At 33.8% G+C, this 72,089-nt stretch overlaps 3 protein-coding genes, 1 non-coding gene and 2 pseudogenes across 4 annotated transcripts; 5 read left to right on the forward strand and 1 right to left on the reverse strand.

The window, feature by feature from the left end:
• Positions 1-3,373: 3,373 nt before the first annotated feature.
• On the forward strand, positions 3,374-7,360 carry LOC133036836 (uncharacterized). Its single transcript, XM_061113597.1, has one exon. It carries the CDS (start codon positions 3,374-3,376, stop codon positions 7,358-7,360), a length of 3,987 nt encoding a protein of 1,328 aa, XP_060969580.1.
• Positions 7,361-25,192: 17,832 nt separating this feature from the next.
• LOC133036837 (uncharacterized) lies at positions 25,193-25,837 on the forward strand. The gene has a single exon (XM_061113598.1). The coding sequence runs from the start codon at positions 25,193-25,195 to the stop codon at positions 25,835-25,837; it is 645 nt and encodes a 214-aa protein (XP_060969581.1).
• Positions 25,838-35,345: 9,508 nt separating this feature from the next.
• On the forward strand, positions 35,346-41,676 carry LOC133036705 (uncharacterized; annotated as a pseudogene).
• A 4,301-nt stretch (positions 41,677-45,977) lies between these two features.
• Positions 45,978-52,014, forward strand: LOC133036704 (uncharacterized; annotated as a pseudogene).
• On the reverse strand, positions 46,498-46,605 carry LOC133037576 (small nucleolar RNA R71). The gene has a single exon (XR_009687668.1). It is a non-coding gene; the product is annotated as a small nucleolar RNA R71 (small nucleolar RNA).
• A 1,670-nt stretch (positions 52,015-53,684) lies between the features above and the next one.
• LOC133036706 (uncharacterized) lies at positions 53,685-54,643 on the forward strand. The gene is made up of 3 exons (XM_061113395.1): positions 53,685-53,952; positions 54,033-54,221; positions 54,323-54,643. Exons 1-3 carry the CDS (start codon positions 53,699-53,701, stop codon positions 54,426-54,428), a joined length of 549 nt encoding a protein of 182 aa, XP_060969378.1. The 5' UTR covers positions 53,685-53,698; the 3' UTR covers positions 54,429-54,643.
• The last annotated feature ends 17,446 nt before the right edge of the window (positions 54,644-72,089 follow it).

A 72,089-nucleotide genomic window follows, 5' to 3' on the forward strand; every position in this document is an offset into this window, starting at 1 on the left:
AAATGAATATTAATTTTGCCAAAGTTTTCTATTATTATTATTATTATTCTTATTATTATTATTATTTGCATTACAAAATTTTTTATTTTTAGTCACAATAAAATTTATGACTAAAAGTTAAAAAGTTGTGACTAATTGTAAATCATCATTATTATGTTGTGGCAAAAATATTAGTATAAAAATTATAATTTATTGTGACTAAATGGGTTTCTATTCACAATATTTATTGTGACTAAAATTAATTTAGTAACAACTTATATCTAAATATTATATTTTAAATAATTTTTTATTGTAATTAAAAAATTACATTTAGTCACAACAATTTTATGTTGTTTCTAATATACATATGGTTACTAAAAAGTAACTTTTTGTTTGTAGTATTGGAGCAAAAATCACCTTTTTTTTTTTTTTTTTTTTTTTTTTTAATGGAAGTCATATTGCGCATCACTACACTCTTAAACAATTTAATTGAAATTTTTCAGAAATCTAGTAAGAGATTTTAGACCACCAATCAGTAATTTTGATAAATGAAATCCTTTTACAAAGAATTATCAATAAAAGTAGAGTAAGTAATTATATAATACATATATTTAATAAAAAATATATCATTCGCAACTACATGAAATTTTAACACAAATATATTTAAACTGTCATTTTCTCTTAAGTGAGAAACACAATTTCTTATAAAGATTCAAACAAAAAATATAGTATCAATTGACTCTATTAGACGGTGTTCGTGGCCTGCTGCTAGTAATATTCGTTACCCTTGGTGATGGTGTGTGTGGTGAAGGATCGGCAAAAATGGTAAACTCAATTTCAAAACCAATTAATTATGATCTCAGTTGATCATCAATGTATGTATATATATATATATGTATGTATGAAGGTGACTATATACGTGATAATTAAAACCATTAAGGTGACTATATATATATATATATGTATGTATTGAATTAATGAACATATGAAGTAATTGGATACCTCTGCTCTTCTCTCAAGTGAGAGTGTTGGAACTTCCAACTTGACTTGATGTCAAATCACTAAACCTACTGTTCTTTTGCTTTTCAACTGTTGTGGCCACCTTAACCTTTCAGTGTTTTCAAATCAATGCTTTTTGCCCATAATCCTATTACACCTTACTGTATACTGAACCTTACTTTCAAGTCTGGTGTTTTTCAAGGAAAAGTCAAGTTTTGTCCTTTCTACATTAAGTTATGGAGGACAGCAATGGCAACCCTCGTGAGGTAACAATGGAGGATACTGTTCAAGCCAATGGGTCCCTTAATGCCTCTGGAGTATCTGCGAGAACCAGCTCTGATCAAGTAACAGGGGCCACCGAAGTTATTGCACCAGAATTACAACAACAACCACCTCTCATTAATGATAATGGAATGACAGAATCTAACAATGACAATGAAGGAGGGTTGGTGGAGTCCCCAAAAAATGCAAATACTGAAGCCGCAAATGTGGACATTGAAGTCCTCAGAAGCAATTTTTTGGAATCTATGACTCTAGAGTTGGAGCCCGATTTCGAACTTACTGCAGATATCGTCAATACTGGAGTATTAGCCAGTTTTTTTGGTGGAAAGGGAGTTTCCAGGTCTAGGCTCAGAGACATTTTAAGCCAGATTTGGAAGTTGAAGGGTTATTGGAAATTTAAAACATTAAAGCCAGGAGTGTGGGGAATCTTCTTCGACAAACCGGAGGATCGAGTGGCAATTCTTCGAAATAGGCCATGGATTATAAATGGCAAGCTTCTCATCATTCAAGAATGGCCTGATGATGGAGACTGGTATAATGTCAATATGGGAAAGGCTACTTTTTGGGTAATGGCTTCTGGCTTACCAACACCATACCTCAATGGTGTTAACACGCGGACAATAGCAGCAAAGGCTGGGAAGTTTATTGGGAGTGATCTAGCTAATCAACGCACAGTAGTAAGAAGGGGATTTCTGAAATTCCAAGTTGAAATAGATACAGCACTTCAAGTTGTCTCTGGTTTTTTCTTGGATGTTAAGAGAGGGAGGAAAGAATGGATCCAATTTCGGTACTTCAAGCTGCCGAAATTGTGCTATAACTGTGGGTACCTTGGCCATGACAAGAAGACGTGCTTCCGATCAACGGCTTATGCTTTTCCCCCCCAAGGTGATGCAGTTCCGGCTTATGGTCCGTGGATTAAGGCCGAGACAGCCATTTTCAGCTGCTTCAATACTCGCAATCAACTCGATTTTTTCCGAGAAGGCTTAGGCTGGAACAACACTCCGGCAAGCTCAACTCCGACGACCAACGCGAGATCCAAAGCAGATGGAAAGCGACCTGTCCATGAAAACACCAGAGAGCATGACCTGCATCAAACGGCTAGTATCAAGCCAATGAAGAAAGTAATCAGAGTCAACAACAATGGCCCAGGCTCCATTTTGGGGAAAAATTTAAAAGTGGTGAATACCTGTGCCCAACCGAAGGGTATTACCCCTACATCCCTAGCTTCTGGTTCCAAAGGGGCGTGCCATCCAGGAAAAGGAAGAAGAGCCAGAACTGTTTCCCCTATTGCTTCAAGAAGACCTATTCAAGGTAACAAAAGTACACTCTCTGATATAGACATTTTAAATAAATTTTCATCTAGACCCCCTCCTAACCCAGTGGATAATGGAATACTTACCACCATTATGGCTAACATTGGGCCCACTTATGATCAAATGGTGGAAAAGGCCCATGTTGATCTTTGCCAATCAAGACAACCACATAAACACCCTGAGCCCACCCACTTTCCTTGGCCCATTTATGCTGAAGAAATTGGGTTGGCTGAGGAACTTATGGGGCCGGCCCAAGTTGATAAGTTTGAACCAATTCCCACTTTATTCCATGACCCTGAAGATGTCTCAAACTTAGTCCATCAGTGCCCACAACGAAGGAAAAGAAAAGCCAGCCTTACTTTAATCCCTTATGTGCAACACACTGAAGAGAACACCATGGAATTTTCTCAAGAAATCCCTTCCCTACCTGAGTTTTCCCCAGCCCCGAATTCAACCTTTAAGATGGGTTCTGGCCATGCTTCTTCATCAACAAAGAACGATAAAAGGAGGCGCAAGGGATCACGATCCAAATTGAATTCAGATAAGAAGAATCAAAATGAGGCTGCGAACGTTGAAACCGAGATTAATGCTCAGAGAAACCTCATTGACACTCTTAATTTAATTGAAGTACCGATTGAAAGCTCTCTAAATTTTTCTATGGGCGAGGAGGCGGCCCTTATCAAGCCCCCACCAGCCCCATGAAGTGCCTATCGTGGAATTGTCGGGGCCTCGCCCGAGACCCGACACCCCAAGCTCTTGCGGCTTGGGTAAATAAGTTCAAGGTGGATGTTGTTTTTTTAATGGAAACGAAGGTTACAAGAAACTGTATGGAAGATTTGGCTCAGAAGTTGGGATTTAATAAGATTAATTGTGTTGGTGCAAGAGGTCTAGCGGGTGGTTCATGTTTGATGTGGAACAATAGCATTGATATGGTGGTCAATTACTTTGCTGAAGGTTTTTTTGAAGCAACTGTTTGGGATAATCACACTCAATCGAATTGGAAACTTTATGCAGTTTATGGTACTCCATATATCGGTGCGAAGGAAACCTTTTGGGAGAGTTTGGAAACAGAAATCTCTCTCTGCCATATGCCATGGGTGTTAATAGGAGACTTAAACTGCATTAGTAACCAAGAGGAGAAGAGTGGAGGTCGAAGGGTAACTGCAAATGATACAAAATGGCTAAGTAATTTCATGGAAGCTTCAGGTGGTGTGGATTTGCAATTCATTGGCAATAAATATACCTGGCAAAACAACCGATTTTCGGGAGGCTTAATCCGTGAAAGACTTGATAGAGCCATCGTCTCTTCGGATTGGTTGATGGAGTATGCTTCTGCTGGAGTTCGGAATATGCCTATCTCAATTTCAGATCATGCCCCAATCATCCTTGACACACACTTATTTGCATCCAGAGGATTTATTCCATTCCGTTTTTTCGAGGCCTGGTCTTGGGAGGAATCATGTAAGCAGGAAGTTGCCTTGGCTTGGTCTTCAAGTGGTAATGACACTGTGTCTTTTATTCGAAATATTGACAAGTCAAGAAGGGCGATCCAGGTTTGGAAGAAGACTCACACGAGTTTGAATGAAGGAGAAATAAAACATCTAGAGTGCAGATTACAATGGATTCAAAATCAACCTATTTCTGATTTGCTCAAAGAAGAGGAAGCCCGAATTCATGCTCTGATTTCAGACTCATGGTTAAAACTAGAGAGCATGTGGAGACAAAAATCTAGGGAGACTTGGCTTTCTTTGGGGGACAAAAACACAAGATTTTTTCACGCTGCAACAGTCATAAGGAAGAGAAGAAATAGTATTTGGTCAATTAAGGATAAAGGAGGTAGAGTGTGGAAGGACAAAAAACACATCGCGGAGATCATCAATCAGCACTTCCAGGAGCTTTTCTCTTCCTCCAATCCTTTGATCAATGGGGATTTTGATGATCTGTTTAATACCAGAATTGATTCTCAGTCGAACGAATGCTTTGCTGCTTCTCCTTCAGAGGCAGAGATTAGAGAAGCGGTCTTCAGTTTACACCCCCTAAAAGCCCCGGGGCCAGATGGATTCTCCGGAGTGTTCTATCGCAGATATTGGGATTTAGTGGGACCAAGTCTTTGTATAACGGTAAAAGAATTTTTTTCCACTGGTTATATGCACCCAAAACTGAACACTACCTTTATTTGTCTAATTCCAAAAGTAGAGTTTCCTTTGAGTGTGGATCAATTTAGACCGATAAGCCTTTGCAATTTCTCTTACAAAGTAATTGCAAAGATTTTATCCAATAGATTGAGACCTCTAATGAATAGTCTGGTATCCCCTTTCCAATCTGCCTTTATCCCTGGGAGGTGGATTGCTGAATCCTCAATCCTTACACAAGAACTAGTTCACAAGATTCGTCAAAAGAGGGGGGTGGGGGGGCTTATGGCTTTGAAGCTAGATATGCACAAGGCTTACGATAAAATGGAATGGAGCTTCCTCGATAAAGTTCTTTGTGCAAATGGTTTTAATGATCGGTGTAGGAAGCTTTTGATGGCGTGTGTTACAAGTGTCTCATACTCGGTTCTTCTAAATGGCAGCCCTCTTAAAAAGATCTCTCCTCAGAGAGGACTTCGTCAAGGGGACCCGATCTCTCCTTTCCTTTTTCTACTTTGTCAGGAGGTCCTTTCCAAAATTATTTGCAAAGCGGAAGAGAGGGGAGCCATCCATGGTATTAAAATAGCTCATTCAGCCCCTCCGGTATCTCACCTCATGTTTGCCGACGACACAATCCTCTTTGCCCGAGCCAATGAAAAGGAAGCAAAAAAACTAATGGAGTGTATCTCCCTGTATGAAAATTGGTCGGGTCAATCTTGTAGTAAGCCAAAGTCGAGTGTCTTATTCTCCAGAAATTTGTCGTCTCAAAGAAAGGAGCAGATTTTGGGTAATTTGAACATTGATCAAGTGCGTGGAGATGAGAGACATCTAGGCAACCCGTTTGTCTTTAAAAGAAGAAAGAAGGAGGATTACTTTCGGCTAAAAGAAAGCTTGATGAAGAAGTTGGAAGGATGGAAGATGAAACTCCTCTCTTATGCAGGGCGATTAACCTTAATCAAGAGTGTGACTTCAGCCATACCTATCTATGCAATGTCAACCTCAAGGATCCCTCTTTCCAGCTGTCGCGAACTAGACGCTTTGATGCGGAAATTTTGGTGGCTTGGAAAGGTAGACAAGAATAGATTCTTGGCTCTCAAGGCTTGGGATCAAGTTTGCCAACCTAAGATATCGGGAGGCTTGGGAATAAGAAGATGCGAGGATATGAATAAGGCTCTGGTGGCTAAACTTGCGTGGAATCTTGCCTCACATGAGGATAGGCCTTGGGTGAATTGTTTGCTTAAAAAATACTGTAATCATGAAAGCTTTTGGAGTGTCAAGAAGAAAAGCAATGACTCCTTTCAATGGAAATGTATTCTGGACAGTAGAGATACAATTCTCAAAGGGACTATCACAGTTGCGGCATCAGGTCGTTCCATTAGCTTTTGGCACCAACCATGGATTCCATGGATGGAGTATCATGAGTTTGCAAGTTTGATGAACAGCCTAAGGGGCAGAGGTTACACTATAAAGACCCTGGAAGATGTTTCAATTGAGAACAAGTGGAATGAGGAACTTATTGAGCAGGTATTTGGCCATGAATTGGGGACTCGGATCAGTAACATCCCTAGAATCCCTTCCCCTTTTTCTGATCAGGTTTTTTGGAAGAGCAATCAAGTTGGAAAATTTTCTGTCAAAGAAGCTTACCGTGTGGACAATGCATCAAGGTTTGGCATAGGAAAAAACTTGTGGAAATGGATTTGGGGAAATGGAGTTCACCCAAGAGTTTCAGTGATGCTCTGGCGTGTCTTGAATGAAGCAATCCCAACAAAAAACCGACTACCTTTTCTCAATGACAAATTCTGCAATCTGTGTGATACTGAAGTGGAGAGTGCTTTTCACTTATTCTGGCAGTGTAGTTTCTCTAGAGCAATCTGGTTTGGTGGAATTTTTTCCATTAGAACAGAATGTTTTAGTGATGATAACTTGATCAATTTGTTTGAAAAAGTGCTAGATCTCCAAGGATCTGCTCACAGGTTTGATTTGCTCAACTATGTTGGATGTGTTTTTACTGAAATTTGGCATCAAAGGAATGCTCTTTGCATTCGAAATACAGCAGCCAATACTACCGTGGCCCTGCACAAAATTGGAACCAGGTTTTTTGAACTTCAGAATATATCCAACAACCTAGGAAGGACTGAGTTGACCATGACAAATCCAGTCCCTTTGAACACAGCAGCAAGAAGCTCTAGTGCAGATTACAGGTGTTCTTCTAATGTTGTTTTTTCTGATGCTTCTTGGACTAGGGAGAATGCAGGAATAGCAGCTGTATGTGTTGATACTCACAATGGAAGTTGGTCAATTCAATCCCAGAAAATTAAGGCACTTTCGGCTTTAGAAGCAGAATTTCAGGCCATCTCCCTTGCTCTGTCCCGAGCTGCTGAACTGGGATGGCAAGAAGTTCACCTCCTCTCTGATTCAAGCATTGCTATCAAAGCCCTTTCTAGCTCAGGGGGTTGCCCAGATTGGAAGTTTGCAAACGTTTTTTACTCAATTATAAACTTGTCAAGAAAATTCCTGAATTGTCACTTCTTTTATATTAACCGTAGCCTTAATGTAGTAGCGGATGGTGCAGCCAAAAATGCTAGAATTGCTAGCGAGTCGGCTTTTTTGTATCAAGGGGAGGGTAATCCCCCAGTGATTCCCATCTATTTTCCTTAATCAATGAACTTTAGTTCTTTCAAAAAAAAAAAAATTGACTCTATTAAGTTAATAACAAAAAATCATATCCACCTAACAAAAAGATTCCAAAATCGAATCTCTCTCCATTTAGAAATATTTAACTAATATTTTTAATTACAACAAACAATTTTCATTATTTGTTTGAAAATTAAACATACCTACTAAGATTAATTATTAATATTACACATAATAAATAAAATAATTAGTCTTTTGTGTATATATTAAAACAAAAATAGCATCCTTAGTAATATCACATATTTTTTATCAAAGAAAAAAAATTTAATATATATACACATAATTATATCATATAGTTTATGTTTATATATTTTTTCATTGCTAGAATTGAAAACCTAGCCAATGCTGGACCAAAAGGGACCTCACATTAAACGTGCTTTCAACTACCAACATGTAGTATTCACAATAATTAAATAACAAGATGTAAATGTGTTTGTCTAATTTAATCTACACTATTTTGGTCATAATACATTTGATTTGTATTAAGTGTGAATTTCATATTTTGATCAAATTATATCCGCATAATAATTTAAATTAATCCAATTGATTATTTTGGATTTAAAAAACCGTATTTTTGCATATACCAATAAATTTTTTTAATAATAATAAAGAAAAACATGACTGTAAAGATCTACGACAATAGACTAGAAATTTATTACTCCGAAACATAAATTTGCAGTAACATAACAGAAATAACAGTGCAAAATATAAAAACTTGACGCAAGAGAATTATACGTGGTATCAGTATTCTTTCAAACACTCCTTGATACGGGGCCACGCCTAGAGAATGAAATCAATTAGTAAAGTCTCAAACATTTATAAAATACAATTGACTTAAACATGTTTAGACTCCCTCTAAAACTTTACCGTAATCCTTTATAATTTACTTTGCCAATCAAAATTCTGAACACCACCAAATAGCAAACTTCTTTGGTCTTTTGATGTGTGAGTGCTTACTTCCTCCCAAAGTAAGTCTTTAACAAGTCTTCTCCCGAAGACCCTTCTTGTGTTCAATGAAGTTCTTCAACCTATTCTAAGAATAATATAAGAACAATTAACAAATTCTAGAACCTAGCTAAACACTTTAGGTTTTCACAAAAGAAATTCTCTTATCACAAAGATAAAAATATGCAAAATGAAACTTAGAAGAGTGAGAACGTTTGACTGCTCTCTCGGTCCTATTTATAAATCATATAGATTCTCTAGAGACAACCACAAATACATTTTCACAGTTATACAATACTTTCCTAAAATAATCTCTGATTTGTAGAGACAAGATTGGAATTTGTAGTGGCAGATTGGGCTAAAATAGGAAACTTTCCAAATAGGTCTAAGATCACGATTTAAACTTTATTTTCTACCATAAAAAGGTTAGAAAATATGCTATATATATAGAAAAACTGATCAGATCAATCAACATACAATTAGAGTCAATTATACCTAAAAAGAGCAACTTAGACATACTTTTCATAAACATAATTTCTTCTCTTTTATGCAAAGTTTCCTAAATAAAAAGACTGATATACGCAAAAAAAATATTTTATGAGAATAAAATATTCAATTAAGAATATTTTGACAACTAATATTGCCAAAAAGGACCTAACAATCTCCACTTTTGGTACTTTAAATAATCATTTAATTTTCAACAATCTAAAACATAAAGTTAACAATGATACGAAAACAAACTCCCCTCAGAAGCACACAAATAAACTAAAATAAGATGCTAACATTAACAAAAGTTCAACACAAAACACCAAACTCAACTCCCCATGGAAAAAGGCTCTAGAGTTGAGTATACAATCCAAAAAATTAAACCATATTACTCCCCCTTTTTGTTTATCTTTGAGGGTCAAAGACAAAATAAAAAAAAATAAAGTTCAACCATAATCCAACAAAAGAAAAGAAACAAAAAATAAAGCAAAAGAAAGAGAACTAAGCTTGGGGTTCATAAATTTGAACGAAAGAGGATAATTTCTTAGACATTTCTTGCTGAACTTCCTCCATAGCAGCCAACCTTAAGCTCATCTCAACCAGTTCTTGCTTGATCTCATGCAATTCTGCAAGAGCAGAACTAGACCTTGCAGCAGTAGATAGAACATGTTAGAGATATTATTACAATGGAAGATAAATCAAGATATATACAACTCAATTGTAAAAATAATACAAGGACAATGAAAGAGATTGATTAAATATATGTTATGATACACATATATATGCACTATATATATCACACACACACACATATATATATATATATATGAAAGGTAAAAGAAGAAGATACAACACATGTAATATAATATATATATAAAACTAGAGAATAATACATATGTATATACTCACTCACAACCTTGAGTGTAGATTAGTGGGGATCACCATGACTTGAACAAGGTATTACACCTTTGTCCAAAAGCTTATTTCCCCTATCTCTAAGCACTAAGGGAACTCTCTAGGAAATAACTTTGGGAATTATCAAGCCTTAGGGTTTTCAAACAATGTGTTTTTTTGATAGAAAACTTGATCTCTCAATGAGCACATTAGACTCCTTTATATAGTGTTTAGGTGATCACTCTTAGGATTCAAACACACCATCTCATTTCTCTCATATAATGAGCATTAATATAATTGTAACAACTATACACTACTACAAAATTGATTTTTAGTGACACTCTACAGTGACACGCACAAAATATTTTAGAGAATTTTTAGTGACACGCATTAAATGACTTTAAAATTTTAATATTGCTAACACACAATGCGTGTCACTAAAACTATTCAGAAATTTTAAATATTTTTTTTATTTTTTATTAAAAATAAAATTAATTATCTATAGCGTCACCCAATGCGCGTGTGGGAAGACTTTCCCACTCACGCATAAAGTGACACTGAAACACCAAAAAAAGCATATATTGGTTTTTTATTTTTTTTTTTAAAAAAGTTAATTAATTAATTAATAAAACCAAATATTTCTCTCTCCTATTATTTAACCCTACCAAACTAACAAAACCCTAAAACTTTTCCTCTCTCCTTTCTAACAGCGCCTCCCTCTCCTCTACAACCAACTCAGTCGCCTCCCTCTCCCCCAAACTCAGTCGCCTCCCTCTCCTTTCCAACCAAACTCAGCGCCTCCCTCTCCTTTCAAACAAAAATTACAGTACCTCCATCCCTTCAAAAAAAAATTGCAGCGCCTCCCTCCCTTCAAAAAAAATTGCAGCGCCTCTTTCTTCATTTCTCTCGTTGTTCCAGCTGCGAAGAAGAAGATGGCAAAAACTCGGCCTCCGATGGTCTAGTCTGAATCGTATTGTAAGGTTGGTATTTCCCTCTTTTTTTGTCTGAATGGTATGGCGTCGGTAGATTTGGTGGTGCTGAGACTAACTCAGGTATCTCTCTCTCTCACTGTATTGATCTCTCTTTCTTTCTCTCTCTCGATAATGTTCTCTCTCTCTCTTTGTCGCTCTTCTCTGTAGATCATCGACAGAGAAGCTTGCTTTGGGGTTTGCAAAGTTGGCCGGCGTCTGGGTTGCAGAGGCGGTGGGCGGGGAGATCGGGATGTACTGGGCTTGAGTTTGGTTTTGATACTTTGGTTAATGTTCTGCTGGTTGATTTTATTTTCTCTTCTTTGATTAGTTGTTTTTCATTTGCTCAATTAGTTTTCAGATTTGTGTTATTCCATATTTGTGTTTTTGTTGGTTATGGGTATAAATCTAGAAATTATTGAATATATTTGTACATTTTGGCAGATTTGTGTTTTTGTTGGGTTTGGGTATAAATCTAGAAATTATTGAATATATTTGTACATTTTGGACCTGTAATTTATTTGTAAAATATTTTATATTGACTATACTTAACAATTTTATTTAATTTTACCAATTTATAGATTAACTTGTAAAAATATACATTATAATTTTTTTAATTTGTTGTACAATTTATTAAACTAAGAATAAATTATAAAGATAATTTTTAAAAAATTGCACTCCTAATTCCCCTTTTAATATCAAAATAAATAAAAAAATAATAACAATCACCTAAATATGTTTTAAAATAGTATTATTAAAATATAGTATTTGTAAAATATAGTGTATTGTTTTGGTTTAGAATAAATAAAAAAAATATAAAAATATGATATTACTTCGTAATTAAAAAAATTATTAATTTATTAAAAAATAAAATTATAAAAATTATTTTGAGAAAATTATATTATTTTTTTAGAAAAATATTTAATATATAGTGGCACTTTTTGTGTGTCACTATACCTCTAAAAATAATAATAAAGAATAAAAAACAAGAAAAAAAAAGATATAGTGACACTTCATGTGTGTGGCTGTTACCTTTTCAGTCTGACAAAAACTGACTCTATACACCTATAGTGATGCGCAGAAAATGAATGTAAAAGGGTTCAGTGACACGTGTGAAGTGTCACTAAAAATTGTCTTTCCAGTCATCCTCATTAGTGACGCGCGTTGAAGTGTCACTATATAGTTTTAGAGTTACTCAATGTGTGTCACTAAAACCCAATTTTCTAGTAGTGATATTTTATAAGATTTGAATCCTATCATCAATTTTGTGTAACATCTCTTTTATTACACAAAAATATGATCAACAAAAAGAAGTTACAAAAATAATTAATCTTGTAACTCCTGTCCATATTACAAAGTGTAGGTTACAATATTAGGTTAAATAAATCATATGTTACACAATTCATTTACCAAACACTTAATATATATTATTCACATAATAATATATATTACCACATTTTAATCCACACTTATTATATTATAAAATAATATAACAGAACATTGGCAACAATATTGGCCTTCTGACGTTTGGGAAAAGCTCCTTCAAAGTACTTTGATGGTTGAGAAATTATACCAGTAAGGGGAGGCTCACAAGTCTCATTGAGACGGACAACATTCTTTTTAGAGTAAAGAATCTTATATATTAGATTAGGAAAAATAAGCTTATGAGTGAATTTTTACCTTGATGATAAGATACAATTTGCTCCAGGATGAATGAAGCCAAATTAATGGAAGCACCCATGGTGATTTGATAAAGAAAAAATGCCAATTCGTGAGAGACTATGGTCTTGTTGGAAGAGGAAAACAAATTTCTAAAAGAAAATCTCATGAGAGAGGCATGACCATAGGTGAGGTGAGTGATGTGCACACTATGATCAGAAGGCCATTCAACTTGTTCACCAGAAGGCCATTCTGAAGCTTTACATTAATTGAGGTTACTTTTTATGCCTAAGTGTAATTTTAGGAAATGCTTCGCGCGTTCTTCTGTGATGTTGAGGGAGAATATATCTATGCGAGGTACTGTCATCATGTGCGAAATGAATCACCTTTGGTGTATATCCCTTAGTCTTTCAACATACTCATAAGTATGTGAGTCAATGAGCTGCTAACTCTTAAAGAACTCATTATCTACCCTTTCCAACTTACTGTCATTCTATTGTATACTCTATGTATCTCGATATGGACTTTCTATGTTGGTTATTCACCTTGCTGGTCTTATAAAATGGTAGTTGTTATTTGCGACTTGTCCTTATCTTTGAAAGAATGAGTTCGAATATTTCTACCAATTGCATTCTCCGAGGTGAGTTTATTGAACATATTTATTTTATCATAATTCGAGCTGATTGATTTTCTAGCTTCTTCATACGTGTCGTAACCATATTACTTGCTTGAAATACAGGCATAACAATCACCCCCTAGAAAGTGCTTTTTAAGATTAAAAAGGAATTCTTACTTAAATAGAGGGTTTGATCATATTTTCCATTTTAATAGAAAATGCATGCTTTATTTTTGTGGTTCAGTATTTTGAGAAAAAATATCATTCTGGCATTTATTATTCTGACCCTTCTTTTCCCAATAGTTCTCATCTATTCGATCGATCATCATTATGATTGAACGATTACCATTATCTGGATATAGGATCAACAACCTCCTTGTCTTTCTCCACTCCTGTTTTACCAAGCTTTAAAGAATTTCAAATTTTAGTCCCTATTTACTCTAAAAGTGCATGCTCTCTTTATCTTTCACATTCTTCTTTGGAGTTTCTGCCACTTTTTCCTCTCACACCTGGAATCGTTACGAACCAGACCCCTGGCATAAGAAGTTCTCAGTGAAGAATTCTTCAAGGCTTCTTTTCTTCTAGCAACCCAGTAAGTATATTTCCACTATTGTTTTTTGACTATTTATTCTTCTCTTATTTTTTTTTCCATATATATATTTATCGTCAATTTCTTGAATGGAATTGTCTTTGTATGGTTTTTAACAACTTAATGTTAGAAATTAGGGTCAACTGATTTATAGGCCCTAAGTTTTTACGTTTTGTGTTTTCCAAAATTTTGAGGCATTTTTTCTTTTAATCAAGATAATGCCTCATTTTGAACAAGATTACGAACACACAGACCTTATAGAACTTGATAATCCCCACTTTCAAGCCATTATTTTTAAACCCCAGACTTATAAACCTCAATCCATACCTACGATAAATGACGAAAAAATAGAAAACATTCCCTTTGGGCTAGCCAAGAATAGACATCAACTCGTATAGGCAATGTGTAAATGAAATTATTGAGGGTAGATGCCATTATCTGCGAGAAGCGGCCTGGCCTGAATCGCCTAGTTCAGTAAAAATAACCTTAGCAAGACCATTATTTTTACCTTGAGCCACCGTTGCTTTTCCACCAAGTGATCTCAATTTTCATATTATGGCTATGCCTCAGAACCCTAACATTACGTTTGAGGTAAAACTTATTGAGTCTAACATAAGGTCCATTACATATGTTGGACCCTTCTTACAATCCCGTGGGATAAAAACTGACAATGAATTTATAGTTCGTTTGATGGAGAAGGGTGAGCATAAATGTCATCCCCTAGATCACTTGTAGAGCAATTTTGGGTGTAGTACCAGCAACTCCTTGCATATTGGGGCGTGGAGTTTTGAGCGCATTAAGGCTGAAGCCCTTTTTCCCCTTCGTTAATATTTCAAGGACTTCTGCGACAATCTTGGGGTCACTCTTTTTCAACTTATCCCTAATGCATATAGGATCCTTGCTTGTCTAAAATCCTTGTTCAATATCCTGAGTTGGGGAAGTCCAACTCCTTTGGAAATAACCTGCTTTTACACTGTCAAGTCCTGCTCTGCGAGGAAAAATTATTCTGCCGACTTCTATTATTTGGGAGCATATAGTGGCAACCGTAAATGTAAAGACTGCTTAACTTTAATTTGGAAATTAGCAGATAAATATGGTTTAATTATGAAACTTTCATATTAGTTATGAATTATCAGTTTACAGAGATTTATTTAAATTCAGAATTCATTTTATTTGTTATATATGGAATTTCATAATTTTACATGTTTTGTGCTCGACAACGTTGGAACGCAGTGTTTGGCTATTAGAATCACATCTTAGTATTTTTAGTATAGCGGAGCAATATAGTAAGACATTGGGAATATCGGGAATATTCAAGATTTTAGAATTGACAAAAATACGTGATTTTTATGACTTTTAGTGTGGGCAAGGGTATTTTGGTCTTTTCGCCCTAAGTTGGTTTTGTCTTTTAGTGGGATTTTAATTAAGTTGTTAAGCTGATTTTTGTAGTCTATTAGGCTGATATTAGTTTAATAAAACTTATTTTATTTATCTCATTTTACAAAAAAGAATCAAAAATTAAAAAAGAAAACTCTCTCTCTCTCTCTCATCCCCTAAAGAAGCTAGGGTTTGGTGTGTTCTTCTTTAATTCAAGGGGTTTACAACAAGATCTTAGTGATTTCAAGCTCAAGGTGAGTTTCTAGCATCTCCCGCTTTGGTTTTCTTAAGTTTTAAGTTGTGAATTATGCATGAGGTTGAGTTTTTGGGTTCTTTAGTTATTGTTGTTGTTTGTAGTTGTTTTCTGGAGTTAGATTATGGTTTATTATGTTGATTTGAGTTGATATTGGTGGATGTTATTAGATTTGAGCAAGCTTTGAGTTTTAGAACTCAAGCTTGGCTCTTTAATGGTGAATCTTGATTCTGAGCTTGTTTAGTTGTTTTGTTGCTTGGAATATGTTTATTGGGGTATAATATGCAGGTCTGGAAAGTTCGGTAAGGTTTGGAGTCGAATTGGTTAGGTTTTTGAAATTTTTTGGTTACTTGGTGTAAAATCGGTTAACCAGTTTTACAGGCTCTGTAAAATCGGTTAACCGGATCAGAATCCGATTTCCTGCACTTTTTGTGTTTTCGATTCGTGTTAGTTTTAGAGATTTGGTTGGTTAATTCCCTATTATGTTAGGGTATTTCCATGTTAACTTTCAGTAGGTAGATTTTTGGATTTAAAACCTAAGTCCCCAGTTGTGATTAGCGTGTCACTTATCCATGTTATGAACGATGTGATTTAGGGGCCTATAATTCGCCGAGCAGTTGTTCCACTCAGATAGGCCGGCACATGTGATCAATTCGGAAATAAGGTAAGATTTGTATAATGATATGCATATATGTATACATGTTTAGCGTACATGTTAGTTGCCGTCAGAATAACATATTAGGGTATCAGTGAGGTGTACATAGAGTTGCACCAAGATACCAACATATTTATGTTAGACAAATATATAGAGCCATCAGATTAGCATATCAGGGCATCAATGAGGTGTACATAGAGTTGCACTGAGATTCCAACATATATATGCTAGACTATCAGATAGTATGAGTTATCTACTACCACATCAGTAAGACTAGAGTACTGAGTATAGGCTGGATTTGTAGTTAGTCATAGTTTATCGTATGAACGTTCTAGACTCAGCACCGTGTTGGACACGGGGATAGGGTTATGGTTGGGTGTTATGTCCTTTTCATGGTATTGGCAAAGTTTACCAGTATCAGATGTATGAAGTACACACTGGAAGGGACCGATATTGATCTTGGATAAGATATCATAAACTTACTGTTATGTCTTTCTAAGTCAATATCAATGGTTGATCTTAGGTCTATAGATCTTATTCTTGATATGGTTAGGTTCAGGTTAGTTGTATTATTTATGTTCTTCAAGCTGTTCGTGGAAGCTAACTATTGGTTCTGGCGGATATTTACATCTTGGGAACATGGTAGTTCAATTGAGTGGGAGCGCTGATCATATATATGGAATTTATAGCTTCTATAAGTATTTAGAAGTGAAACGATAATTTCTTCGAGCTTGGCTGAATAGAGATAAATGATTAAGATCTCACTTCAGTAATTATATTAGTTTACTGAAATATCATTTATAGGTAGCTAAGACTTTTAAGGATAAAATGATTGAGATCTCATTTCAGTAATTATATTAGTTTAATCCCTATTCAATGTAGATCATCTATAGAGGATCTTTGACTATTAAGAATGTAGCAATGGATAATCATAATATATATATCGTGGTACATGTAGAGCGTTCTATATAATTGAGAGTGCTATTCAATTCCAAATCTCTAGTGGCGTAAGGCGGAATTAATAAGTTAGAGAATTTACTTGGTAAATTATTGAAAGCTCGGTTATATAGGCCCATGGTCCCCTCACTAGTTGAGATAATACTGCTTGCAGACTCAGTTAATTGATTTTAATTAATCAATTATAATTCTAAAATTAGACTATGTCTTATTTAAGAATTTTCACTAAGCAAGGGCTTAATTGTGAATAAAAGAGGTTTTGGGGTCAATTTATTAATTAAGAGACTTTGTATGGTCTAATTAATAAATAATATAAACAACAATTTTATTTGTTAATTAATTATATTTATTAAATAAATAGTTTTGGTATTTATAGGATTAAATTGGAAAATATGGTATTATTGAAAGAAGAATAATTGGTTGAAATAAAGTGGCGAAATTGTAATTAGAGATTGGTCCTTTTATGTGGCCGACCTTAGAGTTATTTTTGCCCAACATTTTATTCTTTTTTAATCCATATAATTCAGCCCTAAGCCCTAGTTGAAACAGTATAAAAGGAACATGATGGTCTCACTCATCCACTTGATGCCTTCAACCAAATCAAACCTAGTTTTCTCTGTGAGACAACTAGTAAATGAGAGAGTTTCTTCCATAGTGATTTCACCTCCTTTATTGTTCTTCATACTTGAACCCTTAGTGATAGAGTGTCATGCCCACACATAAAAATTCAAGTACTCAATCATAGTGAGTAAGACGGTGGTAACCAAACCCGAAGGAGAGAAAGAGATCCAAGCTCAGATCTTGATAATACTCTGCGACAGAAAGGAACAAGGGTTAGAGATCTGAGCGGAAGGAGTCATTAAATTCCGCTGCAACCAATGTAAAGTTTTCTAAACTCTTATATGTTTAATTTCATTGTTTTAGAGATATTCATATTTAGGATGTTATCAACATACTTGTTAGTAAATCTAGATCCTTGTAAAATATTCCCAACATCTGTGTCAGACAACTAGTAGAGGAGAGAGTTCCTTTCATAGTGATTTCACCTCCTTCATTGTTCTTCACCATATTCGAACCCTTAGTGATAGAGTGCCATGCCCACACATAGCAAGTGAAGTACTAAATCATAGTGAGTAAGACGGTGGTAACCAAACCCGAAGGAGAGAAAGAGATCCAAGCTCAGATCTTGATAATACTTTGCGACAGAAAGGAACAAGGGTTAGAGATCTGAGCGGAAGGAGTCATAATATTCCGCTGTAACCAATGTAAGGTTTTCTAAACTCTTATGTGTTTATTTTCATTGTTTTAGAGATATTCATATTTAGGATATTAATTCAACATACTTGTTTGTAAATCTAGATCCTGGTAAAATATTCCCAACACTTGTACCGTCAGTGGTCCATCTAGCTTCACTGGTTCTTCTAGCATCACTAGGACCTCTAGCTTCAGTGGTTCCCCTAGTATTACTGGTTTCGTCTAGACGATTACTACTAGTACCAAGTGTTCGACGATTTTCTCTGCGGGGCATTCTTTTCTATGTCGGTGCCCCGCATGGACTTTGGTACGAAAATTGAGTCAAGTTTAAAGCTATAGCAGTAGGAACCTCTATATTTTGGTCGTCTCTTACGTCATCATGGCCCTCAACATACCATTTAGGATCTGGACCATCACCAAAATCATCAAGAAAGGGCATTTGTGCTACAATGTTTGTTGTCGACATCACAATTTTTTATTCAGGTAACACATCAGCTGCCAATACCTTTGGATTTGTTTTTGGAACAAAACTCCCAACCTCGCTACGAGTATCCTTAACATTACTTGGTGTGGGATTAGGATCGATAAAAATATTCTTCTTTACAAAAGTCATAGACAAAGGAGTAAATTCATCTGGCTTCGTTGCAAGCATAGACAAAAAGAACCTTATACGCTTATCATTTCCAATAATTTTAGGGCGATACATTAAGCCTTTCATGTACTTATAATTCACTTCCAATTTTAAGTCATACTGCACTTTATCAACATCGAGTTCTTTGTACAAAAAAACCAAAAGTGAGTAACTTTCGTTCGTATCAATCTCAAATGTCAAAATTTGGCCCAATTATAAACACAATCTCTACCCTCAAGCTCCTAAACACCATTATACATAACGAATGCATTAATAGTTGAACTTGTCACATACATTAAAAAACACAGTTACAAATTTAGAACAAAAATCTAACAAAACGTGTTAAAAAAAGTCTTAAGAGCCATAAATCTGTAAACCATCGGGCCCAAAGATCTAAGAGAACAATCGGACTGGCATCGGGCCTATATCGAATACACCATCAGACTCATTTAGCATTGAACTAGCATCAAACTTATATCAGGCTTACATCAGGCCAATCGGCCCTGCCCTAAGGTCGAAGTTGACCATCAAACTCCCATCGGACCCCTATTGGGCCCAATTGGGCCATCCTTTCTAATCTTAGTTCTTACAAAACTATTAGACTACCATCAGGCACCTATCGGGCTTACTCAGGCCATCATCCCCGGCCTTAGATCTAAGAATCCCATCGGGCTAGTATCGGGCCCCATTAAACTAGACGAAAAGAATACAACCATTTAAACACAAAACAATAGAAAAATAGCAACAATCCACAGATCAATCATGAAAATAACATTCCAAACTAAAAATAAGAAAAAAAAAAATCACTTACCTATTGATTTTTGCTGAAAATTGTTTGGTACCTAAAAAATGGAGTCTCACACCAAACTCTTTAACTTCTAGCACTTTGTAGTAGCTTAGAGAGATTAATTGTATACTAATTAAAAATAAAATTTTAGTTTGAATTGTTAGAGAGGAGGAAAGAAATGAGGTTGAGAGAAAGAGAGTGAAGAGAGAAAGAGTAAGATGGGTTAAGTGTGTGTGTATAAGAGGCATTTTATATTCAATATATTTGTATATCTATTTTTTGTTAATATTGACAAACATAAGTTTAGAGAATTAATTTTTTCGTAATATATGCATAATTAGTGAAAATTTCCTTTATTAGTTCCTCTCCTTAATCTACTGGTTTCATTTTTAAGGAGAAAAAAATTATTCACAGAAAGCTTTATTATTACGTATAATAGGTTGTGATTAAATAAAACTCTAGAGCTATTAACAAAGTCACGATAATTTATGTATTTCTAGTGAGTAGTGACCAAAAGTAATATAGATTAACAAATTAAAAATTTATGCTATGAGTACGAAGTTTATAATAGATTTTTCTATGTACGTTGACATTTGAATATAAATTTTAAGAATTTGTTTTTGAATTTTTAAGAATATATATAATTTTAGTCAAAATTGTTAATTTCAGGGCCAAATAATCTTAAATTCTTTAAACACTTGAATTAAGATTCTTTTAATTTTTTATTCAAAAATAAAGAAGATTCTTTTAGTTAAAGTTTTGTCAACTAACACCAAACACTTGTTTTTTAATACGAACTTGAATAATACTTGTTGACTAATTAATATTAAATTAATTATTTATTGGTGGTAATTGTTGTTAAACGGTGTGTATAGATGTCCTAATGGGACGGGTTTCGTGTATATATTAAGTTATAATAACTTATGCAAAGCGATTAATACAACTTGTCATCTCTATTTCTATCTAATATTAACAACTAATTAAGTCATCATACATAAATAATATCAAAAGCAGTTAGTCCTGAAATTGAACAAATCTGTACTAATTAAATCACCTAATCATCATGTTCAAAAAAATCACCTAATCATCACTATATATATATATATGGAACACTTCTTAATGGGTAATATCCATTGATAGGAACTGAAAAAAATTAATAAGGTAATAATCCAATAACCTTTTTATGGCAAGTTTCTAAAAATTATTTTTTTTAAAAAAAATTATATTTATTTTTTATAAAATTAGAAATAATAATTACAACTAATAATTTGAAAAAAAAAAATTATAAATTATTTTTAAAAATTAATTAAAATTACTACTTTATTATTTTATGAAATTATGAGTTTATTAATAATTTCTTATTGTAAAACTAAAAATCATTTTCATGTATACTAGTGTGTTTTTTTTATTAGAAGAATAGGAGCTTGATTGTGGAATCCAATTGTCTTAATATTATTCATATTCTTAAAAATAAAACGCTACAATACTTCTTAGTTCTTACTTAGGCTATCATTGTTAGAAAAATATTATTACCATCCAATGATTTTTTTGATATTACCATGAATCATTCTCCTAGAATAACTAATGAGGTGTTGTTCATTATTTATATTTTTAGGATTAGAAGATGATAATCTTGTCTAGAGGTCAAATATAATTTTTTGTGCTGAAATTCTTGTGTTGGCAATTACCATTATTCAATAATGTTTATGACACTTTTTTCTTCCTTCATTTTTTTTTTGTTAAAATTTTCTTCATTGGTTTTGTTTTTATAGATTTGGAATGCTCAAGTATTTTTTAAAAAAAATAAAAACATATGAATAATTGTTAATTATTATAAAATTAAAGATTTTAGGTTTAAAAAAAATCTTATACATTTTATGTGTATTACAGTTTAAAGCTTAAAATTATTATTTTTTTTATTTTCAGTAATGCAATTTAGAATTCTAGTATGAAAAAATTTTATAAAAAGATAAATATACACTTTTTTTCTTTTTAATCTTTAAAATGATTTTTATTAAAAAAATAGTTTGTTAATTTTTTTATTATGTTTTATTTTTTAAATAACAATTCCATTTATAAATTTTTTATTTCTATTAATAGTTTTATCTATTTTAGTAATATAGAGAATAACAAAATAGGAAATATTAATTTTTTAATATTTAATTAATGATTATAAATATCAACCATTAGATATTTGATCCAATGGTCAAGAATAAAATACCCATACATGGGTAATACCCATTAAGAGCATACCCATATATATATGATAATATAATACTCCACCAGAATTATATCTTTTATATATATTTATATGATAATATAATATAGTCCTACTCCACCAGAAATCGATCAACTTATAAAATTAAATTGTGTTCTCCTGCAAGGGGACTAATAAGATGAAATATAGAATCACATCTGGTAGATTTACACCTAACTGATTCAATCTAATTATTTATTGGATATTAAATTTTTTGTTTTCCGATCTAATTCAATTAGAATCACCCGATTTAATCTAATAGATGTATTAGATTAATTAAATTGGTTTCAACCATTAAATACATTAATTAGTTTTTTATTAAATTAGATTGGATCCTTCCAATCTATTTTAACTGTCAATTAAGTTTATTTTATTAAAATAAAAATGTATATAAAAAATATAATTTAAAACATAATAATCTAATATACATAATAAACAGCTTAGTCCAACTTAATTCTCACGATCTCATAATGAAACCGCTAACAAATAAAACTTATTTAATATACATTAATATTTTAAATCTAATGTTTTTTTTCTTTATTATGTGTTAAATATATATTAAATCAATTAATATATTTTTTAAATAAAATATATTAAATATATAAAATTATAAATATATTTTAAAAATATATAAATATAATTAGATGACCATTCAATTATAATTTTATTGGTTCGGTTCAGTTATCTATTGGATCGGATGTCCCATCCAACAACCGATCCGATCCGATTGGATTTTCAAAATTTACTTCTGATCCTATCTAATTTTGATTGGATATCCAATTCTATTGGATCGATTGGAATTGAATCAGTCGGTTGTAATTAGATTAGATGACTTTCTGCACACCCCTAAATGTAGTCATTTATATATATATATATATATGGGTGCACTCTTAATGGATATTACCCATGAATGAGTAATATTAGAAAATTTTGAGTTTTTATGATTAATTTTTTTATTTAATTAAAAAAATTTCTCATTTTTACATTATATAGGCTGAGATTGGTCCATTAGCTGAAAAATAATAATAAAAAAAGGGTTTCGACAAAAAAATGATAAAAAAGGTTGAAATTGGCTTAACTATTTTTTCATATAAATATATTTTTGATATAGTGTAAAAAGAGTTATTTTTTTGATATTTTCTTTAATTAAGTAGCTAAATTAAACATATAAATTCAAAATTTTCTTTTATTATTCGCTATTGGACTAAAATTTAATAGTGTAATATTTTTAAAATTATTATTTATAGTTAAATTTGTTTATTACCTGGGTAATACACATTAAGAAGTATTATATATATATAGCACACACCAAAATTTCTCTAATATTTAAAGGTATATATAAACCAATCACACATTGTGCAATATAATGTATACATGTAGACCAATAAAAAAACAACAAGATTTTAGAAAATTTTGTTACACACAATTTTTTTTTCATATATATATGTATGTTAGATTAAATGTGGTCATATAACATAAATAGTTTTTTTCTTTAAAAAAAATATTACAATTCAAATTAAAATCACTACATATATATCTCTTATGTTTTATTTATATTAGATATGGCTATATAATGTAATATTTTTTTTTAATATTACAATTTAAATTTAATATGTTTTAAGTCTTGACTTTTGTCATGGTTTGTGAGTGCTCTGTTTCCTAGTTTTGTCTCTTGTGTTATTGTCCTCTTGGTTCGAATTTTTGTCTTGGTTATTACCCACGATTTTTTATGATGGCATCTTCTAGTAATCTTGATCAACAGCTATTCGAAATAGCCATTGAAGAAGAGTCAGAAGGTGGACTCGATCTGGAAGAACTGGGTCCTAGGGAGGAAGAGGAGTTTGTGTACGATTGGCGTTTATGTCTGGTGGGTGGTTTTATCACTGCAGGGGCAGTGGATTTTCCGTCAATGCAACTGACCCTAGCGGCTCTGTGGAAGCCTGGTAAGGGAGTATACATAAAAGAATTGGATGCTAATCGTTTTTTGTTTCAGTTTTTCCATAAAATTGACATTAAGCGAGTGATTGAAGGCAGTCCATGGTATTTCAATAGAAAAGCTCTAATTATCTCACGAATGAAGAACAACTCCAACCCTCGATGTATCACTCTCGGTACGTTGGACCTCTAGGTTCAAATTCATGATCTTTAATCTGGATGTATGACATCTACAGTGTTTCAGGCAGTCGGGAACTACATAGGGGCATTTGTTGAATCGTGTCCTAATAATTTTATGGGTATATGGAGGGATTATATGAGAATTAGAGTCACCATCGATCTGTCTAAACCTTTGAAACGACAAATGAGACTCCGTAAGCTTGGCGAAGAGTGGTTTTGGATTACTTTCAAATATGAAAATGTTCCCACTTTTTGCTTTATCTGTGGGATGTTGGGGCGCTCGGAGAGATTCTGTGTGAAGCTATTCGATACACCAGCCAATGAGATTACAAAACCTTACGGAGAATGGATGAAAGCTCCGCTCCGTCGACGAACAAAGCTCATCAGAGCTCAGTGGTTACGTACGGGGTTCGAAAGCATGGATGCCAGCTGCAACGGTAACCAGAAACCAGATCATCCTACCCAAAATCGTGGGAGTAATGGAGCAGTTATTGAGCAGAATTACCAGAATAATTCAAAAATGGCCATGGATCGTGGGAAAAATCACATGAATGATACTCATATTGATGGTGGGATTAGTCAACTTAATAACTCACTACAACACGTGATTGATGAATTGGCTAACAATCAGCCACTTACAAAAAAAGGAAAGCTTATTGTTGAGTCTAAAAAAAGAAGGTCTGACTCAGAACTGGGCCAGAGTGTTGCCATGTGTATTGAAAATGAAGTGGGCCTTGTATGAGATGATGAAGATGTGGGTAACTCAGACCCAATGGTTAACAATGGGCAAAAAAACTCGAATGGGGCGGGCTCCGAATCACGGACCCGCTAAGGATTATGAGTGTTTTAAGCTGGAATTGCCGTGGGCTTGGGACCCCGTGGACCATTCAATTCCTTAAGGATATTATTATCCAAAAGAAACCCAACTTTGTTTTTCTTTGTGAAACATTTTCTCAAAAAGAAAAGGTGGAAAGGCTGAAATTTGCTATTGGTTTTGAGGGTTCTTTTACTGTGGGAAGTCAGGGACATAGTGGAGGGATTGCTGTTCTTTGGAGAAACAAGGAGGAGGTGGAGATCAAGTCTTACAGTACTAACTATATTGATATGATTATTACTACTCCTGAGTGGCCTCAATTTCGTCTCACAGGCATCTATGGAGAACCAAACAGGTCTAAAAGGAAGCTCACTTGGAAGCTTATCACTGATCTTGCCAATATTATCAATCTTCCTTGGTGTCTTATTGGAGATATGAACAATGTAACTTGCCAAAGTGACAAGAAAGGGGGATGACCGTATCCGAATTGGCTCATTGATGGGTTTCATGATGTATTGAGTAGATGTAATCTCATTGATATGGAGATGGAAGGTTACAAGTTCACATGGGAAAGAGGAAAAGGTACTGAAAATTGGGTCGAGATCAAGCTTGACCGAGCCCTTGTCACTCCAAGTTGGCTAGACAAATTTCCCAATGCAAAGCTCACCAATCTTGAGGTTTCAACCTCAGATCATTGTCTAATTCTTCTTACCCCTGTCGTACAAACTCAACAAGCAACTACCCGTAGCTTCAAGTTTGAAAATGCCTGGCTCCGAGAGCCAATGTGTAGGAAGCTAGTTGAAGACATATGGCTGTTGCACCACGATTCACCTTTAGCAGTAAAGATTGAAAAGTGCTCTGAAGTATTGGCTGAATGGGGAAAAGAGATTACTGGTAGCTTCAAGACCAGAATTTCTAAGTGTGAAAAAAGAATAAAGCTTCTTAAAGGCAGGCGTGATGCGGATTCAGCAAAGAGATATCAAGAGGAGAATGAAAGACTTGCTAAGATGTTAACTCAAAAGGAGATATTCTGGAGACAGAGATCAAAACAGTTGTGGCTAAAGGAAGGAGATCATAATTCCAAATATTTCCATGCTGCTGCCAAAACAAGAAAACGCAATAATCAGATCAACAACCTTCGTGATGATTCAGGTTCAATTGTTTGGTGGGATAATGGTCTTTAAGATGTCATGGTTGGCTATTTCAAGCAATTCTTTACCTCTTCGACTACAAATTGGAACCAGGTAATTGATTGTATTCCTACAACAATAACCCCATTGCAGAATTCAGAGATATTGGCACATGTTGAAGAGGGTGAAGTCAAAAAAGCTTTGTTTCAGATGCACCCAAACAAATCCCCGGGGCCTGACGGTATGAGTCCGGTTTTCTACCAAAAATACTGGGACATAGTAAGCCATGGTGTGATTCAGTTGGTTCGAGATTTCTTCCTAAGAGGGGACTTCCCAAACCACTTGCCTGATACTAATATTGTCCTTGTGCCAAAGAAGAAGCTGTTGGGTTTTATGCCCTAAATAAAACTCTGTTTCAATGTAATCCAGATTATTCTATATCAATAAAGTAACAGAAGTAATTTTTCATTCACTTGTGTATGTTTTGGTTCACTTAATCAATTGCTTGTCTATTTGATTTATAAATTCATCCAAACCCTTTTCACATACTTGAACATGTTTATTGTGTTGTCAACACAGTGGAAAATAAACATGACTATGTGAATAAAGTATTCCTAGATTTATCAGAACACTGGGTTTCACTGATATGACAATCTACAACAGAGTTTACTTACATTTGGAGAAATGTTATGTTCTTTCCAGAACATAGGTTAAAGTAAAGCTCAGGTTGGATGCATAGAGTATGCATTGGAATGGACCGATATTGAACTTTGAATTAGATTTTGAAACTTACCGTAAACATTTATTCAATTCAATATGATAAGTTGATCCTAGATCACATGATCTAAATCCTGATATGGTTAGGCTTAATTTCAAGAGTATTATTCGTGTTCTTTGATTTGTTAGTTAAGCCTAAAAACTTTAGTCTGGGCAATACATACATTTTGGGAACACGGTAGTGCGATTGAGTGGGAGCGCTAACATAAATATGGAATCTATAGCTTCTATCTGGCGAATAGTAAGCAAAGGGTGATTTCCTTCGAGCTTAACCAAACGAGATAAATGATTGAGTACTCATTTCACTTAGTTGAAATATCATTTATACAGGGTTAAGTGTTTTAAGGATAAAATACATTGTAGGGTGTTACGGTAATTTAAGTCCCTTTACAGTGTAGATCATCCATATAGAGGATCATTGATCACATTAGGATTATAACAATGGATAACTAATAATGTGTCTATATGGTGGAACATATAGAGCATTCTATATACTGAGAGTGCAATTCTGAGTTCTATGTGTGGATTCAACGAAGAATTAATAAGTCAGTGAATTTAAGTGGTAAATTCTAGATCTGCTTATTGGAAGCTCGGATATATAGACCCATGGTCCCCTCACTAGTTGAGATGATATTACTTGTAGGACTCATTTAATTGATTTTAATTAATCAATTAAAAATTCTTAAGATGGACTTGTCAGTTTGAGAATTTAGCACTTATTAAGGGCAAACAGTAAATAGAGATTTTGAAGGGCATATTTATTAATTAGGAAACTTTAATTAGTTTCATTATTAATAAAATAAATGATAATATATTATTTGATAATTATTTTTAATTATTAAATAATTAGATTTATCATTAATATGGTTGAACAATGGAATTGGCAATTTTTCACAAAAGGGAAACTATCAAGTGTAGGAAAAGGAAAGTTGGAAAAGAGGCAAGCCTTGTTTCCACATTGCCTAGGCCGGTCCCTTTACCTTCCTTTTCCCTTTGATTTTCTCAGTTCAAAATGTCAATCATAGCCCTTGGTGGTCTTCTATAAATAGAAGGCAAAGGCTTCAGAGTTACATACATCTGAACAAGCTTTTCACAGCATTATTCTGAAAGAATTTTCTCTCAGAAAATTCTCTCTGAGCCGCCACCCTCTCTCTCTCTATACCTTCACTGTTTCGAAATGTATGAGTGCTAGAGTAGTGCCCACACACATCAAGTAATACCTCAATCATAGTGAGGAAGGTTGTGTAGATTTCAGAGACAACAAAGAAGGACTTTCGGGCTCAGATCTTGATTATACTCTGCTACAGAAAGGAATCAAGGGTTAGAGATCTGAGTGGGAGGAGACATATATATTCCGCTGCAATCACTGTAAGATTTCTGATACTCTTATGTGTTTAATTTCATATCGTTTTAGAAGTTCATATTTAGGTTGTTAAATCAACATACTTGTGAGTAGATCTAAGTTCCTGGTAAAATAACTTCCAACAGAAGCAGCCTACTTCAATGACTGAAATCAGACCCATCTCGTTGTGTAATGTGTTGGAAATTATTTTACCAGGATCTAGATTTACTAACAAGTATGTTGGATTAACAACCTAATATGAATTCTAAAACAATGAAAATAAACACATATAAAGTTAGAAAACCTTACAGTGGGTGCAGCGGAATAATATGACTCCTTCCGTTCAGATCTTTAGCCCTTGATTCCTTTCTGTAGCAGAGCATCACCAAGATCTGAACCTGGATCTTCTTTTCTCCTTCTTTGATGCAGAAATTCCATAGTCTTCCATACTATGATTGAGATACCACTTGATGTGTGTGGGCACTACTCATCTCACAAGGATTTCAAAATTTCTCTCTCTTTTCTCTCTTAATTTCGTGGCTGATAGCATGCAAGAGAAGAGACACAAAGGTTGCTTTATATAGGGAGAAGGGAGAGCACAACTTTCCAAATAAAACAGTTTCCTCTTTTACTGTGTAATTGATTAACTGCCTTATTTAGTGTGATCCACCACTTTCCTATTATAGCGAGGCTTTGATTAGCAATTACATGACAATTAAAAAAAATAAAAATAATAATTGGGAAACACAAAGGGAGTGCTTCGGCCATAGAGGGAATATGGGCCTCACTTGGATTTTGCAGTTTCCTCAATTTTATTTCAATTTCTCCAAAAATGCCATTTTTCCAATTCTAATCATTTAAATGCCAAAACTAATTATTTAATAACTAAAATAGATTATTAAATAATATTGTCATTTAAAATAATTATTAATTAGACATACAAAGTCTCTTAATTAATAATTAAACCTAGAAACCCTTTTCTTTACGATTTCCTCCTTAAACTGTGAGAATTCATAAAGTAGACATAGTCTAACTTTTAGAATTATAATTGATTAATTAAAATCAATTAACTGAGTCTTACAAGCAGTATGGCCTCAACTAGTATGGGGACCATGGGTCTATATAACCGGGCTTCCAATAAGTCGAACCGAATTTACCAAGTAAATTCCCTAACTTATTAATTCCTCATTGAATCCACACTTAGAACTTGGAATTGCACTCTCAGTCATATAGAAACGCTCTATATGTTCCACGATATAGACACGTCATTAGTTATCCATTGTTATAACCCTAATGTGATCAATGATCCTCTATATAGATGATTTACACTGTACAGGATTAAATTACCGTAACACCCTACAATGTATTTTATCCTTAAAACACTTAACCCTATATAAATGATATTTCACCTAAGTGAAATGAGATCTCCACCATTTATCTTCGTTTGGTTAAGCTCGAAGGAAATAATCCTTTACTTCTATTTGCCAAATAGAAGCTATAGATTCCATATTTATGTTAGCGCCCCCCCACTCAATTGTATTACCGTGTTCCCAAAATGTACATATTACCCTGATACAAAACTGGGCTTAACTAACAAATCAAAGAACACGAATAATACTCTTGAAATTGAGCCTAACCATATCAGGATTTCGATCATGTGATCTAGGATCAACTTATGACATTGAATTGAATAGATATTTACGGTAAGTTTTAAAATCTAATTCAAAGTTCAATATCGGTCCATTCCGATGTATACTCCATGCATCCGATACTGGTAAACTTTGCCAATGTCCTGGAAAGGACATAACACTTTTCCAAGGTGTAAGAATACCTATCGCTGATTATACCATGTCAGTCTAAATCCAGTATTCTGACAAATCAGGGAATCAACTTTTGAACATATAATAAACATTATATTCCACTGTGCTGACAACACTATAATCTTTAACCAACTCATATGTTCTGGACTTAAAAAGAATTCATACATTATATACATATAATCATGAAATAAATCATGTGAACCATGCAACATAAAATGTTATTTATGATCTTTATTAATAAGTAAATCTGATTATATGAAATGAGTTTTATTTAGGGCATAAAACCCAACATAATGTGCTATATAAAGTTGTCTCTAAAGTGCTTGCCAACATAATTAAAGCGGTTTTACATCAGGTTATTTCTGAAACTCAAAGTGCATTCATTCCTAATCGATTGATTACCGACAACATTATGGTTGCTTTTGAGATAATGCATTACATGAAGAGAAAAACTGTAGGCAAAAATGGTGTTATGGCCCTTAAACTTGATATGAGTAAAGCATACGATAGAGTGGAATGGGGTTATCTGCATGTTGTTCTCACCAAAATAGGGTTTGATAATCATACTACTTCTCTCCTTATGAAATGTGTCACTTCAGCTAAGTATCAGATTGCTCATGCTGGTCGTCTTTTTGGCTCTATTATCCCTGAGAGAGGCTTACGACAAGGTGATCCATTGTCATCCTACCTATTCATTATTTGTACAGAAGGATTCTCGACTCTGCTAAAACATTATGAGCAAAGTCAGCAGGTACGAGGCATTCAAATTACTCGTGGGGCTCCAATTGTATCTCACATGTTCTTTGCAGATGACAGCTATATTTTTCGCAGAGTCAATGAGAGAGAAGCTACCAATGTCCTATCCCTGCTGAATGTTTTTGAGCAAGCTTCAGGCCAAAAGATAAATCATGACAAGTCATCTATCTTTTTTAGTAGGAATACTGATGTCCAAACTAGAGATGCCATCTGTGGTGATATGGGAATTCATGAGGCTGATGAAAATGGTACTTATCTAGGCCTTCCAAACATAATAGGTAGGAAAAAGTCAGCAATTCTGAGGTTTTTGAAGGAAAAGGTGCAGAAGAGGATTCAATCTTGGGATGGGAAACTATTATCAAAGGCTGGCAAAGAGATCTTGCTGAAAACTATTGCTCGAGCTCTTCCTGACTACACAATGAGCGTTTTTTTTGTTACCAATTGAAACAAGCAGAGAAATACAGCGTGCTATGTGCAAATACTGGTGGAGTTTTTCATCCAAAAAGGATAAAAATATCCATTGGATGAGTTGGGATCGTATGTGCAAACCAAAGATGAAAGGAGGTTTGGGCTTCCGCAATCTCTATGATTTTAATGTGTCTCTTTTGGGAAAACAAGGATGGAGGCTGTTGATACAACCTCAATCTCTAGTTAGCCGATTGTTCAAGGCCAAATATTTCCCAAACAGTTCCTTTCTTTCAGCTGAAATAGGTGGGAGCCCCAGCTTTGTGTGGAGAAGCTTGATGGAAGCACAATAGTTGGTTAAACAAGGTGCTGCAATTCGAGTAGGATCTGGTGCAACAGTGAGCATCCTCAACGATCCTTGGTTACCCGATGCTGCTGATCCATATGTGCATACGGTTAGTGATTCTCTCATTGATAAAAATGTATCCCAACTGATGACTATAGAGCGAAATCAGTGGGATATGGATATTCTGCATGACATTTTCAAGGAGAGGGACATTAATTTAATTCTCAGCATCCCCATTCAAGCTACTGAATCAGACATCTGGTATTGGAAGCATGAGAATTTTGGTCACTATACTGTGAAGAGTGCCTATGCCATCATTCAAGAAAACAAACAACAGCCTGCACTAATTGATACCTCTGGTTTTTGGAGAAAGTGTTGGAATTTAAAAATTCCACCAATAGCAAAGAATTTCTTATGGCAAGCCTCGACTGATTGTCTTCCCACCAAATCCCAACTCCAAACAAAAGGTGTGGCTGTTAATGCTTTGTGTCCATTTTGTAATCTTGAAAATGAAACAATTAGCCATGTGCTTGTCACTTGTTCTTTCTCCACGGCATGCTGGACAGAATTAGAACCAGGGGTCTCAACTGCTGTAGAAGGCACTTTTCCCAACTGGTTGAACTCAGTTTTTGAAAAATGGAGTGGAATGCGTCGACAATAGATTGCTATGCTCTGTTGGGCTCTCTGGAAGTGTAGGAATGATCTGGTATGGAACCAGAAACATGTTGAAGTCAAGGAAGTTGTAGTATTGGCTGTTACGGTTCTTAATCAATGGCTTTATGCTCAAGACAAAACTTTTGACCCTTCATTAGGATCACTTTTTCCTGAAGATGGTAATGAGCATTGGACTTTACCAAATGTTGATATGATTAAGCTTAATACTGATGCTGTAATTTTATCCTCTTCTAACTGTTACAACTACTCTTGTGTAGCTAGAACTCATACCGGTTCTTTGTTGGAGGCCAAAGCCAAATGTGTAAGAGGAGTTGTATCCCCTGAACTGGCTGAGGCTATTGGCATACATGGAGCGCTGAGTTGGATTAAGGATAAAAAATAGTGCCGTGTGGAAGTTGAATCCGACTGCTTAGTTGCAATTCAAGCTATCCGAAGTTCTTCTACCATGTACTCCTATTTTGGTAGAATCATAACTAAATGCAAAAGGTTGTTGGATGAGTTGAAAGATCGTCTAGTTTTTTTAAAATTTGTTAAGCGGTCTGCAAACAATGGAGCTCATTATTTAGCGAGATCCACTTGTTTTATAGTTGATCGTAGTTTGAGTGTGAGCAATGCTCCCTCAGTGTTCATTTCTGTATTGATGAACGATTTGATTGTTTAGTGAAGTTTATTCTTCTTTTGTCAAAAAAAAAAAAAACAAGAATTTAGAAAATTTTGTTACACACAATTTTTTTTTTCATATATATATGTTAGATTAAATGTGGTCATGTAACATAAATAGTTTTTTTCTTTAAAAAAAAAATATTACAATTCAAATTAAAATCACTATATATATCTCTTATGTTTTATTTATATTAGATATGGCTATATAATGTAATATTGTTTTTTAATATTACAATTTAAATTTAAATCCATTGCACAAATTTTAAGAAAATATCTCTCTATTATAATTTTTTTACTTAATCCCCATGTCTAAAATTATATATTATTATTATTTTTTTAAACTAATAAAATAAAAAAACATATTTTTATGTTTCTTAAAAAATTACTATGGTAACGTCGTCGCTACATATTGCAGTTAGTAAAAAAATATCATTCTATTATTATATTTTTTTTAGAAAAAAAAACAGAAAAAATGTATGATATTTCTATAAAAATGAAAAGTATTATAAAATTAAAAATATTACGGTTAAACTAAAATTATAATCAATAACAAATTTTAAATATTATTATGTTATCTTTCTATATATAGCACTTAAATTAAATATTTACTAATAGAAAAAATATTATTGTTAGTTGAATAACATATAAAAAAAACTAATTATACATGAAAATCTATATAAATAAAATAAAATATCATTAATTTAATTAGATATGTGTGCATTTGATGTAATATTAACCTAATATATATATGGAACACTTCTTAATGGGTAATACCCATTGATGGGAACTAAAAAAATTAATAAGGTAATAATCTAATAAACTTTTTATGGCAAGTTTCTAAAAATAATTTTTTTTTAAAAAAAAATATATTTATTTTTTATAAAATTGAAAATAATAATTACAACTAATAATTTGAAAAAATATTATAAATTATTTTTAAAAATTAATTAAAATTACTACTTTATTATTTTATGAAATTATGAGTTTATTAATAATTTATTATTGTAAAACTAAAAATCATTTACATGTATATTAATGTATTTTTTTTATTAGAAGAATAGGAGCTTGATTGTAGAATCCAATTATCTTAATATTATTCATATTCTTAAAAATAAAATGCTACAATACTTCTTAGTTCTTACTTAGGCTATCATTGTTAGAAAAATATTATTACCATCCAATGATTTTTTTGATATTACCATGAATCATTCTCCTAGAATAACTAATGAGGTATTGTACATTATTTATATTTTTAGGATTGGAAGATGATAATCTTGTCTAGGGGTCAAATATAATTTTTTGTGCTGAAATTCTTGTGTTGGCAATAGCCATTATTCAAAATGTTTATGACACTTTTTTCTTCCTTCATTTTTTTTTTGTTAAAATTTTCTTCATTGGTTTTGTTCTTATAGATTTGGTAAGCTCAAGTATTTTAAAAAAAAAAAAATATAAATAATTGTTAATTATTATAAAATTAAAGATTTTAGGTTTAAAAAAAATCTTATACATTTTATGTGTATTACAGTTCAAAGCTTAAAATTATTATTATTTTTTATTTTCAGTAATGCAATTTAGAATTCTAGTATGAAGAAATTTTATAAAAAGATAAATATACACTTTTTTTCTTTTTAATCTTTAAAATGATTTTTACTAAAAAAAATAGTTTGTTAATTTTTTTAGTGTATTTTATTTTTTAAATAACAATTCCATTTATAAATTTTTTATTTCTATTAATAGTTTTATCCATTTTAGGAATATAGTGAATACAAAATAGGAAATATTAATTTTTTAATATTTAATTAATGATTATAAATATCAACCATTAGATATTTGATCCAATGGTCAAGAATAAAATACCCATACACGGGTAATACCCATTAAGAGTATACCCATATATATATATATATTAAAAATTAGTTGCAACTAAAATATAGTATTTAAATACAAATTGTTACTAATTTAGTTTTAGTTATAATAAGTATTGTGGCTAAAAATAGTTTTAGTCACAATAAATTATAATTTTTGTGATTAATACTCAGCTAGCTACGGACCTTTTAGTCACGGCACAATAATAATAATTTATAATTAGCTATATACAACTTTTTTATTTTTAGTCACAAGTTTTGTTGTAACTAATAGTAAGATTTTTTGTAGTAATTCCTAGTACGAATAGATGTAGAAAATGTACTAGTTTTGTCATAACACTTCAAGATCGGATTATAATTAAATTTTATTTTAACAAAAAAAATGAGTACAAAGTCTTACTATTTTAGAAAATATACGGTAAATTTTTTTATTTTATAAAACAGAATGTTTAATCATTAATTTTTATAAAATACATGATCTAAAATAATATTTACCCACTAATTAAAATGTTTCATATATATTTTGTATGTCTTATTATAGAAACTCTCTTTATATTATTTATATATATATGAGTAATTTGCAGCATAACCTCCTCAAGTGGTCAGGTTTTTGCAACTAACCTCCAATTTTAAAATTTTAGCGGTAAAACTCCTTAAACTCGTGTTCAGTTAGCAGTTTAATATTTACATCTATTTTTAGTTGTTAACTGCCATGATGGAATGTCCACGTGTACACGTGGCATAATTTTAAATATTTAAAAAATAAAAAAAATTAATTATATTAAAAATAAAAAACAAAAAAAAAAGATTTTTTTTTAAATTAAAAAATTTAAAATTAAAAAAACAATTTTAAAAAAATAAAAATAAAAAAAAAACCCTAATTCCCTGACATTCTTTCTCTTCCTCTCTCTCTCTCTCTCTCTCTCTCTCTCTCTCTCTCTCTCTCTCTCATTACCCTAATTCCGTGAAGCCACCATCACCATCCACCACAATTGCAACCTAATAAACCTGAACCTGAACCACGACAGACCAACCCACATAACAGAGAAACAACCCCAAACAAAAATCCCAACACCGGTGGACGCCATACCCATCTCTCCCAAGCTTTTTTTTTTTAAAAAAAAAAAAAAAATCTGCCCCATGGTCAACAGTGAAGTGTTTGTGTTGTTGTTGTTTGTTGCAGAGAGCAACAATGGAGGTTGGATTTGGAGACAGACGATGATTTTGCTTGGACAGACGATTTTTTCTTTGATTTGGAGAGAGAGGTTGGATTGGGTTGGGGCGTAGAGTGGGTGTTTGTGGCGAAGGCTTTTGTTGGGTTTTTGTGGGATTAAGGGCATGTTCGGTAGACAAAATGAAGAAGAAGATGATTGTGATGATGATGAAGATGAAAAAGGTAAGAGGTGTAGAGATGAGTGAAGTGTTATCCTTGTTGTTGTTGTTTGTTGCAGAGAGCAACAATGGAGGTTGGAGTTTCCATAAGAAAAAAAAAAAAAGAGGAAGGAAGGAAGAAAAAAAGAAAAAAAAATATTTTTTTAGTAAATTAATCTATTTATTAGGTAATTATGATTTTTTTTAATTTTTATTTTTTTTTTAAATTGTTTTTTTGAATTTTAAATTTTTTAATTTTTAAGATTTTTTTTATTATTATTTTTTTTAAATAATTAGTTTTAGTATAATTTTAAATATTTATTACGTGGACCAATAAAATTGTGCTACGTGTACTCGTGGACATTCCACCATGACAGTTAACAATTAAAAATGGATGGAAATATTAAACTGCTAACAGAACACGAGTTTAGGGGGTTTTACCGCCAAAATTTTAAAATTAAAGGTTAGTTGCAAAAATTCGGCCACTTAAAAAAGTTATGCCGCAAATTACTCTATATATATTTATATAATACTTATAAAAGACTTTGTATGATTGAACAATTGCTGACGAGGATATGAAAACGGTAGATTACTTAACATATATTTGAGATTAGAATATGTTAATTTTTTTAAAAAATAATTATAAGAAAAAAAGAGAGCAGTTGCCATAATATATATGCATATTTATTTGCAAACTAGTACATATAATATATAATTAACAACTCCATGACAATGTATGCTTAGTTTTAAGGAGTATCTAGCTACTTAATTGACAATTTTATTGTTTAGTACTAATGGAGGAGTTAGTCCAAATATTAAGTTTTATAGTACTGTCTTTTGGTGATCAACAAACCTATAATAATTTAGAGATGCTTATTAACTTTGGATAATTACCACGTCGTACACTATATAGCTAATTAGAGTATACGTAATTGTTGAGCCACTTTGTTAAGTGACATGCAAATTATTTATTTAACTCTACTTTTCTAATTCATTAAGGGGTTACGTACCATCTACGTAAATTCCCAAACCCTGAATAGGATCAAAAGATGAATTGATGTTATGTTTGCTAGAAACTGTATAATCATCAGTGCTCCAATTCAAAGAATTAATGTTATACTTTCATTGTCATATAGAGTAAAATCTCAATTTCTTAAATTTAAATTTTAGTCAATTTTCAAGAATAACTTTTAAATTATAATAGTTATATATTTGTTCAAGTCTCATATTAAAAAAATATATACATTTCACTACTATAATGTTAGCCTTTAGAGTCAGTTTTTTCAACCCCATTTATAAAAAGGGAAGCTAAAGGGTGTGAAAATACCTGCTATGTTCGAAATTGACATTTAGAGGCAGTTTTTTGATAAAAACTGTAGGTATAAAATTGCGTTATACCATTTAGAGGCGGTTGGAAATTAATTTTTATTTTTTTTCCTGAAATACCCTATGCCGTCGGTTCCTGCATAGGAACCGACGGCATAGGGTACACGATATCCTGACACGTGTACCCTATGGCGTCGGTCCTTCATAGGGTCGACCTTGATACATATACAGCAGCTTCGTCTTCCTCCTTCACTTCAGTTAACAAACCCAGCAAACCAGAGAGAAAACAACCCAGAAAACCCTCTCGCCGAACCCTCTTTTCTCAACCCTATCTCCCCCATTTCTCAACCATTTGAGCCCATTTTTTTTAAATCCTCCATTTTCGATACTTAATAACATACACCTAAAAAGTTTTGATTTTTTACCCTCTTTGAGTGTCATCCGAACCCAAATAGTAAAGTTTGGGTGTGAAATCCGGCCACCCATTTTTCTTGAGAAATCTTTGAATCTCAACCTCGTTTAAGGTATAAATATTGCTTCTATTCTTATTGTATTATGTATATTATTTTATTTTTTATTTTTGTAAATTATTATTTGAGTTTTTTTATTTATTAGTAATATTATTGTGTTTTATGTGTATAGTGCTGGGATTTTTTACGGTGGTCGTCGGATTGCGGTTATTAGGTAATAATTTATACCTCAATGTATAGTATATATATGTATTTGTATATTTTATTGAATATTTGTATATAATGTGTGTATATATTGTGTGTGTATATAGTGTGTGTATATTTTTTTATGGAAATAAATTTTGTAATTGTATTTTATATATTTTTTGCAATATATATTTATTGTGAATAAAATGACATTGGAGGGATTTCATTAGTTTAGAAATAAAAATTTTAAAATTGAATTAGTGTGTGATATAATTTTATTTTTTTGAGATAATAGTGTGAGATATAATTGATTATATATATGTATGTATAATTTAGTAACTAAGTAACTTGTTACAATTTTTTATAATTAGTTATAAGTTATGAAATAATTAATTTTGTAATTTCGTTGTATTTCTTTATATTATAGGGGTTCGACATAATTTTGTGTGTAGCGTATTTGGGCTTGCAATTATAGGTATATACTTTAACTAACTTTTTCTTAATATATAATTAATTATCAATGCATGTTAGTTGAGTTTGAATATCTTAAATATTCATCCGTAGTGAAGTAGGTTCTGCGAATACATGTACTGCGGTCGGATGGGTGGATTAATTTTGTATTGTTTATCTGTTTTGTTTGTTATTTTAGGCACTTGTAAAATTTTTGGGAACGTCCAATTACAGCCGTTATGCTGCCAAAATTTCGGTAGAATTATGATAAATCTTACTAAAACCATTCATAATATTTACATAATACAAATAACTAGTTAATTATAACATAGTGATAAGAAGTTAGGTCACATAAAAAATAATAATATTCACATTTATGTAAACTTTTTAATTTTACCAACATTCTAATCAACTAAACAACCTAATAACATGAACTAATCTAAAACGAAAATTTGAGTAATTTATAAATTAATATGAATAAATTGTGTGAGAAACTTAGTTAGTTACATTGTGTAATTAGTAACTAGCTATAATTAGTTACTAAATACATTAACAAAATAAACATATAAAATCCTTCTTTTTTTATTTTTTTTTTCTTTCATTTGAGAGGTTCAATGTGGATTTTTATTTTTCAAAGAAAATAAAGAACAAAAGTTAATTAAAAGGAGAAAATATTAGTTAATACTCTTATTGCTTTACCAAAAATTTTTCCCCTCAACTTTTTTTATTAAAAATATTTAACATTTTACCAACATTCTAATCAACAAAACAACCTAATAATATGAACTAATCTAAAACGAGAATTTGAGTAATTTATAAATTAATATGAATAAATTGTGAGAAACTTAGTTAGTTACATTGTGTAATTAGTAACTAGCTATAATTAGTTACTAAATGCTGAATTTTTTTGGATAGGATTTTTGTTATGGATAAATCATGGATGCGCGAGGAGAGAGACACACTGCGATTTCAAGTAGGGTTCGATGCATTTTTAGAGTTTGCCTTAAAGAATTCTAAAAATCACGATCGTATTCATTGTCCGTGTGTAGATTGTTGTAATGTATCTAAAGGGAATATTACAATGATTAAGGACCATGTGTATTTACGAGGTTTCAATAGAAGTTATACTAATTGGTATTACCATGGCGAACATTTACCTAATGATCCATATCCATTAGGAAAGCGGGGGGTAGATGATATCGAGGGTAATGATTTCGATGATTATCCATTGGACTTGCTTAACGAAGCACAGGAGGAATTTCTTAATGATCCTGAGAAATTCGATAATTTTCTTAGTGATGCTGATAAACCTCTGTTCGATGGTTGTAAAAAACTAAGATTACCAACAATGGTAAAGTTTTACAACATAAAAGCAGAAAATGGAGTGAGCGATAAATGTTTTACTCAATTTTTAGCTGCTTTTAAAGATATCTTACCATTTGCCAACTGCTTCCCGGAATCTACTTATGAAGTGAAAAAAACGTTAAATTCTATAGGATTGAAGTATGAAAAAATTCATGCATGTCCGAACGATTGCATTTTATATCGTAAGGAATATGCAGACATGAATTATTGCCCGACTTGCGGTTTATCCCGCCATAAAGTAAACAAGAGTAAGGAGAATAGGAAACTTATCCCCCAAAAAGTGATGTGGTACATGCCTTTGATTCCGCGACTGAAACGATTATATCGTAGTGCAGAACATTCTGAAAATTTGATTTGGCATGAGACCAAGAGAGTGAAAGATGGAAAACTTAGACATCCTGCGGATTCCCAAGCTTGGAAAAAAGTAAACTACATAAATCCTGAATTCAAATCTGAACCAAGACACATTCGTCTCGGTCTGTCTGCGGATGGAGTAAATCCACATAGATCTCTAAGTAGTCGTCATAGTTCATGGCCTGTCTTCCTAGTTATGTACAATCTTCCTCCCTGGTTAGTGATGAAGAGGAAATTTAACATGCTTTCTTTAATGATATCAGGCCCGCAACAACCTGGACATAATATCGATGTATATTTGGAACCATTGATTGACGATTTAATAGAATTGTATGAGAACGGGGTTCAGGTCTATGATGGTTTTAAAAAAGAATTTTTTAATCTGAAAGCTGTGTTGTTGTGGACTGTCAGTGATTTTCCTGCTTATAGTAATTTATCAGGCTTAAGCACAAAAGGTTACGAAGGTTGTCCGATTTGTTGCACTAACACATCGGCTCGTCGCTTGGCAAATGGACACAAGATGTGTTATATGGGTCATAGACGGTACTTGCCTGCAAATCATCCTGATAGACGGAAGAAGAAAGCATTCGATGGTACTGAAGAGGGTGATATGGCTCCTTTGCCACTGTCTGGGGAACAAATTCTCCAACAAGTTCAACTTGTAGATTTTAAGTATGGAAAGACGCAAAAAAATAAAAAAACTAATGGTTGTTTTCAAAGAAAGTCAATCTTCTTTCGTCTTCCATATTGGAAAAGTCTACTAGTTCGACATTGTTTGGATGTCATGCATATTGAAAAAAATGTGTGTGAGAGTATTATTGGTACCTTACTTGATATTCCCAGCAAAACTAAGGACGGTCTAAATAGTCGTTTAGATCTCGTTGAAATGGGTATACGACAATCTCTGGCACCTGAGAAGAAAGGTGAACGTTTATATTTGCCTCCTGCTTGTTTCACTTTGTCCAAAAAAGAGAAACAAACAGTTTGCAAATCACTTGCAAATATGAAAGTACCCGATGGTTACTCGTCTAACATCAAAAACTTGGTGAATGAGACTAAATTGAAACTAATGGGTCTGACACATGATTGTCATGCGTTAATGCAACATTTACTTCCAATTGCCATTAGATCAGTCTTGCCAAAAAATGTTCGAGAGTGTTTGACACATGTTTGCATTTTCTTTAATAAATTTGTGCGTGAAGGAATTAGAATTGGATAAGTTAGATGCATTACATGAACATGTAGTCAAAACATTGTGCAACCTGGAAAAGTTTTTTCCGCCATCTTTTTTCGACATCATGATCCATTTAATGGTTCATCTAGTGAGAGAAGCAAGGCTGTGTGGGCCGGTGTGGGCGAGATGGATGTATCCATTTGAAAGAAATATGAAGGTACTTAAAAGTTATGTGCGTAACCACTATCGGCCAGAAGCATGTATGGTTGAGTGCTACATATCTGAAGAGGCTGTGGAATTTTGTTCAGAGTACATGGCTGGAGTTGAGGCAATAGGAATTAGCAAACCAAGAACTGACCCAGATGATGTTGATAGAGGATTAAGGGGGAAAGGGACAATGGTGACAGTGTCCAAGCTTGAACTAGATCAAGCTCAATTAGTCGTGATGAACAATAACGCAGAGGTTCAACCATATATAACGTAAGTACCTTTTGTTTGATTAACATTACTTAAGTCACGATGAACAATAACTTGATTTACCTTACTTGTTTTACAGTGACCATATGGAGTCATATACAATCAATGGTTCCAAGAAATCAAAAAAATAAACAAAAATGGGTTGCAGACCAACATCGTCAAACTTTCATTGGGTGGTTAAGGAATACCATTATATCAAAGTTGAACGAACCGAATCATGGAGTATCTGATGTGTTGAGTCGTATTGCCCTTGGACCAACTTTTGCGGTTGCAAAGCATGAAGCGTACATTGTAAGGGGTAAACGTTTTCATACAAAGTCAAGAGATGATGCTCGAGAGGTTCAAAATAGTGGTATACGTATCGTCGCAGAAACTATGCACTTTGCAAGTGCAAAAGATAGAAACCCTGTTTTAGGTACTATGACGTATTACGAGGTCATTGAAGAAGTATGGGAGCTCAATTATTTTGCGTTCCGAATTCCACTTTTTAAATGTTCTTGGGTTGACAACAACGTTGGAGTAAAAACTGACGAGCTTGGTTTTACTTTGGTTGATTTAAGTAAGAGAGGAAGCAAGAATGATCCATTCATCATGGCTAGCCAAGCAGCTCAAGTTTTTTACATTTCTGATCCAGCTAATGATAAATGGTCTATTGTTTTATCGACACCAGAGAGGAGGTTCTTAGAGACTGAAGAGGATGAGGAGAATGCTGACTTATGTTACGATGACTTCATTGTTGGACAACCAATTCATGAGCAACTTATGGGAATTGATCGTAACATTGAGGAAGACGACGCTGATAAAGGTCAATACTGTGGAAAAAGCTATGCGAAGCTCGTATCCACTCTAGGAGTCAGATGTCGGCAGACAATAGGGTTGGCCTATAAAAACTCGAAAGAAGTCAACCCGACTCTGAAAAATAAAGTTTGGAAAGACATTCAGGTAAGCTATTATTTGTTAGAATTTTGATTTGTTTTTCTATTACTCCAAATGTTGACTCTAACCGTGTTTGTTTTCCTTCAAAATAGACGGGGTTCATTGTGCCGGACACCTTCAAACATGATTGTCTCATCCTAGCTGGGAAGTTAATGAAAGACTTAAAGAATAGGATGACAAAAGACATCATAATGCCCGCGTTGAAAGAGAATGATTTGGGACGACTGGCACAAGTCCCTGAAAAGCACCCCGAGATCGACGCTGCTGATTGGTGCAAATTTGTTGAAAGTCGAATAACTCCTGAATTTCTGGTACGCTAATTATATTAACACTAAGATAAACTCTTAAATAGAAGTACATGTATCTAATGTATTTTTTTGGCATTGTAGGAATTGAGTAAGGTGCAACGTGAACGTTCCTCAAAAATTCAATCCAGACATCGAAGTGGTCGGAGTGGAATGGTGAACGTACGGGAAGCTGTGGTAAGTAATACTTAAAATTTAATGTGCTATACAATTTAATTGGTACTCATTTCATTGTTATAACGTTATGTAGAAAAAGGACCTCGAAGTTACAGATCCCCCCCGCCACCGTGTTTGGATTAAATCTCGCACCAAGAGTAGAAAACTTGTCACTGATTACGACAAGGAAATTGCAGAGAAGATAGTAAGTATATATTAATCCTTAATTGAGTTCTACTCATGAGTTAGTGTATATAATTCATATACTAATTGCTTGAATATATGCGTGTATTAGGCTCAATTAGAGGAGAAGCTTAGTCAGGGACAAATTCAGGTCCAGGGCCAAAACGATATCCTGACGCAGGCGCTCGGGACACCAGAGCATCCTAGACGTGTCAGGGCTGCTGGGTATGTTATTACTTCAAATGTTATTTATTTAGTTACACAAATAAAATCGTTGCTAATTTGCATTTTATGATTTGTAGGGTCCTGACCAGGGCATCTCAATTGTTCGGCAGGAATAAAAGGGAAGTGTTTGATGTTGTGGCTCGGCAAGCGAAGGAGATTGAAAAATTAAAAGCCGAAATCCAATCCCTTAAGCAGCAGAGGAACGCTGCCGAACAAGAGTGATTAGTGGTCAAAAATATCATTTTATTGATGTTAAAGTTTAAATTAAATTAAGTTTTGATTAATATTTTCATGAAATTAATATGATATGTTATATAATTGAAAATATTATTTTAAATTTAGTTTATGTTCATTTTGCAGGAAAGAAAATGATTTTTGGTAAAGTTGACAAAAGGAGAAGCCCAATAGCATAAACCCATGAGAAAATCTAAGATTGATTTTATTCTCTCTAGTTTGTACAACTCAATAGCAGTTGTAAAATTGGATCACATTCAAAGAGGATTAACAATTTTGATTGATTCCATTTCCCTATGAGTACGACATGTGGCAAGGAAGTTGGGGATTGTAATTTAATGGCCACGTTCAAGATTATCTTCTTTCTGATTTGGCTTAATCAAATTGTATATTTTCAATTTGATTAGTTGTTGCTGACAAGGAACGTCTCAAGCATGCCTCAATTGTGCGCTTTAAATTTCTAATCCCAAAAATTAAGCTATTTTCAATTTAAATTTATTCAGCTTTCCTTTTTAATTCTATGCATGGATTTTATTTCACATTTGTGTCTCCAAAAACACTATATAAAGGAGACCTCTTGTACACATTTGGTGTGTAATTTTTCATTGGCAAAAACTATAGTAAATTTTAGTTTTATTTTATCTATCTCTTCTCATATTTTCTTTTTAGATTATTGTGAGAATGACTAGCATTGTTGGCTAGTTTCCTAGATAAGGTAAAGGATGATCTTATATGTGAGGTAATATTTACTTGTGTTTTGATTCACCAAGTGCTTAAAGTTTATACATTTGAGTAGTATATTTTTCTTCTTTTTTTTTATCTCTATATTAATATATTTATCTATCTAGTATTATATAGAAATAGTCATGCTTTTTCTATGTGAATATGATTAGGATAAATATACATTAATATTATAATTTTATGATTAATCTCTTATTGCATTATTACCAAACAAAAGGTATATTGTCATTCTTAGATTTTTCATAAGATTATTTTCTACAATCTTAATGTGAGAGTTCTATATTACTCAAATACATTTTTTTTTATTATATGTTCTTCAAGTTTTATCTTCCGATTAAATTATTGGGAAGTGAATAATTTAATTGTGTTATATGTGTGAATCAAAACCCAAATAAATGAGCCAAACATATAGGTGATTCTTGAAACCTTATCATTTTTTTTATTATAATTTTCTACCAATTTTATTTGCTTTAAATTTATTTTCAAAATTTTCTCAAAAACCACCAACGATTTATTTACTTTTTGCGCTTAAAGTTCTACTAATCACTTTTTGATAAGATATCTCTCTGTGGACACGACCGCCCATGCTACACTACAACAACCGCTTTGTGAAGACAAGTTTGGGCGTAATCAAATTTTGGCGCCGTTGCCGGGGAGATTGAAATCAAAACTTAGTGGACTTTTCAGCCAAGAGGTAAGTCATTCTATAATGTGTATATATAACACTTGTATTTTTTTTTTAATTATTAATTTTTCTCTTTGTGTCTAATAACTTAAAAAAAAATTGTCATATTTATTATACGCTTATATATTTATATACATATATTTTTATTTTCTCTTTTCGTTCAATTATATATGTGGTATTAGTTATATATAATATATATATTAGTCATTAATTTTTTTTTACATATTTTTCTTTTCTTTTCTACATTTATTGTGTTCAAATTATCATTCATTGTTAATTTTGTAATTATTTGTCATTTATTATTTTTTTTCTTTAGCTTTAAATTTATAGATTTCAAATTATTAGGTTTAGTCCCTTAATTTGTGTAACCTTAGGTTTTAGATTAGCTTTAATTTAGGTTCCACCTCTTTATTTTTTTTTTTTAAAAAAAAAAAAATTCATAAAATTCTAAAATAAAATTATTCATAAAACTTTATAGTATTAGGAACAAAGTGTAATGCAACAAGTGGTAAAAACTGAGAGTATTCTGTCTAGAAAGATTGGCTTTTAAGGCTTGTGATAGAGTACCCTCTACACTTTCCTGGGAACCTTGGTTCTGTCTAGGAAAGTGTGGGACGAAGCGGTACCTTGGCAACCTTCCCAATCGGCCTGGGAATATTTCTTGTGTATGCCCTTGTCTTATTACATTTTTGGACTTATTACTATTAAAAAAAAACCAAGCTTTTTCCTTCAAAATAAGTAATTTATTTTACTTATTGGTCATTTGGTTAGAAATATTTGAATTGTGATTTTTCATACTCACTTAGTACCCCGGGGAGTCTGGTGAGGCATGTAAGATCATTTCAAATTGTCCAAATTTACCAAGAAACAAGTTTAACAAAAAAAAAAAAAGCCAAAAAAAAAAGAAATTTAAAAAATAAGTGAATGAATCGTCATAGAGATGAACTAGGGAGATTTGTAAGGAGACCCAACACCCCTAGTGATAACTCTTCCGATACATCAAGCATTGCCTCTCCCACCTCAACAATTGCTCATAATCCATTCGCCATGGCCCATCATGATGAAATTCAGCAGAGAAGTCTTAATGACTATCTCCATCCTACTCGCACTCCTACCCCTTCTTGTATCCTCTTTCCACCTAATATGCCCAATTTTGAATTCAAACCTGGCATGATTCAACTCTTGCCAAATTTCCATGGTTTAGAAAATGAAAATCCTTATGTGCATATTAGGGAATTTGAGGATGTGGTAGCCACTTTTTATAACCAAGCTAATATCGCGGATACTGTGCGATTAAAGTTTTTTCCCTTCTCTTTGAAGGATAAAGCTAAAAGCTGGTTATACTCTCTGAGACCAAGGTCTATTGGAACATGGGAAGAAATGACATCATCATTCTTTCACAAATACTTCCCTAACCACAAGACCAATGGTTTAAAAAGGCGAATTTCTACCTTTTCCCAAAAAGACAATGAAACTCTTTATCAAGTCTGGGAAAGGTTTAAAGAACTGTTAACTCTTTGTCCCCACCATGGTTATGAAAAATGGCGCCTAGTTAGTTATTTCTATGAAGGCCTCACTAGTCGTGAACGCCAGTTTATAGAAATGATGTGCAATGGTGAATTCCTCCAAAAAGATCCTGAAGAAGCCTTTGAATATCTCAATGAGCTTGCAGAAAAATCTCATACTTGGACTGGTCCAAGTGCTACTGAAAGCACTAACAGAAATCGACCAGCAGGAATTTACCAACTAAGGGAGGAGGACAGTCTCAAAGCCCAAGTTGAGTCCTTAACAAAGCAACTTGAGGCCTTTAAAAAAAAGTGGGCAAGGACTGAATATCGTTGCCAAAGCAGAAATACATGAGCCATGTTTTGTGTGTGGAGAATCGGATCATTTAGCTAAGGATTGTTTAGCCTTTAGAGAAATGAAGGGGGTTTATGAAGAGCAATGCAATGCCTTAGGGACCTACAATAAGCCATTCTCTAATACGTACAACCCTGGTTGGAGAAACCACCCAAATTTCAGTTGGAAAGATCCCAACCAAGCACAATCTTCCGGAGGGCAATGGAGAAATGAGCACCAAAATCAACCATCAAAAGCTCAGCCTGCTCCTCAATACAATTCTCCACCTCAAAGGAGTTCTCTTGAGAACACCGTTCAATCATTCATGGAGGAGCAAACTAAAATAAATCGCCAAATGATGGAAGAAATCAAAGAAATGAAGAGTCAATTTTCAAAATTGACTGGGTCCTTGGCTATTTCTGAAAGAGGCAAACTTCCTTCTCAGCCTCAATTCAATGCACAAGGGCAACATATGGCTCAAACCTCCAGCTCTAACGATCAAATAGTTAAGGAGGCTAATGCCATCACAACTAGAAGTGGTAAAACTTTGGAAGATCAACCAATAACAGCTACCACTTCAAAATCTCCACATGTTGTCCATAAAAGTGTGCCATCCAATGCTTCTGCAAAAGTTCCATTTCCCCAGGCTTTGAGACCTGCTGGGAAAAATCTTGAAAATCGAGGAGAAATCCTTGAGCACTTGACACAAGTGAAGATTAATCTTCCTTTGCTTCACGTCATCAAACAAGTGCCAACCTATGCTAAAATCATCAAGGATCTTTGCACTGTAAAAAGGAAGCATCATGTCAAAAAGATCGCTTTCTTGATTGAGCAAGTTAGTGCGGTAATTGAACAAAAGACACCGCTGAAATACAAAGATCCTGGCTGTCCCACCATTTCTTGTCAAATCGGGACTCATGAATTTAGTCAAGCTTTGCTAGACTTAGGAGCGAGTGTTAATCTCATGCCTTATTCTGTCTACTCGCAACTTGGTCTTGGTGAAATCAAGCCTACTTCTGTTGTCTTACAGTTGGCTGATCGTTCTATCAAGAAGCCTCGGGGAATTGTTGAGGATGTTCTTGTTCAAGTTGACAAATTCTATTACCCCGTGGACTTTCTTATCCTGGATACTCAATCTGTGGTTAACATGGAATCCAAAATCCCTATCATACTTGGAAGACCTTTCCTCGCTACAGCTAATGCCCTTATTAACTGTAGGAATGGTCTAATGAAAATATCTTTTGGGAATATGACTCTTGAGGTCAATATTTTTCATGTTGCAAAGCAACCACATGACGATGATGAGTGTTATCAGACATTTTTGATTGACACGCTCATTTCTGAGGAGATTCAATTGCAAAAAAATTCTGATGATCTTGATGAACTCTTCTCAGTTTCTGAAAGTTCTGGTTTTAATGAGTCAATTAATGAAATTTCTTGTTATAAAGACTCACAAAACGGAAGAGCAAAGTTTTGGCAGCCTCGATTTGAAGAGCTACTCCGGTGAAAGGGAAAAGCCAAAACCTTCTACTGAAGAGGTTCCCACTGTTAAGCTAGCCCAACTACCTGAGGGTTTAAAACATGTTTTCTTGGGAGATGGTGATACCTTTCCTGTTATCATCTCGTCCAAACTTGATCCTTCACAGGAAATGCAATTAGTCAAGCTACTAAAGAAGCATAAACCTGCAATAGGTTGGACGTTTGCTGATATTAAAGGTATTAGCCCTTTAATTTGCTCCCATAGAATCAAGTTGGAGGAGGGAGCAATCCCTCGAAGAGATCCTCAAAGAAGACTGAACCCCACCATGAAAGAAGTTGTGAAAACTGAAGTGTTGAAACTTTTGGATGCTAACATCGCTTATCCAGTGGCTGATAGCAAATGGGTCAGTCCAATTCAGGTAGTACCTAAGAAATCGGGTGTAACTGTTATTGAAAATGATAAAGGGGCCCTTGTTCCCACAAGGACTGTGACGGGTTGGCGCATGTGCATTGATTATCGAAAGTTGAATGCTGCCACCCGTAAGGATCATTTCCCACTTCCATTTATCGACCAAATCCTTGAACGTGTGGCTGGGCATCCTTTTTATTGCTTTCTTGATGGCTATTCAGGCTATTATCAAATCGAGATTGCATTGGAGGATCAAGATAAGACCACTTTTACATGTCCTTTCGGTACTTATGCTTTTCGGCGTATGCCATTTGGACTGTGTAATGCACCAGCCACCTTCCAAAGGTGCATGATGAGCATTTTCAGTGACATGGTTGAAAAATGTATGGAAGTATTTATGGATGATCTAACAGTCTTTGGAAGTTCTTTTGAAACATGCCTTCTTAATTTAGAAGCTGTTTTAACACGATGTATTGAGAAAGGTCTTGTACTCAATTGGGAGAAATGCCATTTCATGGTATCTTCAGGCATAGTCTTGGGACACATTGTCTCCGAAAGAGGGATTGAGGTAGATCAGTCTAAGATTGATCTCATTTCTAATTTGCCCACTCCAAAGACTGTCAAAGATGTTAGATCTTTTCTTGGGCATGCTGGTTTTTATAGGAGGTTCATCCAAAACTTTTCAATGATTTCTCGTCCACTGTGCAACCTCCTCGCCAAAGATGCTAATTTTGAGTGGACACAAAAGTGTGAGGATGCATTCCGAACACTTGTTGCAAAATTAACGTCCGCTCCCATCATACAGTCACCTGATTGGAATTTGCCTTTTGAAATCATGTGTGATGCAAGTAATTTTGCTGTTGGAGCTGTTTTGGGACAACGAAGGGAGGGGAAACCTTTTGTTGTCTATTATGCAAGTCGAACTCTTAATAGTGCTCAAATGAACTATTCCACTACTGAAAAAGAGTTGCTTGCTGTTGTCTTTGCTCTTGACAAATTTCGAGCTTACTTGATTGGTTCACCTATTACGATCTTCACAGATCATTCTGCCCTTAAGTACCTCCTTTCCAAAAAGGATACTAAGGCGCGCTTAATACGGTGGATCCTTCTATTGCAAGAATTTGACATCACAATCAAAGACAAGAAAGGTGTTGAGAATGTCGTCGCAGATCACTTGTCTCGACTTGAATTTAGTGATTCTGCTGATGATCCACCTATTCGTGATGATTTCCCCGATGAACAACTGCTTGCTGTTACTAAGTTACCGTGGTATGCACACATAGTTAACTACTTAGTAACAGGTGAACTTCCTTCTGAGTGGAGTTCACAAGATAGACGCAAGTTTCTGGTCGAGGTGCGCAATTTCTATTGGGATGATCCATACTTGTTCAAGTATTGCCCCGATCAGATCATACGAAGATGCATCCCTGATGATGAGGTGTCTAGTGTTTTGAACTTTTGTCACAATGATGCATGTGGTGGTCACTTCTCTGTGAAGAAAACTACTGCAAAAATCTTACAGTGTGGCCTTTATTGGCCCACTTTGTTCAAAGACACCAACGAATTTTGTCGTTCATGTGTGAGGTGCCAAAAGTTAGGCTCTCTATCTCGTCGTCACATGATGCCCTTGAACCCTATTCTTGTGATTGAGATATTTGATTGTTGGGGTATAGATTTCATGGGACCATTTCCATCATCTTCTGGTTACCTTTACATTCTCCTTGCTGTGGATTATGTTTCTAAATGGGTTGAGGCTGTACCTTGTCGAACCAATGATAATGCAACAGTTACCAAGTTCTTGAAGGAAAACATTTTGTCAAGGTTCGGTACGCCTCGTGCTATCATTAGTGATCAAGGCACACACTTTTGCAACAAGTCTTTTGAGGCTCTCATGCGGAAGTACGGTGTGCTCCATAAGGTTGCTAATTCTTACCATCCGCAGACCAATGGGCAAGCGGAGTTAGCCAATAGGGAGATAAAACAAATTCTGGAAAAAACGGTAAATCCAGACAGAAAAGATTGGTCTTCTCGTCTTCTTGACGCTCTCTGGGCATACCGTACTGCTTTCAAATCCCCTCTTGGGATGTCTCCCTATCGGCTTGTTTATGGGAAAGCTTGTCATTTGCCTGTTGAACTTGAGCATAAGGCATATTGGGCTGTCAAAGCCTTTAATTTTGATCTTAATGCTGCAGGCATTAATCGCAAACTCCAGCTATCTGAAATTGAGGAGTTGAGAAATGAGGCATATGATAATTCCAGGATCTACAAGGAAAAAATGAAAGTTGCTCATGATAAACAGATCCTGCGAAAGAATTTTGAGGTGAATCAAAAGGTGCATCTTTATGATTCTCGGTTGCATTTCCACCCAGGTAAGTTGAGATCACGGTGGACTGGCCCATTTGTGGTGAAAAAGGTTTTTCCGAATGGTTCTGTTGAAGTTGAGGACCCAACTGATGGGAGAATTTTTAGAGTCAATGGCCAGAGATTGAAGCATTACATCGAGAGTGTGAGTCATGTTGAAGAGGTCCTTCTTAAGGACCCTATCTATACACTCTGAGTTGTTCATTTCTTTTACATGTTTTATTTTATTTTATATATATATATATTTTTTACTTTTCTATTAGTTTTGTGTGTTTTCGTTTTCGTTTTCGTTTGTTTTGGGTTTGTTTTGTGTTATCAGGTTGTTTCAATTACCGCCCCATGGATATTGTCATCTTCCAGGTGTTCTCTTTCCCCTATCTTTTTCATTGCATATTTATTTTGACATTGAGGACACTGTTTGATTTTCGGTTGGGGGTGGTAAGTTCTGGTGAGCTTTCATTTGGAGAATTACATTGTTGTGTTGAACTTTTAAGTCAAAATTTCTCAAAATTTTCTAAGCATGATTGAAATATTTTGTTTGAGTTGGATTTTGCTATGTTTAGCTATTAAGGAGTGATTTTCAGAGTTCTTTAATGCACTTTCCAAACATGTGGTAAGATGGTTGTTAACACAAATAGTTGAGAAAATTTTCAAGCTTAAAGTTTTCCATTTTTTCGGTGAGTTGTGAGAGTTGAGAAAACGACTTTTTGAACTTTTATTGATCATTTGAGTTGGTCAATTTAGATTTTTAGAATTTAAACACATGACATATACTGGAGGGACAATTTCATTTGTTAAAAGAGCCTTTGTTGTAATGTTATTTTTCATATTTCTTTTTATTCATGTATTTTTATGTTGCCTCTTGTAAAAAAAAATCAAAAAAAAAATCAAAAAAAAATTAATAAAAAAAATAGAAAAAAAATAGAACAAGAGCAACATTTCGTTATTGTATTTTCTTTTTTCAAAAAAAAAAAAAAAAAAAAAAAATTGTTCCATATAAAAAATTGAATGAAAGAAACATCACTTCATGTGTTTCTTAAAAAAAAAAAAGTGTTCTTTTCTAATATTTACAATTTTCTTTTAGTTGGCTCTTTATTCTTCAAGTCTCTTGTAAATCCCAAAGGTTGTTTGTCATTTAAATTCTAATTATTTGATTTTCCTATCTTATGATCAATATTTGTTCAAATTGTTTGTCCTAAAAAGTTTGTCTTCTCTCATTTGAGCGTTAATTGTTACAATTCCAACTCCAAGAGTGTCATCTCTCCCATAAAAAAAAAATACTTTCAATGCCTGTGAGGAAATTGGAGTTGAGACCTTTACGCTTTTGAGATTTTTCGATGCTATTTGTGTTATGGCTTGTGGTAAGAAATGGATATGGTTTGGTGCACACACCCACAACTCTGGGGTTACAACTAAGTAGTTTGCTTAGCAATTTCTGATTTCTTGATGATATTTTAAAATGCATGGCTGGTTTTGATTGGTGTGACTTGATTATTCAGCTTGATAATTTTCTTCTCCGCTTGAATTGCTAGAGACTAGCAATAAGCTAGTTGGGGGTTGTGATTAGTGGTCAAAAATATCATTTTATTGATGTTAAAGTTTAAATTAAATTAAGTTTTGATTAATATTTTCATGAAATTAATATGATATGTTATATAATTGAAAATATTATTTTAAATTTAGTTTATGTTCATTTTGCAGGAAAGAAAATGATTTTTGGTAAAGTTGACAAAAGGAGAAGCCCAGTAGCATAAACTCATGAGAAAATCTAAGATTGATTTTATTCTCTCTAGTTTGTACAACTCAATAGCAGTTGTAAAATTGGATCAAAGAGGAAGAAGGAGAGGTGGCTGGTGAGGCGTATGTTCCACAACCATACGCTCCTCAGGATGAGGTACAACCACAAATTTATGCTGAGGAGTTTATTTCCCTCAACGACCAAGGTATCCTATACAATTTTGATGACCATGCGGCCCTTAATCAGCAAGTACATCTCTACTCTGACAACATCGACAATATTGTGGCCCGAGGGTATTTGTACGAGCATGTGGGTATGATCAAAGTTCACTGCCAGGAGTACGATGATTCACATGCCCGGATTATGGTTTCGGAAATCCTGCAAGAGGACGCTGAAATCCCAGTCCCAATTGAAGAGTGCAGATATGTTAGGGACGTATACCAGATGTTCCTTCCTTGGCCTAAACACTTAATTTTAACAACCGAGGTAACTTCTCAACTCAAATTAATTATTAATGATTAGTGGAGTTTGAATATCTTCAATATTCATCCGTAGTGAAGTAGGTTCTGCGAATATATGTGCTGCGGTGGGATGGATGAACAAACTACTGTTATATATGTGTTATTTGTCGTTATACAGCCATGTTCAAAATTTTTGGGGTCATTCAATTACAACCGTTATGCTGCCGAAATTTCGGTAGAATTTGGATAAAATTTGATATATATATATTATGTTCTGCTTTGTTTAGGGTCCACTCGCTCAACCGCCCTCAAGAGGTGATGCATCAAAGGGGAAAGCTCCGATGCTTTCTCCACAAGGACGTGGTGCACGGGAAGATGACTTGTTCACGGAAGAGAAGATGGCGTTGATCCCTAATTCGCTAAAATGGATGATTCATGAATTCCTAAGGCTCAAAGATAAACTTGATATAATCACAATTCCTGTCCCCCGAGGATTCATTGCACCGCGTACCCAGATCACGTTATCTGGAGAGGATTTGCAGCAGGTTGCTACGTGTGACTACATCGGCAACCAGGGAATGCTGTTTGGAATGATGTATACTCTTCTTTAATCTAATTAACCTTATATCAAATTATAGTTAAATTATTATAAGGCACTAACAAGTTTTTTGGCAGGCACATATGGGAGAGCATCAACGGTCTGAGAAAAATTTTCAAGTTTTATGACCCACAGCTTCTCACAGTGCATGGGATCAACGATGAAGAACAGAGTCAGTCTTTTGACGATGCGGCAAGACGATTGGCTAATTGGTTATCATTAATGAACAACAACCACCAAATGTTCTTTATTCCTTGGAATATCGGGTAAACTTTATTAAATTCTTTAGTGCTAATTGTTCATTTCTATATTATGTCTTCAAATTATTTTTATACTATCTTACTTATATTCCAATATAATTTTCTAGGATGCATTGGACGCTAGTGGTGGTTACGCCAAGGAAAATTATCCATTTAAACCCTATAAGTGGCCGCCCAATTCCCGAAGTAATAGAACAAATGATCGGAAGGTAATAATTTAATGACTTCTTATGTAACGAATTTAAATTAACTAACGAATTGAAATGCTAATATAATTTTCCCAAACAGGGCATTCATGTATATAGGGAACGCACATGACTATCTTGGCCCATGGCAAGGAATTAACCAAGCAAACTGTCCAAGACAACCTAAAAGCCAAGAATGCTGTTTTTATGTTTTGAAATATATCACTGACATCGTCGCACGTGCCAACCCCAGCCGTTACATACAAGATCAAAAAGCTGTAAGTTTTAATTATTGATTATAGTATATAAATTCTATAATAACAAATATATAATATACATATACATAAACTAATATAAATTTTTAATTTTTTTAACAGTTTGGGGGTAAGAAGCAATACGATCCAAAAACAGAATTATTACCACTACAGCGAAAGTGGATCGAACAATTGATGGCGGTGATTCACGGTGACGATTGAGGTTCAAAGGTCGAAGAATTTTTCTTCATTATGTAATTTTTATAGATTAACTTGTAGTTAGATTTATTAACTTATTAATATTTTTAACTAATTTTACATTAGTGTTTGTGTAATATTTAATTACTTTTATGAAATCAAATTATGTTCTTACCCAAATTTAATTACTATTTAATTTAAAATGTAATTAATATATAATTAAATTAAATAAATATGTAATTTAAAATTTAAATAAATATGTAATTTAAATTAAATAAAATAATATATAAATTAATAAATATATAATTAAAATTATATAATTAAATTTAAAAAAATGAAAAAAACTGAAATCTGCTCACTTTTGGCGTCGGTTGCTACGCCACATATGGCGTCGGTTATTGGCTAGGAACTGACGCCATATATACCCCTATGCCGTCGGTTCCTAGCTAATAATCGACGTCATAGAAGTACATATGGCGTCGGTTCATATAAACCCTTTAGCGTCGCCCTGATCAGCGTCGGTAGCGAATTTCGCGAAAACCGACGCTGAAAGGGCTTAAAAACCGCCTCTAAAGGGTGTTTTTGTAGTAGTGTTTATTTAAGAATAATTAATATATTTTAATTGAATAATTTGCCGTGTTTATATTGCACTCTTATAACACATTTTCTATTTAGTATTCAGAATTTGAATAAATTAATGGAGAAATAATGTAACAGAATAAATGTAGAATAATTAGAATAAATATTTGTAATTTGTAATATGTTGCTTACTAAATCAACTTCAAAATGAAATGATAGTTTATCTTGTTTACTTTATCAGGAAAGTAATGGAATACTTAAATTGACTAAATTACTCTTTTGACTTAAACTATTATAGTATATGGTAGTTATTTTGTAAGACATATTTTAAAAAATAAAATTGTCATTATAAATTTAATATTAAAAATAAAATAAAATTAATAAAAGACAATACCCTTAATGGCATTCCTTAGAAAATTGGTGGGAGAAGCTCTTCCTTTCTTTTCTCCCTTATTTAATCAAGTTCTCCCTATTCTAAATTTAATAAATTAAAGAAACAAATTTAAAGGAATGACTCCCTTACAATTGATTCTCATTGCTTATTAGTAAACATGACATTATAGTAGTTACCAATTTTTAATCTCATAATAAGATTTTGGTAATTGGATAAATATTATGTTTGGTGTGATTTTAAAAAAAAATAATACATTTTAATTAAAAATGCATAACGACGGATTTGGAAAGCCAGGGAAAATTAGAGATGGATGTAATTGAAGGTAATTACAGAATTTTGTGTATTATTCTGATCATGTAACTACATTATAACTACGTAATTAGTGGTGATTGAGCAGGGCCGGTCCTAGACAATTTGGGGCCTAAGGCGAAAGAAAATTATGGGGCCCTTTAATCACAAAATAAAGTAGAATAAAAATAAGCAAAATAATTTACTTGTTCAAAAGTACTATGTGAACATGATTCGTCTTGCTTTTTGTGATGCAAATGTACTAATTAAACTTGTATAATCAAGTTTTCCAGCTATATCTTTTTCAATAGATAACATAGCCAAACCACTCAATCGTTCTTGGGACATCGTTGACCGTAGATAAGATTTGATCAGCTTCAATTTTGAAAAGTTTCTTTCTGCGTGAGCAACCGTGTAAAGACCGCTTAGTTTAAATTTGGAAACTAGCAGATAATTAGTGTTTAATTATGAAAATTATTTATTAATATTAAATTATTTATTTATGATGATTTATTTGAATTCAGAATGCATATTATATGGCATATAGTGAAATCTCATATTTTTTCTTGATCAGTGCCCGACAACATTAGAACGCGGTGTATGGCTCAGTAGAATCACGTCTTAGTATTTTAGTATAGCGGGACGGTATTGTTAGACATTGAGAATGTCGGGATCAGTCGGGAATTTATAATTTCCCAAAATACCCTTTAGAGCCATTTCATGATTCATAGTGTGGGAGGGGCAAAATGGTCATTTTTCCCCATAAATTTTTGTCCTTTTGTGGATTTAATTAAATAAGTTTAATCATTTTTCTTATATTGCTTTGGCTGAAAGTAATGTAGTAAAACCAATTTTTATTTCATTTATTCAAAAAATAGGAAAATTAGAAAAGTTTGGAAAATTCTCTCTCTTTCAAGCTCTCTCTCTCTCTTTCGGTTTTCTTGGGCTGTTAGGGTTGGATCTTTCTACAGAAATTTAATCTTTCTCAGCTACTTGTGTAGTAAATCCAAGCCAAGGTATAGCTCTTGCACCTCCTTTTTAGTTTCTTGTAGTTTAAGGAAGTAAATGTTTGCATGCTTGGTGTTTTTGATGTTGTAGCTACTGTGTATGCTTATTGTTGATTTCTAAAGTTTAAATTGTGTTTAGATATGGAGATTTAAGCAGGTTTTGTGGTTGTTAGTTGGTTTTATCCAAGTTTGGAGTTTGAACTACTGTGGTTATTGTTTGTGATTGGGTTTGTTTTCTGTTGATGTTTTATGCTGATTTAGGTTTTTTTTTTTATTTGATTTGGGGACTTGTGGTGAGAGTTGTTCAAGTTTTGAGCTTATAGGCTCAAGCTTTGCTCTCACATGGCAAATCTTGTTTCTCAGCTTGAAGCTTTGTTTTGTTGCTTTAGAAATATTCATTGGGGTCTAATTAGCAGGTTTGGAAAGTTTGAATTGGTTTGGGGTCATTTGGTCGAGATATGAATTTTATGGTGTTTCCTGCACTGAACTGGAATTTCGGTTCAGAGAGGCTTGTGGGAACCGGAATTCCGGTTGCCTTCCAGGATTTCTTCCCTGAACTGGAATTCCAGTTGGGGAACCGGTCTACCGGTTGGGGCGAATTTGGGAACCCTAGTTTTTCCCATTTTTGTATTATTTAGGGTATTGCCATGTTATTTATCGATAGAGAAACTTTTAGTTTCAAGTTTAAGTCTCCGAGAAGTGATTTAGCATGTCGCTTATCAGTGTTGTGATTGATGTGATTTAGGAGCCTGTAATTCGCCGAGCAGATTGTTCCACTCAGGTTGACAGACACACCTGAATTCGGAATCGAGGTAAGATTAGTATAACAGTATGCATATGTATCTACATGTTTAACGTGCATGTTAGTAAGCCTGTTAGATTACAGTAGATATGTATGTTGGCTTTCGTGCTATTTGATAGTATCACATCGGTATGGCTAGAGTATGAGTACCGTACCGAGTCTAGGCTGACATTACGGTCAATAGCACCGTACTATTTGACAGTATCACATCGGTACGGCTAGAGTATGACTAGAGTACCGAGTATAGGCTGTTACTATGTCAAAAGTACCGTCGTACAAACATTCTAGACTCAATACCGTGTGGGACACGGGGATTAGGGTTATGGTCAGGGGTATGGGCGTCTGATCATAATCCGGGATATATGTATGTTATATGATTTATGCTTTTCTTATTGAGTCTGTCGACTCACAGTGCTATGTTTATGTGTAGGTTAGGGCAAAGCTAAGGCCGAGGAACCGTGAGGACGAGCAGATGAAGATTGTACATGTCGGGGCGGTTAGGCTTGGAGCGTACGATCCTCGGGACATCAGGGCTTTTGTTGTTAGTCGTTGAGCGACAAATATTTTGTAAAAGAATAGAAATCTTTTGTAAAGTATTTCGTAAACGGGATCCCGAAATATTTTGTATGTAATATTATAAGTTTTTAATTAAATGAATAAATTTTAATTAATCACGTTTTTCATTAACCTCGTTGACTAGCAACGAGCTGCACAACAAGTTTAAAATCACGTTAACACGCCTAGGCTAGTTAGGGTGTTACAATTTGGTATCAGAGCCGGCAGGTTATCTTCCGAAGATCGTCATGACATGTACAATCATCATCAGCAGTTAGCTCGTTCCACAGTTCAGTAAGCTTTTATTGCTTTAGTAGTTTATTTTAATAGTTTGAATTAAGAAAAGCCTGTTAGGAAGCATGTTAGTAGCCTGATAGTAGAATAGGCACATGTTTTTAATTTCCAAATAAGCGGCATTAGTAAGCTCTCGTTGATTATGATCTAACCATGCTAGCTCTTGGTTACGCAGGTTTTTCAGACTAGATGGACGCCAGGCGAAATACCAAGAGTCAGGGCAACTCGATCGGGCAAATGAAGGTCAGGGAGCTCAATTTTCCCCAATTGTTCGGGGCCGAGGTAGAGGTCCCAGGGGCAGGGCACGTGGTCGGGGTGATGCTAACCCGCCACAAGCTACCCAGGCTGCCCATGTTCCTCAGGAAGCCTAGAATTGGGAAAACAGGTTTGCAGAAATGCAGGCCAGAATCGAGGAACAGGATAATGAAATCCAGCGATTGAGACAGCAGGGTGCTTCTGCAGTGCCTGCTCCAGAAATTCCAGTGGCACCTGCCCCTGCTATCCAGGCCGAACCAATAGTTGCAGTGAATCGGATGGAACCTCTGCATGAAAGGTTCCGTAAGCAGGCACCTCCAGTTTTCCTAGGAGGTCTGGACGTTATGAAAGCCGAGCAGTGGCTAACAGTGATTACAAAGATATTGAATTTCATGGGCGTCACCGGGAATGATAGAGTGGTCTGTGCCACTTTTTCAGTTTCAAGAAGATGCGTTAGTATGGTGTGACATGGTGTCCATGATACATGATGTTACTACGATGACATGGGAAAAGTTCCAGGAACTTTTCAATGCGAAGTATTTTAATGAGGCAGTCAGATTTGCCAAGAGAAAAGAATTCACCCACCTGACTCAGAATGAAAATATGAGTGTTACAGAGTATACGACGCAGTTTGACCGGTTGGCGAGGTTGCCTCGGGAATTATGCCAACCGATTTCAGTAAAAAGGAAAAGTACCTGGATGGGTTGAATGCAAAGATTCGACATGATTTGATGATTACTACTGATGAAAAAACCACTTATGATGAAATGGTGGAAAAGGCACTGCGAGCTGAGGGCGCAGTTGGATGCATGACAGAGTCTGCTAGGACTCTAGTGGTTGGCGGGGCTCCTACTCCTCCTGCATCAGGCTTTAGCAGGGGAGGTAGTGGTTCGGCCATGGATCAGGAAAGGAAAGCATCCACTGCAACTGGTGGCTTAGGTCAGAACAAGAGGTTCCGGGGGAACCAGGGACGAGGCAATCGCCAGGGTAGTTCTGAAACCCAATACACTTACCCAGAGTGCCCCAGTTGTAAAAGGCACCATCTGCGGGAGTCTAGAGTACAAGGGTGCTTCCAGTGTGGCATGCTAGGGCATTACAAGAGGGATTGCCCTCAACTCAGAACCGAAGCACCAAAGGCTCCAGCGAAACCCACTCCAGCAAGGGTGTTCGCCATTACTCAGGTTCGGTTCAGGGATCTCGGATCCCGGTGATTTCAGCCTTATCAGCTAAAGAATTTTTGTGTGATGCATGTCTAGGGTTTCTAGCCGTGGTAGTAGACACCACTTGTCCTAACCCTATTCGGCCTGAAGATATTCAGGTGGTACAGGAATTTTTAGATGTTTTTCCTGAAGAACTTCCGGGTTTACCACCTCAGCGGGAAATTGATTTTGTTATTGATTTAGCACCTAGAGTGGAACCGGTTTCCAAGGCTCCTTATAGAATGGCTCCAGCTGAACTTAAAGAATTGAAAATTCAGCTCCAGGGGTTACTTGACATAGGGTTTATTCGGCCTAGTGTGTCACCCTGGGGAGCTCCGGTATTGTTTGTCAAGAAGAAAGATGGGTCTCTGAGAATGTGCATCGACTATCGGGAGTTGAATAAGCTAACAGTCAAGAATAAATATCCTTTACCTAGGATCGATGATCTTTTTGATCAACTTTAGGGGAAGACGGTCTTTTCAAAGATTGATCTCCGATCGGGCTATCATCATTTGAGAATCCGAGAGGAGGACATTCCAAAGACGGCTTTCCGTACTAGGTATGGACATTATGAATTTCTGGTTATGTCGTTTGGACTAACCAATGCTCCTACAGCATTCATGGACTTGATGAATAGGGTATTCCAGGATTTCCTCGATATTTGTTTGATTGTGTTTATCGATGACATCCTTGTGTACTCTCAATCAGAAGATGAGCATGAGCTACATCTCCGAATGGTTCTGCAACGGCTTCGAGAACACAAGCTTTATGCCAAATTCAAGAAATGTGAATTCTGGTTATCTCAGGTGTCCTTTCTAGGGCACATTGTTAGCAAGGATGGGATCAAAGTGGATCCAGGAAAGATAGAATCTGTCAGGGATTGGCCAAGACCGAAAACAGTGACAGAAGTCAGAAGTTTCTAAGGTCTAGCGGGTTATTATCGTCAGTTTGTAGAAGGGTTTTCTAAAATCTCAACACCCTTAACCGGGCTCACCAAAAAGATTCAGCGGTTTATATGGTCAGACAAATGTGAGGCTAGCTTTCAGGAGTTGAAACAGAGGTTTATTATAGCTCCAGTGCTAGCTTTGCCTTCTGAAAAAGAAAAGTTTATGGTTTATTGTGATGCATCCAGACAGGGTCTGGGATGCGTACTGACGCAAGCCGAACGGGTTATCGCTTATGCCTCCGGTCAGTTAAAAGATTATGAACAGCGATATCCGACTCATGACCTAGAATTGGCAGCAGTGGTGTTTGCCTTGAAAATTTGGCGGCATTACCTTTATGGAGAAAAATGTGAAATTTATACCCACCATAAAAGTCTCAAATATTTCTTTACTTAGAAAGATTTGAATATGAGACAGAGGCGATGGTTGGAGTTAGTAAAAGATTATGATTGTGAGATCCTTTTTCACCCTGGGAAGGCCAATGTAGTGGTCGATGCCCTGAGCAGGAAGGGTCCCGGGAAAGTAGCTAGCATGATTCAGATTTCACCTCAGTTGGCAGAGGACATGGTCAGATCTAGCATTGAGTTTGTCATAGGCAAGCTTCACAACTTGACGCTGCAATCTAATTTGTTAGAACGAATTAAATTCGCTCAGATGACTAATCCAGAGTTAGTAAAAATCAGAGAAGAGGTTTCAGCTGGGCAAGCCAGAGATTTTTCAGTGTCAGACAATGGCATGTTAGTGTTTAAAGCCAGGGTTTGTGTTCCAAACAGTGTGGAACTTAGAAACGAAATTCTCGAGGAGGCTCATACCACTCCATATTCCATACATCCTGGCACCACCAAGATGTATCAGGATCTTAAACCTTACTTCTGGTGGTGCGAACTGAATAAGAAGTTAGTAGAATTCGTATCGAAATGCCTAACCTGTCAGCAAATCAAGGCTGAGCATCACAGACCGGCAGGGTTGTTACAGCCGTTAACCCTACCTGAATGGAAGTGGGAGGACATCACGATGGACTTTGTGGTTGGGTTACCTGATAACCACGGGATTGTTCGATTCTATCTGGGTTGTGGTAGATCGATTCACGAAGTCTGCTCATTTTCGGCCAGTTAAAACAACCTATTCAGTGGATCAGTTGGCAGAGTTGTATGTTAAAGAAATAGTAAGGCTTCATGGGGTACCAAAGTCTATAGTTTCGGATAGAGATCCGAAGTTCACCTCCAAGTTTTGGCAGAGTTTGCAACGAGCCATGGGTACGAAACTAAAATTTAGTACAGCATTCCATCCTCAGATAGATGGGCAGTCCGAAAGGACGATTCAAATATTGGAGGATATGTTACGAGCCTGTATTATGGATTTTGAAGGCTCTTGGAGTAAGTATCTACCGCTGATAGAATTTTCGTACAACAACAGTTATCAGAGTACGATAGGGATGGCTCCCTATGAACTGTTATATGGTAGAAAGTGTAGATCTCCCATCCACTGGGATGAGACAGGGGAGAGAAAATATCTAGGTCCGGAGTCAGTACAGCGGACTAATGAGGCAATTGAGAAGATTAAAGCTAGAATGCTTGCCTCTCAGAGTAGGCAAAAGAGTTATGTAGATCTGAAACGCAGAGATGTTGAGTTCCAAGTAGGGGATCATGTGTTTTTACGAGTATCTCCAATGAAGGGGATCAAACGTTTCAAGAAAAGAGGCAAGTTAGGCCCTAGGTTTACAGGACCTTTCGAGATTCTCGAGAAGGTTGGTCAAGTGGCATATGTTAGGTTTTATGCCCTAAATAAAACTTCATTTCAATGTAATCTATTTTATTCAACATCAATAAAGAAACAGAAGTATTTTTCATTCATTTGTGTATGTTTTGGTTCACTTTATCAATTGCTTGTCTATTTGATTTATAAATTCATCTTAAACCCTTTTCACATACTTGATCATGTTTATTGTGCTGTCATCACATTGGAAAGTAAACATGACTATGTGAATAAAGTTTCCTAGATTTATCAGACACAGAGTTTTACTGATATGATAATCTACAACAAGAGTTTACTTGTATTTGGAGAAATACTATGTTCTTTCCAGAACATTGGTTATAGTAAAGCTCAGGTTGGATGCATGGAGTATGCATCGGAAGGGACCGATATTGAACTTTGACGTAGATTTAATTAAACTTACCGTAAAATCTATTCAAGTCAATATCGCCAAGTTGATCCTAGATCAAATGATCTTAATCCTGTTATGATTAGGCTCAATCTTGAAAGGCTATTCGTGTTCTTTGATTTGTTAGTTAAGCCTACTTTTAGGTCAGGGTGATACGTACATTTTGGGAACACGGTAGTACAATTGAGTGGGAGCACTAGCATAAACATGGAATCTATAGCTTTTATTTGGCGAATAGTAAGCAAAGGATGATCTCCTTCGAGCTTGACCAAACGAAAATAAATGGTGGAGATCTCATTTCACATAAGCTGAAATATCATTTATACGGGGTCAAGTGTTTTAAGGATAAAATACATAGTAGGGTGTTACGGTAATCTAATCCCTTTACAGTGTAGATCATTCATATAGAGGATCATTGATCAAATTAGGATTATAACAATGGATAACTAATGATGTGTCTATATGGTGGAACATATAGAGCATTCTATATAACTGGTTGAGATAATATTGCTTGTAAGACTCATGTAATTGGTTTTGATTAATCAATTATAATTCTCAAATTAGACTATGTCTATTTGTGAAATTTTCACTAAGTAAGGGCGAAATTATAAAGAAAGAGTTAATAGGGGCGTATTTGTTAATTATGATACTTTGTATGGTTCAATTAATAAATATGATAAATGACAATATTATTTAATAATTATTTATAGTTATTAAATAGTTAGAATTGGCATTTAAATGGTTGAATTAGGAAATTGGCATTTTTGAGAAAATCAGATACAAAAGGTGTTAAAATTGCAAAATTGCAAAAAGCAAGGCCCAATCCACTAAGCCATGGCCGACCACCTTTGTAGGCTTTTTAGGTTGATATTTTTATTATTTTAATGCCAAATAATTCAAACCTAACCCTAGTGGAATGCTATAAATAGATAGTGAAGGCTTCAGGAAAATAACACACTTTCTGAATTAGAAAAACCTGAGCCTCCTCTCTCTCTTCCCTAGCCGCCACTCACTCTCTCTCTTCTTCCTTTTATTTTTGAACTTACCCTAGTGATTAGAGTAGTGCCCACACACAGCAAGCAATACCTCAATCATAGTGAGGAAGATCGTGAAGAAAGATCATCAGCAAAGGAGATTCAGCATCAAGGATTCATAGAAAGAGATCCAGGTTCAAATCTTGATAATACTCTGCTACAGAAAGGATACAAGGGTTAGAGATCTGAACGGAAGAAGTCATTTAATTCCGCTGCACCCAATATAAGGTTTCTTAAACTTTATATGTGTTTAATTTATCGTTTTAGAAAGTTCTTATTTAGGATGTTAATAAACATACTTGTGAGTAGATCTAAGATCCTGGTAAAATAATTCCAACAATTGGCCTCAGAGCCATGGTAATTGATTTACTTGCAAGAAATTTGGACTTTAAAACGATTTTTTGTTTGTTTTTGGATGATATCATGTTGTATTGAGTGTTATTTGATGATTGATTGATGTTTGTGAATTTTCGTAAAAATAATTGCGATTCTATTTCTGAAATTATTTTTATTGGATAGTATGGAAAAAATTAAGCAAGTTACTTTTTTACAGAACTCAATTTCGATTTAATTTGAATTAGTTATGATTTTTTGAAGATTCGAAAAAATCGGGGTTGTGCTGAAATTTTCCTGCGATCGCGAAAAATGTCCGTACAGCTCACAATTTTTTCGTTTTTCTTCGTTTTTTCATGTTTTTTCATGGAATTAACTTCCGATTTTTTGTGTAGTTCTGTATTTATACTATTACTATTCCTAATTCAATTCTAATTATCATTTTGAATTAATTTAATATTTTTTAAATTTAATTCAAGATATTAGTGTAATTTGAATTTGAAAATAGTTAGCATCTATCTTTTTGGCTTAATAATCTATCTTATTTTAAAATTTGATTATATCTTATCTTATTTTTAAATTTAAGGTCAGATTTAAAGTATTTTAAATTATTTTTTTAATTTGACCTTATTTAAATTTAAAATAAGATAACTATAATCATGTAATTTTTAAATGTTATAAGATATTTTGCTAATTTTTTTTTAAATTTTGTTATTTTATTTATTTAAATTACATTTAAAATTTGAAAAAGATATTCATTTATCTTTTCTAATTTTTTATTTAATTTTTATTTATAAAATAACATTTAAAATTTAAAAGAAGTTAGCAAAATTTTTTGAAATGATATTTAGGTTGGTTGAAACCTAATTTTTCAAAATTGTAGGTTTAATTTCAAATTTAAATATTCAATTAAATTTCGAAATTTTTTTTATTTTTCAAATTTTTTTAAATTTTCGAATTTTTTTTATTTATTTAATTAATTATTTTCAAAATTAATTATTTAATTTAAAATTAATTAAATCCTACATCCAACTATCCAACTAACCTTGTTGCAAGAGTATGTGTTTTAGCTTGTGTGTAAGTTTTCAAAACCTATTATTACTTGATTGCAAATAGCCATGGTTACTTTTTGGCAGATCTAATGATCTGATGACTCCCTTGGTCAAGATAATAATTTGTAACAGGTATATTTACAATCTTCTTTCATCTGTGTATGACCTAGCAACATGATAGGACCCATCCAAAGTGTGCCTGTGTGAGCCTATGTGTTTAATTAATAACAGTTGTTCTTATTAAGGTTAAATTCCTCTCTTTTGGGCCTTGTGTGAGAGTTGGGAGCCATAGAAGTGGGTACGACATACTGAACCCAGCACCCCCTCACATGAACCACCCCAATTGTGAAGGCCCATTTGCCTGATTTGAATGACTGTACTAGGTTAATTACACTAGTTTAACCTAATTAAAATTGATTAGCAACATAATTAATTTCATTTATTTTGAAATTAATTTAGAAAATCATAGTTTAAAGAATTTTATATTCTAAGCTAAACTATATGTATTTTCTTGTATTAAATTAAATATAGAATTATAACCATCTAGATTCTTTCTGAAGCTTAATTTAAATTTTTCATTAAATATTCCTATTTAAGTTGATATTTAGTTATTTACAACTAACCAACTTAAATCTGAATATCTTTTGAATTTAAAATTTCAAAATTAAGTTGAGGAATTTCAGGCATTGGTTATTAAGATTCTTTAGATATTTTTTAAGTTAATATCTTTTCGAATATTGACTTAAAATGGAATATTTTAGATATTTTTTAGGTTAATATCTTTTCGAATATTAACTTAAAATGGAATATCTTCAAATTAAGTGGTTACAACTTAATTTTTAATTTAATTAAATCTGATTTGAAAGATATTTAAGTTGATTTTTTAGATTCTTCTAAAACAACTTAAACAAGATATTTTCAAATTTGTTCCATTTAATATTCAAATTTATTTTTTGAATTTAATTAATAATTGAAAATTAATCAAAGTTGATTTTTTATTTAAATGAACTTTAATTTGTAATTTTTCATTATTATATTATGGAACTTGTTCGATAGTTATTTGAATTTATTTTTCAAATTTAAATAATAATTGAAAATTAATTAAAGTTGATTTTTTATTTAAACCAACTTTAATTTGTAATTTTTCATTATTATAATATCGAATTAAAATGATTATACAAAATACATATAATATTTTTAAATAATGAGCTTTTAATCAAGAGACATTCGATCTCCATTCTGGGTTTTACACCGCGTTTGTTTTAGTGAGTAGTCCTCCCTAATGGAGGAACGTTCATTAGCAATTTCGCACCGTTTAACCTCGCATGATAAGTAGTTTGTAAGTGTTTTGTATGGTATGGATCACCCTAATGGTGGCGACCATACTTGACTTGCAAGTTATGAAACAATGGTGGAAGCTCATAAGATAGAATTGCCTTGACTCTCGCCTAAACGGGACAACGCTGAATTCCAATCTTGATCAAATAAAAGGTTGCTAGAATGGTTATTGTTAGAAATTATTTTACCAGGATCTTAGATCTACTCACAAGTATGTTTATTAACACCCTAAATATGAACTTTCTAAAACGATGAAATAAACACATATAAAGTTTAAGAAACCTTACATTGGGTGCAGCAGAATAAATGACTCCTTCCATTCAGATATCTAGCCCTTGATTCCTTTCTGTAGCAGAGCATTATCAATATATGAACCTGGATCTCTTTCTCTGAATCTTTGATGTTGAAACTCCTTCTTGCTGAAAGTCTTTCTTCACGATCTTCCTCACTATGATTGAGGTATCACTTGCTGTGTGTGGGCACTACTCATACACTAAGAATTTCGAAATTCAAGAGGGAAGAGAAAGAAGAAGTGGCAGCTAAAGATAGGGAGAGAGAAAGGCTCAGGTTTTTCTCTGAAGGAAAAATAGAAAATTTAAGTGTAATTTTCCCGAAGCCTTCACTATCTATTTATAGCATTCCACTAGGGTTAGGTTTGAATTATTTGGCATTAAAATAATGAAAATATCAGTTTAAATTTCCTACAAAAGTGGCTGGCCCTATACTAGTGGATTTGGGCCTCACTTTTTGCAATTTTGTAGTTTTACCTTTTCTGCATCTAATTTTCTCAAAAACGCCAATTTTCTAATTCAACCATTTAAATGCCAATTCTAACTATTTAATAACTATAAATAATTATTAAATAATATTGTCATTTATCATATTTATTAATTGAACCATACAAAGTATCATAATTAACAAATATGCCCTTAATAACTCTTTCTTTACAATTTCGCCCTTACTTAGTGAAAAATTCACAAATAGACATAGTCTAATTTGAGAATTATAATTGATTAATCAAAACCAATTACACGAGTCTTACAAGCAATATTATCTCAACTAGTGGGGGGACCATGGGTCTATATAACCGAGCTTCCAATAAGTAGATCAAGAATTTAGCACTAACATTCACTAACTTATTAATTCTTCGTTGAATCCACGCATAGAACTTAGAATTGCACTCTCATTATATAGAATGCTCTATATGTTCCACCATATAGACACATCATTAGTTATCCACTGTTATAATCCTAATGTGATCAATGATCCTCTATATGAATGATCTACACTGTAAAGGGATTAAATTACCGTTACACCCTACAATGTATTTTATCCTTAAAACACTTGACCCAGTATAAATGATATTTCAGCTTATGTGAAATGAGTACTCCACCATTTATGTTCGTTTGGTCAAGCTCGAAGGAGATCATCCTTTGCTTACTATTCGCCAGATAGAAGCTATAGATTCCATGTTTATGCTAGCGCTCCCACTCAATTGCACTACCGTGTTCCCAAAATGTACGTATCACCCTGACCTAAAAGTAGGCTTAACTAACAAATCAAAGAACACGAATAGCCTTTCAAGATTGAGCCTAATCATATCAGGATTAAGATCATTTGATCTAGGATCAACTAGGCGATGTTGACTTGAATAGATATTACGGTAAGGTTAATAAATTTAAGTCAAAGTTCAATATCGGTCCCTTCCGATGCATACTCCATGCATCCAACCTGAGCTTTACTTTAACCAATGCTCTGGAAAGAACATAGCACTTCTCCAAATGCAAGTAAACTCTGTTGTAGATTATCATATCAGTAAAACCCTGTGTCTGATAAATGTAGGAAACTTTATTCACATAGTCATGTTTACTTTCCAATGTGTTGACGGCACAATAAACAGGATCAAGTATGTGAAAAGGGTTTCAGATGAATTCATACATTATGTACATATAATCATGAAATAAATCATGTGAACCATGCAACATCAAATGTTATTTCTGATCTATATTAATAAGTAAATCTGATTATATTGAAATGAGTTTTATTTAGGGCATAAAACCCAACAAACTCCCACTTGCACTAATATAAAACAAAAAGTGCGTTTCAAATAATCTCAACACCTTGATATACAAATCAAGTGTAGTAGTAGTAAACTCCTCGTAATAGGATCTGAAAGGTTGAATTAACCACAACCTTTTATCCACCATTACTCTTCCTTTAATCAAAAAATCATTGATAATGTGAAATTCCTCTCTATATGTCTACTCTCTTGGGATACTGGATTCTATATCTTTGGCAACTACTTTTGGTTAATCAGGAAATTAAAACTAGTAGTTTAAGGCAATTTGGAATGGTGCCAAAGATGTATAGAACTTTCCTTAGACTGAATAAGTACCTTTCCTGCAGCTTTAACATTCAGTCCCTATCTGGTAGACCAAGAGAATTCAGATAGGTTTTTACACTTCTCCAAAATCACTATTCCACCCCCAGAGTAACCACCATCTTATCAGAAAGATTTACTAGCACAAAGGCAAATTTCAAAATCTGATATGGTGTAGTCTAAGAGTTTTAAACACACCCTTACAGACTAACATATAGTTCCTCTTCTTTATCTTAAGATTTACTTGATTGTCTTCCAATGTTCTTCTCCTGGATTAATCTGATACCTACTCATTACTCCCACTCAACAGCAGGTGTCTGGTCTAAGGCATACAAAAGCATATCTGAGACCTCTCACTGTTGATATAAGAAATTCTTTCATGGCTTTATCTTTTCTGGAATAGTTGAGACTTTTCCTTAGATAAATAAAATCTATGCCTAAGAAGTTGTGAAGCTTCTATAGATTTCCATTAGAAAGAAAATGCTTCAGCATCTTACTAAAGTAAGTTGCTTGCATTAGAGTAAGTAATTACCAGGTATACCACAAGCCATAGGTTTAGAGAAACTTAAACCTATAATACTAGGAACAAGAAGTTTTGTTAAGTCCATTGAATGGACTTATATACGAAAATTTCCTTTTATGTCCTTGTAATAGAAAACTTTAGGTTATTCCATGTGAATGGATTAAACCATAGTTCTATTGGCTTTCTTCTTAGTTTCTTATCTTGACAATCCATTACTTGTTTAAACTCACAATGGATTTTAATCACTAGTGTCTCCCAAGTCATAAGAAGGTGAGTTCCTAGAAACTCTCCCACTACGAAGAGGTACCGTGAATTATGTCTAAGAAAACTAAATGGTATTGACCTCTTCGGTTGTGACAAGACAACAAAGGCAGTGGGATCATCATATGTCAAATAAGATGATAGAACACTTTTGGAATCAAGAAAAATATCTCCTTTATTTGCTACTTGTTTTCAGACTTAGTCATTATCTTAGAAAAGTAGTATTTGTTTGAACAAACACTTTCTTATCTATTGACAATGGGATGGTCCACCCCTAATCACTTAGAATAGCTAAGAAACCATGGTTAACAGTTCTAGCTTTTCTTAAGATTTTGATTAGGTCATCCATGAATCTAGTAATGATTTACATTAAGTATACAACCATTACATCATTCTGAAATTGTATTACCATAGAAGGAATTAGGCAACGACTAGTAACTAATCATCAACCTGCAACTCGAAAAATCTGGGGAGGTAAGTTTGGATATAATTCAAAAATCAATTTAATGATCTTTGAACTGCATATCTACTAACTATTTCTCCACCCCTATCAGTTCGCAAGATCTTTAACCACTTACCTTAATGGTTTTAACCATTGCTAGAAATTAATGAAATTTTTCAAACATTTCAAATTTCTTGCTAAAAGGTATAATCTAGAGTTATCGTTTTAAGAATACAACGAAAAACTCATATCCACCCCTGAATGTACATCCATCTGCGAATGAGATGAACTACTTTTAGTGGATATAGGCATACAAATGCCATAGATTAAAAAAAATGGTAGTGTCTTTTGATGACATAGGTTTAGTTACATCAAAGAGTTTTAAGAATACTGCAAGTGGATCCTGGTCACAGAATACCTAACTCATATTCCATACAATTTTAATCCATTAATAGAAGATGGATATTAAACACTTGAGAAAGTGTAACTGTATTGTATTCTGGAATTAGAAATATAAGAAAATTTCTATTTGGAATCTAAAATTAAAGTCAAAGACTTAAATTTATACCAAATATAATGAGTAATTCTATCTTGGACCAGCACTACTAATACGAACTCTAAGTCAGATTTTCCCATACAAGTAGGAGATTTCTAAGATTGAGGATTTATATCAATTGGGAATAGAATTTTGGGATTATAATCATATGCGTCATTTAATTTCTTAAGAGAAAATATAATGACATGAAATGATTTATAGACCATTCATCCAATGATATATTATTGAGCTAATTCGAAATGAATAAGCTAAGAGGAATTAGGATAATTTCGTTTATAAATAAGAATCTAACGATGCTCCGATTAGCGAAAGACAAAGTAATCTTATTTATGTAATCTTCTTGTTTCATATTGTAAAAATACTAGTCTGAGGTGTCATCAATTGATGAACAGCTAGATGTCGCATATACAATATTTATCTTTCGAAATCTAACACTATTACGTATGTCTAATGGTGAAAATCTACTAGGGATTTATCTCATTAGATAAACAAACATGTTAGACCAACAATGAAGATTCGAAATTAAACTACAATTTAATAACAGAAATTAACATGGTTCAATATAAATTCATACACAATTCAGAAATTATTAAACATATAGCAAGTAGGAATGACCAGTGAAAATACTAAAACATACAATCCTAAATAATTTCCAAGGTTTTCAACAAACTGATACAGTGTCCCGGTAGGCGAGAGTCAAAGTATCATTCATTGAATAGAGTTGTCCGCTCATCTAAAATAGAAACCATTCTAGCAACCTTTTATTCGATCAAAATAAGAATCTAACGTTGTCCCGGTAGGCGAGAGTCAAGGTTATTCTCATTTTATGAGCTTCCACCA

Source organism: Cannabis sativa, chromosome 4, assembly GCF_029168945.1.
Source record: "Cannabis sativa cultivar Pink pepper isolate KNU-18-1 chromosome 4, ASM2916894v1, whole genome shotgun sequence".
Lineage (NCBI taxonomy): Eukaryota > Viridiplantae > Streptophyta > Magnoliopsida > Rosales > Cannabaceae > Cannabis > Cannabis sativa.

Coding starts and splice junctions, on each gene's coding strand:
- LOC133036836 (XM_061113597.1), top strand. CDS start 3,374: ATGGAAACGAAGGTTACAAGAAACTGTATGGAAGATTTGGCTCAGAAG.
- LOC133036837 (XM_061113598.1), top strand. CDS start 25,193: ATGGAGATGGAAGGTTACAAGTTCACATGGGAAAGAGGAAAAGGTACT.
- LOC133036706 (XM_061113395.1), top strand. CDS start 53,699: ATGCTTTCTCCACAAGGACGTGGTGCACGGGAAGATGACTTGTTCACG. Junction 53,953..54,032: donor GGAATGCTGTTTGGAATGAT/GTATACTCTTCT, acceptor GTTTTTTGGCAG/GCACATATGGGAGAGCATCA. Junction 54,222..54,322: donor TTTATTCCTTGGAATATCGG/GTAAACTTTATT, acceptor ATAATTTTCTAG/GATGCATTGGACGCTAGTGG.